General features: G+C 37.4%; 1 protein-coding gene across 1 annotated transcript; it reads right to left on the reverse strand.

The window, feature by feature from the left end:
- Positions 1 to 19,537: 19,537 nt before the first annotated feature.
- Positions 19,538 to 48,815, reverse strand: LOC124262053 (septin-7-like). The gene is made up of 5 exons (XM_046696480.1): positions 48,722 to 48,815; positions 38,434 to 38,485; positions 31,654 to 31,770; positions 31,244 to 31,381; positions 19,538 to 19,683 (listed from the first exon to the last, which is right to left on the reverse strand). The coding sequence occupies exons 2-4, from the start codon at positions 38,442 to 38,444 to the stop codon at positions 31,261 to 31,263; spliced, it is 249 nt and encodes an 82-aa protein (XP_046552436.1). The 5' UTR covers positions 38,445 to 38,485; positions 48,722 to 48,815; the 3' UTR covers positions 19,538 to 19,683; positions 31,244 to 31,260.
- Between the last annotated feature and the right edge of the window lie 23,274 nt (positions 48,816 to 72,089).

Here is a 72,089-nt window from a genome sequence, read left to right on the forward strand (position 1 = left end):
GACGCAATATGATTGTGAATTCTTTGAATAAAGTGGACCAAAGTTATAATTATTGGTAACTGCCAGTTGTCTGTGGTCTGTGTTTGCTGCGATTAGGACCCCATCCCGGGGGATCGGCTTATGTACGAAACATACCATTTTGACACTAATTTTATGGGTCAAGTTTGGGGGTCGGCTTATCTACAGTAATATACGGTATACTAATATTTTTCAACATAATGCTACACCAGATGCACCCCTAAAAAACTACAACATAAAAGTCTTCCAGTGGCAATTTACATTACCAGATCTGAAACCTGAATGGGTTGGATTTACCCATACAACACTGTCATCCTTGACTAAGTGGGTTCCCAATACAATTTGCATTCTCTTTACATCCATGCACAATACCCAATGCCCGACACGTGAGATAATCAGTTCTCATAAAGTTTACCTTTGACATTTGACTGTTTAACGTCTTCCTTGTGGACAAGAGTTCAAAGTTAGCAATATTATGTTTCTCATCAATTTGAAAAATATGTGGGAAATGTGTGTAAGATATACTGAATGAAGCTTGTTTACAATGACATGTTGAATATAGACGAGCAGGGTCAGTCTTGAAATGTAGGTCAGATGTATATAACTCCAGTGATATGAAAAGTCTGTGTGTTAGTCCCTCTGCACACCGCAACAACCCGCCTTTATATAGCTCTTACACAGTTCTAGAGCATTCTAGTAAAGGTAGGCAGCATCATTATCCACTCAGATCCTTATTCGATTTTCTCGAACAAAAGACCGTAAGCCAAAACAAAATAAAGCCAAGAAAGCAACTCTAGAGCGCTATCAAAAAGGCGTACCACTAAAAATAATGTTGCTATTGAACATACATGATGCCAGATGCCACACTTAAAACTTTAAACATTGTGACCAATAATAACTATAACCTAATCAATCAGTTTACAAATTACAAAAAACACTCTTGTAACACATCACAGGAAAATATCATTATCTAGTACTGGGGAATGTAATGCATTGCTTCACAATATGTGTACTTAGATCACTATATAACATTTTGTCTTAATGGAACATGGAGTAATGGCAGTTATTTTGGGAAATATTCTTTGGTTGGCAATAGGGGAGCAATCTAGATGATGATGCTATCCCTAATCTCTCCTTTTCAGATTACCTTGTCCAGAAAAGACCAAGAAGGGAATGGGCAAGCAAAAAGACCTTTCCAATTCATGGGTAGAATGTCTAACTGAAGGGCCATCGGCTCTCATACCATACTGACAAAGATCAAAAGGTGGTTGTTCATATTAGTTGCTTAGACGTCCAGATGTCAGGTATCCATCATGATTTTATCCAGGTGAATACATCTGAATGTAGTGACCATGGCAAGAAGGGCTGTCCACTTGAGTTAAGAATCTTTTGGATATATGTCTCACTTCCATCTGGCAACTGATGTAGTCTAAAAAGACAAGCAAGACTAAGTCATTCATCTGTGATTTGGTTCCTCATTCTTTCTGAATGAAAGGTAAGTGGATGTGAGGACTGAGGAGTAGATTCCTTCAGTTCTTGAAAGCATAGAAGATGTTCTTCATTTGTTGGCTGCTGATGTGACATCTTCCAAAGACTGTGAACCTTGAATGTCCATATGGGCTACTCAGCCTGTGTTGGATACATCTGTAAATAGGTGATGCCCATGTGTTTGATTTACTGGGGGAACGTCATTCATTACACGTTCTCTGTGGCACCATGGAGATTCTGTGCCAAATCTCTTGGTATTTGGATGAGTCCAGAGAATTTATCCAATTATGGAGAGTCCACTACGTCAATCTTCTGTATGTTATGTCTTGAAGCAAGTTTTGGCTTTCTATATTTAGACAGGTCCATTGAGGGAAGATTAAAGTGGGATTAGCTGATATCATGTTCAAGATCATTGTCTTGACATTGATTCTCCAAGGGACAGTGACTTCTGAGACATAGTTAGAATTGGGCTACAATGTATACTATGTTTTCTGTTGGGAAGGTTCCTTCATTTTGTTAGATGTACAAGGAAACCAAGATAGGTCATGATTTGAATTAAGAAGATACTGTTCTGTTGGCCCAAATCCATCCATGTACCCATGCAGATGTAACTAGTTGAAGATTAGTGAAATTTATAATCTGAGCTGTGACTTTGGTGAACAGCCAGGGACCTCTTGATATCCTGACCAGAGGAACTTGAAACTCATGCCTTCCTACTTTAACATTGAGGTATGCCGATCTAAACTGATGAACCAATCTCTGATGCTTGAACCCAATTTCTGCATTGATGCCATCTTGAATTTGGGTGGTGGTACTAGCAAAGACTTGTAGCTGGATCTGGTGCCAAGAGCTTTGTCCATTGGATGGTAGGAGGTGGAAGGAAACTTGTGCCCTTTGATATGTTTAGAATGCAGCAGTTGGATGTGATTTGCTTCCAGTTCTGGGTAAGAGATGACTTCCCACTGGGACGCAAAGTTGGGTTAAATTGAAAGTTGGCAAGATGGTAATGGTAATTCAAATCAAAGCCAGGTCCACTGATTTGAAAGTTACCAAATGACTGGTTGTCGAGTCAGAACCTATGTCTGCCGAGACAGTTTGTCTGTGGCACCTCTTTTGCCTTGTCCACAATGCTTACAGTCCGACTGGCATGATGACCTTACAGGTTTAGTTCTTTTCTTCATCCGAAGTATCTGAAAAGAATCCTGGTTCATGGTACAATATCCACTTGAAATAAAACTTAGCTTGTTGTTGCTTGCTAGAAGACATGTTTCATTTTAAGTAATATATTTATTAGAAAAGATTACCTGTTTCAATAACAAGTAAGACTTACTACAAAATTCTAAGAATTTGTAAAAACAATGTATTTTACGTTTAAGTCATATCTGCCACTCAATATGTGAGATGCTTTTTATTTGTAAAATGTAATATAAATAAATAAGACTTACTTCATCTACGCATGTGGATTCTGATGCAACAAGAAGACAAAGTCATCAACATCCCCGCAATGGCAAAATATTCTTCATGAATATGTCTACGAGTTATGATTATGTCAAATGTTTTGGTGTGTATATAGCAAAGTGGAAGGAGAGTACTGAAAGTTTTCAAAGTTCTGCTCCAGAAAGGAGCACTACCACCAAATTCAGTTGAAGCCAAAATTGTTGCCATGGAAAACACAAAAACCCCATTTTATTCAGAAATCCAAAACTACCAAAAGGCACCAGTTCACCACTAGACCTACCTATATGATTATGTCAAATGTTTTGGTGTGCATATAGCAAAGTGGAAGGAGAGTACTGAAAGGTTTCAAAGTTCTGCTCCAGAAAGGAGCACTACCAACAAATTCAGTTGAAGCCAAACATTTTATTCAGAAATCCAAAACTACCGAAAGGCACCAATAGACCACCAGATCTATCTATGTGGCAAGTTTGGTGAAGAAATATTGAACAGTTTTTTAGTTATGCTCCGGAAAAGAAAAATGTGCACGGACGCACAGAGTCCATTTTAATACCCTCCGCAAAACGCGTTGCAGGGGATAATATAACAATCACTGCTTCTTAATCTTTAACAGTCATTATGTGAATATTTAATCTTAATGACAAGAGCTTTGATTGTAAGATATATAATATGTACATATCATAAATTTGAGTGTTGTAGTTCATGACTATTCCTTTGAAAAAAAAAAAATATTTCATCTTAATTGCATTGAATTATATTTCAAAGCAAGTGAATTTACTTGACAAACTGAAGACCCACTGTTTACAAACTGAAGACCCACTGTTTACAAAATGTTTTCACAAGTTTTCTTTTTCTGGAATATGGATCCCACTATTTAGCCATAACCAAAACTATATCTTGGATCCTTTCAATGTTTGCCACTGTTTGCACATACATATACCTCCATGCTGCAAGTTCTGTAAGTCAGAGTTCTAGAAGTGTGACCAGAGTTTCGTATCAAAATTTAGGATTTCAAACTAACAGTTCTTGCAAAACAAATTGGATAAAAAGAAATTTCTTAAACTTCAGAGTTTGTAACTTATAATTCCCTTGAATTCTTAATTTTTTTTATGATGACACACAATTGTTGCAATTTTTAAGGTGAATTTTACTGACATTTGTTACAGATCAAGTGCTGAATATCAGCCTCTGAGCAGATCTAAAATTTATAAGTGGTGACATGCCTGATCCCATATATTTCTCACTCTCAGCAATAATGACTTCTTCCTAGACCCAAAGAGCTTTAAATTGTATATAAACCACACACATTTTGACAACTTAAAAAAACAACCAGACAAAACATTTAAAGGACTATCTATTGTCTGAAAAATATGTTCTGTAATTCCATGACGCGTGACCATGACTGATTATACTTGATACAGTACAAGAAATGTGGTCTTACACAACATGTGAGAGTGGGGAGAAATTTTTTTCAAGAAATTGTCAAACAGGCACTGATGGATTATCTACATACAAAAATACAATATTCAAAATAAATGAAAACATGCAAATTACTGAAGTCTATTTTGGAACATGTAAGGGTCTGGGTGTTGGTGTATAAATTGGATTGTAGGATTGCCAATATTTGATGCCACTTGGACATCTTCAAGATGGGCTCCCCACCCCTGTAGAGAGGCGTCTGCGTTGAGGTGGTGAATGGGAGTGAATGGTCTAAAGAGATTCCTCTGCAGATGTTTGATTCTACTAGTCACCATCGTAGATGGGGATGGAGCGTCGAAGGTATTAGGATCAATGTGTGGGGATTGCCGATCCTGATGTAAAGTTGGAGGAATTGTTGCAGAACAAGTCGTTGAATCTTGACAAACCGGTCTCGGGGGAACAAACATCTTGCCAAACCCGGTGTTGAACACGGCTCTGATGAACTGGAGACGCTGGGTCGGGACCAGTTCTGACCTTTTTAAATTGACAAGCCACCCTAACTGGCGAAGTAGCCTGGTGGCGAACTGCATATGTAGGAGCATGATCTGTTGATCCTTCTGAGCCTGTATGCAGTCGTCTATATAAGCCTTGAAGACAGTCCCGCTGTGGGGAAGAAACTGAGTGATGGGCTTTGTAATTTGGGTGAATAACCATGGGGTCGTGGAAATGCCAAATGGGAGGACTTTCCACTGGTAGTGGATGCCAATAAATGAAGTCTAGAACCTTGTGATGGCCGGGAAAAATCTGAATGTGGAGATAAGCATCTTGAAGATCTAGGCTGATCATATAGTCCCCTGGCTTGATGATGGTATGGAGTAGAGCTATAGAAACCATCCTGAAGTAAGGATGTTCCTGAGGTAAGCTGCGTTGAAGAGGTTCATATTGACTGAGTTTGGTTTTACGCCGCTTTTAGCAATATTCCAGCAACATCACGGCGGGGGACACTGGAAATGGGCTTCACACATTGTACCCATGTGGGGATTCGAACCCGGGTCTTCGGCGTGACGAGCCAACGCTTTAACCACTAGACTACCCCACCGCCCCGGTTCATATTGAAGATTAGTCTGAGTTTGTCTGAATCCTATTTCGGAACAAGGAAGTTAGGAGAATAAAACCCGGGAGTATTGGGATAGGGACTGAGCGACTATAGCAAGTTTCAGTAGTAGAGTGGCTATAGTGGTTCGCAGAACTGCTGACTGAGCTGTAGGGTATGTTCGTTGAGCTGGATGCAAAGTCAGAGGCAGAGAGTCTACGATGGGAAGCTTGAAGAGAATGACCCAGTCGTGTTGTGATATCATTGCGTCAGTGCTTAGTGGATCCGGCTGCATGGACTTGGTCTGGCTTGGCGGCACCAAACGAGTGAGATCACCTATTGTAAATCAGTAATGCCATAGGCCAACACTGACTGAACACGCTGTGTGATGATCATGGGGGGAACCACGGAACCTGGTAGCGAGAGAGACGATCCCGGAGTGATCACTGATCCTGAAGAAAACGCTGGAGCTGTCAACTAGACCATACTGTTGGAAGAGGTTGTTTTTGTTATCAGCAGGTTTATAGTACATACTACTACTACTACTACTACTACTACTACTACTACTACTACTACTACTACTACTACTACTAATTCATTTATATAGCTAGTATCCATCTGACTAGTTGCTCACTGGATGCTGTAATCAGAATCTGATTATTATTACCCCAGATAACCCAAGCGGCCTGTTAGGCGCTAGAAGGTAAATAGTCACTAGTTAATACTAGAAGAACAAACCATACTAAACACAAAACTATGTGATAATTGTTGTTTTCTTTTGGGCATTATGAATACTATATACCTTAAAGGATTTTTAATAAGGTTAAACACTATGCATTTTTATTACATAATGCCATTCAAACATGAATATATACCACATCTGCACCATTAATTTACGATAACTAGTCGTAAAAATGATAAATATGCACCAAAACTAAAACCACTTTAGCCCCGCCCACTCGTATGCATATTTTTATTTTTAGCGGTCTGCCGTCTGTGGGTGTGACGTCATACCCGAGAGTCCACTCAGTGTGTTGACATTTCAGTAGTGTATACGCCATCGAGTTGAAAGTGACACGAAGCGCAATATTTTGAATGAAGCGTTGTTGTGATTATGTATTGGAAACTGACAACTGCACTTCGAATTTTGATGATTATCCAACTGCGTAAACAACACAGATGTACATTTCCTGAGAAATTCTATTTGACAAGAGGAAGGGCATAGATTGTTTACTGTCGTGTGGATTTTGTGAACCCCTCCACGCACGGTCATCTGTGTTCGTTACACTTTTCAAAGAAGTGCCATGAAAGAGACCTAACCTCTGGCGAAATATGGATACGAATAGGCAAAGCTTGAACTTTATAAGGATGCTATATATCGGGCATTCCTTTCGACATTCCAAACAAACACAGAGGCTGAAATGTCAACTTGGGACTGAGACCGAGAGAGTTGCATTCCGGACGCGACGTTGGTTGCAGGTGAGTTTTAGATGTAGTTATTTTGGAGCAACATAAACACTCCAGTACTAGCTAGCTGTATAAAGAAATAGTTGATGGAAAAGTACGTCATAATTTGAGCTCATGTCCTATTTTCGATCAGAGATATATTTTCACAGCCACTGTTACTGTTACCCAGTAAGGCCAAGTCATCTATTTCCCGAGACGGAATGTTGGGTGTTTTGTGGTGTGAGTGTGTGTGGATGGATTGGGATGGGGGTGGGCATGGACAAATGAGAACTTGCAACATATGAGTGCAGTGATGAGAGAGAGCACATAATTATTAAAACATTACAAAAAAATATGTCATATCAGATAATTATCCACCAGGGACTGGTCCCCTACCATGTTAAAATGGTATGTGAATTGTGTGTGTGTGTGTGTGTGTGTGTGCGTGTGTGTGTGTGCGCGTGTGCTTGGGCATGATTAAAATGTTGAATCTCATGGATCACTCTTTCTCTCTTTAAGGCAATGTACAATAAATAAAATGAAAATGACTGCTCTGCACTGGCATAAAACTTAGGTATCTATGGACCCCTTGTAAAAACATCATGGCAGCTGTATATATAGGTAACTTTTAACCCACATTCAAAAATGGGAAATCAGGGAAATATGTTCATTCAGATAATGTATTTCTTAGTGGGTTTTGTTTTTGGCAAATGTAAAAATACTACTTTAATGCTATTTTTAGGATGTACATGGCAGCATTTCACATCAATGAAAACAACCTAAATACCCTAGAAGTGACCAAGACTGGAGAACCCACCTGGGCAATCAGCTACCCCTAAGCCTAAACCAAGAGGCCAAGCCAGTGAACAAGAAACCAACACATGGTAAATATAATTCAGACAATCAATAATCTTTTGTTGAACTGGTGCACTCCAGTTTGAAAAAACCCACACTATTCCTATTACTGCATGGTTTTCCCAAACTAATGAATCAACAATAAGTCTTGTTTGCAAAGACACTGATTTTTAATCATCATATCTATTTTCCCTCTCAGCATTTGTTAAGACAAAAGTACTTACTTTTTTAGTGCAGATTTCAAAGAAAATTATTATTATGGTTGCCAAAACAAAACATACTGATATTGTGTTACAAAATGTCTCTAATTCAATGTAAAATTTATTCACAGAGTTTGTGGAATTCCTACTCAGGGCCATTCTGGAGAAAAGAAACATGTTTCCTTCCAACAGCCTTGCAGGACACAACAGACTATTTTTCCTGGATATTCTGCCAGACACTTTCATTATAACTAGTAAACAGGAACTGGTGAATTCACTGACATTAAGATATAAAATGAAATCATGTTATGTGTCTAGGGTAGGGCTTCAACGAGTCCATTTTCGCGACTCCGACCCTAGTACTCGAAATTCATACCTCCTTTCAAACAAACGATAGCGTAACCGGCATGACGTGTTCCGATCACACAAGTGAAATCTTACTTCATTCCGACTTCATATCGTCGTGTGACAAACATTTCCTATTGGTCAGAATCCTTATTTGGATGTTTACTTGCCAAATGTTTCTTTTTTCATCGTACTGGTTGTACTGCCTGCATAACGCAGTAATATACCGCACAGGCGGCATTTGGTTATTTTTCTCTTTTCACTATCCAGATCAAGACACGCCCATACATTTGATTTTTTATCGTTCTCCATATCTGTTAAGATAGTTACATAATCATTTTAAGAAGTGAAATCTCAAACGATGTATAATAATTACTCTCATCTGCAGACTTGTAATAACTAATACCATACAGCCGCACCTTAAGAGGAGTAAACTACTTAATCTAGGCCTTAATAAAAACATTATTAGATGGGTTAAAGAATTCAGGGTACATAGAACTCAGTATGTCAGTGTCAATGGATATCAATCTTCTTTCCTTTCAACGTCTACTGGGGCTCCACAGGACTGTGTTCTTTCATCTGTACTCTTCGTTTTGTATACTGTTACTTGTCATTAAATGACTTGTTTACTGTGAAATTCGCAGATGACGCCACTGTTACTGGCCTAATTTCTGATTCTGAACCTTATTATCGTCAAGTCATTGACAAAACCGTTATGACAGTTTTTATCAAACCTTTATTAAAAGTGTGTTGACCTACAATTTTCTATGTTGGTATGGGGCCTGTCTGATTGCAACAAAAACAAACTTTTCAAAATTGTTATACTGCCGACAAAATTTCGAGTATATTCCCTTTATCTATGAGCGCCAGATTGTCAAAAAGGCAACTAAAATTAGATTTGATAGTTAACATATTTTATCTCACCATTTTGAAGTACTTCTTTCTGGATGCTGCTGTCGATTACCTTCCCTCAAAACAAACAAAGCTCGACAGTCTTTCATACCATCAAGTATTCATAGATGCAACAAATATTTTGAATAATCACCATGTGATAACAACTAGAATTATTCAGCCTCTTTACCTATGTGGTTAATTGAATTATATCATGTCAGTTTTATTGTGTAAATAGCTTTCGTTTTGTGCATGTAATTATTGTGTATATTTTTGTGAATTGTGTACATATTCATTTTGAGACAGTTTGGATGTATAAGAATTTCCTCCGGGATAATAAAGTTATATCTTATCTTAATATCAGACGTTAACGGCCGCTCATGCTCAGCACATGGCAGACAGTCTGTCAACGTAACCCAATAATTCAAGTTATCTCCCCTTTTCGAGACCTCGAGTCCTAGAAAATGGACTCGAGTCCAGCTAAACCCGACTCGTCCTCGAGCACTCGAGTACCCGTGGAAGCCCTAGTCTAGGGTGTGAACTGAAACCAGTTGTGCCTGATGTCTTAAGGTCTATAGTATTTGTCTGTTTGAATCCTGGGACTTGTTCAGATGGTAAATGTTTCCAAATTGCAGTCACCACTGTGTCACATGGTGTTATTGGAGATCAATCTTGTTTTCTTAGGTTTTTACAAGTCAATCTTGTTTTCTTAGGGTTTTACAAGTCTATCCAGTTAATTATAATTTACACGCAAGTCTTTGCCTTCATGAAATTGGTGTACACACTGTATTCATTAATTTGTCATAAACAGTTTGCATGCAAATAAATTATTTGCTTTAATTTTTGTGTGCTGGTTTCTTGATTTGATCGATCGTCTTTCTTTGGGACTGATCTCACTTTATGCATTACTACTAGAACACAATGAAGAAATTTCTTTTTCACTAGCTGACAGTTAAAGGGATAGATAAAGATTTGTCAGTTCTATTTTTTTCATCTATATATATTTATTATATCCCTATTATCAGCTGTTAAGGAGGTTACAGGTCTTTATCATTTTATGTATATTTGCAGATTTATATGACTAAGTATCATGACAAATAACAGATGTTTTACACGTGAATGGAAATCGAAAATGTAATAAAACTGATGTTTTATACACCATATCAGAGACGATACACCGACTTCTCCGAAAACATATACTAACGAATTTAGGGTACTTCTGTACTGTATACAGTAGTGAGATCGACCTTATCGACTTCCGTAACCGTACGTATTTCATCACCATACTTAAACCTTTATGGACAAATTTAGCAGAAGATGCATTTTATGAAATAAAGCTGAAGTTACTTAACAACCTTCATAAAATCATGAACCTTGAACGTAACTGTTTCAGTGTTTACCTTCCCATACTGATGTATACCGGAAGACCGGCTCAACACATTGATCGAACATTGCTGTTATCATGACTGCAAATGTTACCGTGAACGCGGAAAAAATAATTCAGTATCTAATCAGTTTTCCATGAACATGTGATAGGCAAGTGGCTTGCATACCAGTCTGTAGTAGGTCTATTCAAAACATAGTCATAGTCGGGATCGTCCCACGGCTGTATGTTGTCAACTGGTGGAATCGTCGTTAATATTCCTCTCTACTTGCCGCTAAAAATACTTTCAAATTGAAAATGTTGCATGTATGTGATATTATCTGTATCTAGTATGCAATCCAAATCCAGGTTTGACTTCGTGGATTGATTTATTTGCTAAACTAGAAGCAGACCTCAGTAAGCGAACAGGCTCTGTACCACTGCATTTTCCGTGTATTGATGTAGCGACTCTCGGGTATGACGCCACGCGACCACGTGACCAGCTACCTCATTATCTTGCGTAAACGCAAAATGCTTTCGAGGGAGGTGCGTTTTAGATTCCTAATACAAGCTGTATAATGAAATATTACTGTTTTTAACTGTATTTTGTGAATATTATATATACCCAGGGATTCATTAAGAGCGAAAATAAACAATGTGAAGTGACCTTTTTAAAAATCATATAACTTTTGATTTTTCTGAAGTGCGTGAGTGAGTGAATTTAGTTTTACACCGCCACTCAGCAATATTCCAGCTATATGGCGGTGGTCTGTAAATAATCGAGTCTGGACCAGACAATCCAGTGATCAACAACATGAGCATTGTGCTGTGCAATTGGGAACCGATGACATGTGTCAACCAAGTCAGCGAGCCTGACCACCCGATCCCATTAGTCGCCTCTTATGACAAGCATAGTCGCCTTTTGTGGCAAGCATGGGTTGCTGAAGACCTATTCTACCCGGGTCGATTTTTCTGAAGAACGTTTATCATTAAAGAATAACTTTTATAGTCCTTTTACATTTAAATAAGCTTAAAAACAGTCTCTATAATGCTCATTATAATAGATGATGCTGTGCAAGATTTTTGAAAATGAAAATCGACAAATACCGAGATTTGAAACAGCATTCATTTAATATCTACACGACCAGTTGGGCAAGCCAGACATGATTTTAACTAGACCTGACCAGCTATTTACTAGACAATGTCGTTCGGACGTGCCTTAGTGTCGAACTGAAGGACAGAAAGCCCATATTCAGTTTAAATACATATTTAAGGGTACTAAAAAGTTCAGTATTTGATCTTATAAATCAAAATAATATATTCATACTATCTCTCAATCTATCTAAAAACTGTATGTCTACATGCTGTTTGGCTTGAATATGATAAGAGGATTATGATAGACAAAGCTCATGTTATATTTCATTAGATATTGCTTTTCATGTTTCCTTATTGAAAAACTGACACATAAAATTCCCACACAAGCATACCAATAACATCCTTTTCTCTCTCTTTCAACCCATGCATATTTGCATTCCACAATATTTTAACAATATATGATATTTTTGTGTAAGGGTGCATGTGTACTTGTACATTACATGTGTATGACTTTTTAGCAGCCTTCATATGCATGTATAATGTATATTCTGTTATATGTAAAAGCTATAACACATAAATAAATGCATTTAGACATATCTACATTGGTAAATTGTGGTGTTAATTTGGATATGTGTCATCATAAACATACCTGACTTTAAACATTTTTCAAATCAAAATTTCTGTATCAAAGTAATATCAAACAAGCATTGTCACTAAGGTGACATAATCCCCCGCTGCAAATTATCAAATCAAACTTAAAAAATAATTAAAAAGAAGGTCGTAATTTAAGATGAAATTAAAGGTTAACAAAAACATGACCAGTCAACCTCTCTTGATATCTTGCTCTGTAGTTGTTCAAATGCACAAATATTTTCAAGACTGACTTTGACCTTGACATGAATGTCTTAGTGTATGAAATATGCAAAAATAGTAATAAAGAAATTGCTTATTGAAAAACATTAAAGGGAAGTCTTGAAAGTCTATGAAGAAAATCCAGTGAACTGTTCTTGAGATATCTCACTGACAATCTTAACATGCACTTTAACATGCTGAAATCTTCAAAGTGTTGCCGTGACCTTGATAATTATGTGAAGGTCACCAATGTGACTGGGCCCTGCACCTTCCCTCGATGAAGCTTGATGTCGAATATGAAGAAACTCCAGTGAACGGTTCTTAAGGTATCTCGCTGACAAGCTTAACATGCAGCTTAACATGCTGAAATCTTCAAAGTGTCGCCATGACCTTGAAAATTAGGTGAAGGTCACCAAAATTGACTGGGCCCTGCGCCTTTCCTAGATAAAGCAAATGTGTGGAGGGGGATAATAACTAGACTTAACTCTATATGTAACATATCTTATATTTGGGATTACACTTTCTTAGTAACGGCATTGTGTAATCATATACTTAACTCTGCTGTTGACTTAAAATCAAGACATAGCTAATGCCGGATAGAGCATGGGTTGTAAGGGCAATACTTTTTTAATACTATTTTAAGAGCATGATCATAAGAATTTAGCAAGAAAAATGCAATGACTCAAAGCACTGACAAATGGACATTATTTGTCAGGGACAGAATGATACAGGTAAATTTCTTATTTCAAACTATGATGACTGGTATGTAAATTGCTACCGACTGGATGACTGATGCATGGAGGAATTGTATTTGGTATATTTCTGTAATATATTGTCAGAATTTAAAAAAATGAAATAAGATTTATTCGGAAATAATGCCACAAAAGTAACTTTTAAAATCAACTGTTACGTTAAGTACATGATTTCTTTTTTATTTATAAGCAAAACATATGGATGTGATGTATTACAGTTAAAGATCCACGATAACTCTGCCAAAAAATCCTCTGTGGTGCAGATGTAGGCATATTCTCCCATTTTATTTAATTGAAGTCAGTGCTAGTATAGAAACTGTTAGTTAGATTGGAATGCTGCAATAGTTAAGGACTTGTTTGTGGAAAATAACACAAAAACTGATAAATAGAGTTTGTATTATTTCATCGAAGCAACTGACAATGACCTATTTTTTTAATGTCCAAAAGACAGAGGCAATGTACTGTTTTTCTTGGCATGTGCTTTCTCCGTTCTCTTTCATCGTGGCAATTCATGTGATTTCACCCAAAAACTTTTGAAACAAGAAGACAAAGTCATCAATATCCCCCGCAATGGCAAAATACTCTTCATGATTATGTCTACGAGTTATGATTATGTCAAATATTTAGGTGTGTATATAGAAATATTTAGGTGTGTATATAGAAAAGTGGAAGGAGTGTATTGAAAGGTTTTTAAAGTTCTGCTCCAGAAAGCAGCACTATCACCAATTTCAGTCAAACTTGTTGCCATGGAAATGCCAAAATATATTTTATTCAAAATTCCAAAAGGCACCAGTACAAACTACAAGTTTGGTGAAGAAATAGTGAAAGGCACCAGAAAAGAGCACTACCACTAATTTCAGTCAAATCTATGTATTAATTCAGAATTCCAAAACTGCCAAGTTTCCATGTGTGTGCCAAGAAATAGTGAATGGTTTTAGAGTTCTGCTCGGAAAAGACAAATGTGCACTTGCGGACGGACCGGACTGGACGGGCCTATACGGGACGGAGTCCATTTTAATACCCCATAAAAGCAGCGTTGCGGGGATAACAACAGAACTGGACAAAGTTGGAACCAGGTACTTAGAAAGACCACATGTGCATATTGTTTTTTTGTGAAAAATGAAAGACGTTTAGACAGACATTGCTGTGCCGGTCACGATCAGTTTTACATCAGAGACTTGAAGGCTTTGCACTGTTGTTCAAATCACAAGCTAAAAAGTACTCAAAACAACAATAGCCTGCTTAACCCCCTGGAAGCCAAGGGTATTTTTCTGGCACACATGTTCATAAGTTCTGAAAAGCTAATCGTTCGCGTGGCACTGGATTTACCTACAACTATAAAATTACACAGACTTGTAGAATATTAAATTTCCTATTCCAAAGGTGTAAACTCATGTGCACATACTTCGGCGGTTTGAAACAAGAGTCGTCAGAAGATGACATATCCCCCCGGCCCCCACATCTTTCAAAGAACAAATCATCTGACAGTTACTTAAAGTCCAGCTTGATTTTAGACTAAGTGCAAATCGTTTCCATGGAAATCATGAAAAAAATAAATGACAAAAATCTGCAAATAGCAAAAGGCACCACTTTGGGATCTGCCTCACATATCTGCCAAGTTTTGCTGAAAGATATTAAGAAGTTTTCGCGTTGTGCTCCGGAAACAAAACCTACCCCTCCCTTTTGAGACTAAGTCCAAATTGTTTCCATGGAAACTGAGAAAATAATAAATCACAAATATATACAAATAGCAAAAGGCACCACTTTGGCATCTGCCTCACATATCTGCCAAGTTTTGCTGAAAGATATTCAGAAGTTTTCCAGTTGTGTTCGAAGGCTTGAAACCCATCCCTTCCTTTTGAGACTAAGTCGAATCATTTCCATGGAAACCGAGAAAATAATAAATCACAAATATCTGCAAATAGCAAAGGCACCACTTCAAGATCTGCCTCACATATCTGCCAAGTTTTGTTGAAAGATATAGAGAGGTTTTTGAGTTGTGCTCTCGAAAGCGAAGCCTACCCCTCACTTTTGGGATTAAGTCGAATCGTTTCCATGGAAACCGGGAAAAATAAAAATGCCAAAATCTGCAAATAGCAAAAGGCACAACTTTAGGATCTGTTTGATATATCTACCAAGTTTTGTTGAAAAATATTATACGGTTTTGAGTTGTGCTCGGAAGCTTAAAAGCAATCCTTACTTTTGAGACTAAGTCCAAAATGTTTCCATGGAAACTGGGAAAAATAAAAATGCCAAATAGCAAAAGGCACCACTTAAGGTTCTGTTTCATACATCTACCAAAAATGAAAAATATTGAGCGGTTCTTGAGTTAGCGAGAAAAATAAAAATACCAAAAATAGCAGCAAAGGCACCACTTAAGGTTCTGTTTGATATATCTACCAAGTCTTGTTGAAAAATATTGAAGCGGTTCTTGAGTTATGCTCGGAAGCGAAGCCCACCCCTCACTTTTGGGACTAAGTCGGATTGTTTCCATGGAAACCGGGAAAAATAAAATGCCAAAATCTGTAAATAGCAAAAGGCACCACTTTAGGATCTGTTTGATATATCTACCAAGTTTTGTTGAAAAATATTGAATGGTTCTTGAGTTATGCTCGGAAGCGAAGCCCACCCTTCTTTAAGACTAAGTCCAAAAGCGTTTCCATGGAAACCGAGAAAAATAAAAATGACAATTATCTGTAAATAGCAAAGGCACCACCTTAGGTTATGTTTGACATATCTACCAATTTTGGTTAAAAAATATCGAGCGGTCTTTGAGTTATGGTCGGAAACAAAATGATTCTTGGTGGACGGACGGATGAGAACGGACGGACAGACGAGGCGACGACTATATCCCACCGCATTATATGCCGGTGGGATAAAAATAGACACTGCTAAATGTTGTCAAAAGTTTTGTTACATGTTAAAATACAGTAAAAGCACTGTGGAACGAATTTTGTAATTTGGCATCTTTATGAGAAATGTGAATGAACAAAATACTGCTGGATATCTTAACGACATAAGTATATATGAAATGGGTTGTGTGCTTCTGTATAACGATAAACACAATCTAAAAAATGACTTGAAATAAATGTTGAAAATGTATTTTCCTCTATGACATCAAACGATGACAGAGAGATCGTACACATATAAGATAAGGGGGCATAACTCTGCTATGCTTAAAGGTCACATGCAACGTAAAACACAACTTTGCAGATTCTGATACCTTTCGGTATGGACTTACCGAAACAAAGCGTCAAAAATGCAAATTCAACTTATAAAGTTGAAAAAAAACGCGCGAAATCGGAGTTCAAACGTTTCACTAATTTTCCCCAGACTTTTCTGGGGAATACGGGTTTCAACAGCTGGCTGCGCTCATAGCACGTGCGCAGTGAAATAGGTTCGCGCAACTTGGAAGCGGGCTGTCTGGTGAATACTCAGTGAAGGCTTTGGTGTGAGCTAGTTTCATAATGTTTTGTTGATATCTCACAGGTGCGAGCTTTTTGTATGTTATGACAGTAAATAAACTGTTTATATAATTTCATTTGTCTATTTCACCACACGTTCTTCTTACCGAGTCACTTTCTCAGTTCGATACTTAAAAGCAATGTCATTATTTAGAGTTGACACGATTTCTAACTGTGATATAGATTTGTCGCTGTCACAGACAAAACTCGATGTCTTGTTTTATTGACACCAGTGTGTCTGCCTGCCTGTCTGCTAATGACAATATTCAATACACAACTGCTATCACTGACCACATGCAATTTGAACTTAACACCAATCAGGCTATACACCATAAACAAAACACATTGATTTATGGCCCGAGTTCGGTCTCTGTCACATTATGTAATTACACAGACAGGCAGGTGTGATACTTGAACACATGACATGTTATGATGTCTGTTGATTGCAAAATGTTATACACAAAAAATGAGCATGTACTAGTATTTACAAAACCCAACTTTCTATATATACAAACACAATGACCCGTGAAGGCGGCATCTGCTAATGAACCAGGCGTTACACTTGAGTGCACACCCACCCGCTCTGACTGGGTTCGGTATCCCGGCTGCTTCGTTTCTTGGGAAGTAAACCCAAGTACAAAATATTGCACTTTTGATTTGCGATTATACGCTTATAATTTTGTTTATTTGTTTTTTCATAATCAGCAATGCATATTATATGTCATGAAGAAGTGATAATTGTGTTTTAATTATGTTTGATTTTTTGGTTGCATGTGACCTTTAACACTAGGTCATTGTAACTCAGATCACTTGGAGAGAATTTGCTGTGGATATGGACATTATATCTTAGTGATGTTTTGTTCACAGTGAACCAAACTATTCCAATCCAAAGATCCACACTGAAACCAGATACATTTTGGTATTATCACAACTTATAGGAAATGATGACATCTTATTACATTATAAAGCACTTATAAGCGAATTGGGTGGCCCTATCCGATTTTAATTTGGTTCTTAGATTCCCATAGTATAGTGTTATGAAGATGTTTTTTACTCATTTTGCACAATAATTAACTAGCCATATGTTCAAGTGAAATGAAATTACTGAAAATATTACATCTCAGTTGACGTCATGGCTTGTTTTACATACTTTGTGACATCTGAGAAAGACTACATTGTTATGTTGAATAGTATATATCTCACCTAATTTCTAGTAATTGTATAAAAAGGTCACAGTTTCTCTGTCAGAATTTAAAGCTCTTTCAACAGAACATAAAATGACTGATTTCACCATTTAAATAAATGACCTGAGTAGATAAACAATTAGATGGTTTGACTGTGTATCTTAATGTGAACACGCACACCTGTTTGACATCAACCTAACGCAAATAAAAAAGAATACTTCAATGCATACAAATATATTTTTTAGGATAAGACTTTTCTTTGTTTATGATTATGCATCTATTTCTCTTCATAAGTAGACAATGAAAGATGCAAAAACATAGCCCTTTTTGTATGGAACTATCAGATGTTAGGTTTGTCCAAAGCAAGACATGACATTTATATTTCGTTTATATTTGTTTTACAAATTTTTGAAGGAATAAAGTTACTGTTTGATATCCTCTCATTGCAATATTTTTTTCCAAATATGAATCAATGATATTATCTAAAACAATGACAGTGAATTGTAAAACGTTTGTGACAATCATGCACCTGGCCTGTCATTATACATCACTGTTTTGTCAATAAAATGTAAGCATATATACATTTCATAAAATATACATAAAATTTTCATTGTTATTGTCAGTTTTACTTATAAGGTTAAATGAAATTTCTGTTCATTAACCTGTTCATATGAAACTGCAATATTGATCCCAATATTGAATATTGCACAGCATAGGTCCTTAGGAACTAAAGTACGTTTCATCTTGTAACACTTGTGTGAAGGTATAAAATATGGTGCACTACACTAAATGTGTCAATGTATTATGAAAACATTATTCAAACAAACAAAAACTTTCAAAGAATAAACAACCTATTGCCAAAATCTACATATGATATATTGAACAAGGCTAAATGTAGATAATAAAATTAGTTTCCTGAAAAATTATCTGAATGATACGCAAAACATACATTATAATACTGGCAGTGTAATCAGCGGGATATGGTTATGGCGTTTACTCTTATTGAACCGACCTTCACCTCAAAGAAATTGCCACATTTCTTACAAAATGGCGGCTTTGGTGACATGAGTATGCAGGATTTGCTGGGACCCTTCCCTTGATTCAGCAATCGTTTGTACATAAACATGCGATGCAAGTAATCAGAAAGATTGAGTATTTGTGTATTGTTATTTGTTGTTATTGTTTTCATTGTAAGTCAAATAAGCCAAAATTGTTGATAATTACCATTGTTGTTCTGCGTAATTTGTATGAATATCTCAATTTACTGCATTGTATATATTTCTAATTTCCTATTTCTTACTACGATACTCTTTCCATTCATATTCTAAAAGCATTGAGCCAATGCATGCAACAAATAGACGAATGGATGTCTGAAATTTTGAAAAAATGTTATGCAGTGTAAAACTGAATTCTTCTTGTTTACATTTCAAACAAGCGTAGTCTTGCAAGCACATTGTTTGTTTTCACACCCATTATATATACAAAGCTTCATAGCTCACGCAATAATGGAAATGTTCAAGTTTAGAATGTACAGACATGATGGACAACTCTTCAGGACATAAGCTCACTTGGCTTTAAGTCAGATGAGCAAAAAAGCTGACTCATTTCTCGACTCACTCTTTAGCATTCTCCAGTGATCTCCTCCTTTCTCCATACTGCTCTTCCCATGTTTGCCTTTCCTTTTCAAACACCTTGTACTTGTCATCCAACTCTTTCTGCTGCTGCTCTAAACTCTTCTTCATCTGCTCTGCACGCTTCTGAAGCTGTTCACATGGAAAGATTATTTGTGTAAACTTATGTCTAAAGAACATAAATGCAAAACGCTACTGGCAAGTGAACAGTTATCGCTGCGTAACAGTTATCGCCAATACATCAGTATCACATGTGCACAGTTCCGGTCAATTACAATTCCAGTATTTTTTCCCCACGGTATTTGACAACAATAAAGGACAGCAAAAGAAAATTCTTCACGGTAAGTAACATAAGAGAAAAATTAAAGATAAAGTTATGAACCATATAAAGAAATTTTAACTTAGTCGTGTGTGTGTGTGTGTGTGTGTGTGTGTGTGTGTGTGTGTGTGTGTGTGTGTGTGTGTGTGTGTGTGTGTGTGTATGTATGTCCACAACCTATATAATAGCAAGTTCAAGTTCGGCATGTAGGCCTTAAGGACAAATGAACTACAACCTGTCAAAGGCGAACTAAAAATTTCGGGAACTCATGTTGTTTTCCAGATTTAATGGTACCAGTTGCAGCAACATATAAAGACAACGGAGGAGGGACAAATAATATTCTATTTTCCTCACCACAGTTGCTAATCTTGATTGGTTCTCTACTGTGGGCTATGAAAAGTAATATATATATATATAATTGTATATATGTATATGGTTTGCTGATCTGTTATGTGTATTCCCAGTATATTTGCATGTGAGAAAACATCTACTTATACAGTGTAATGAACATAGAGAATTTTGGAACTGGTATGGGATTCATGAACCACCTTTAGTTCTACATGATGATGGGGCCAGAGCAATCTCTGAAACGTTGTACCAAATAATTAAAAGAAGATGAAACCCAGAAAATTCTCTATGTTCTTCAAATAGCATCTTCTAAAATGCCACTCAAGCATCTATTTATACTGCAATGATTACCTTCCACCGTGTTATATAAAAACACGATCGGCGGCAGTGAACGGGATGGACGCATCGGTGAAAGCTAATTAAGTATCATAATCAATTCTGTTTCATTAATTTAACGAACGACGGATTAATTTTGTAAATACCACTTAAATATGGCGATAACTGTTCGGTAGCCAGAACACATTCAAACTTTCACAAGTCCATGCACTGACATGGTAGCCTGAATATGTGACAATTTCCATAAACACACTGCTGATAAGTTACCTACAATAGGTTCTTCTCAGCTTGCAACAATCAATCTTACATGTAATATTGCACAACAATACACAACAGCTTCATTTCCATGAACAAAGTTTCAACTCAGAGCTGTACCTGCCTTCTAAGATTTTAGTTGATTTGTATTTCAAAATCCACAAAAAATATAAGAATATTTTGAGTTAACTGTGTCTGTGAAAATGCTTAAAAATATAGATTCACATGTGTATATATATATGTGCTAAAACAGAAGTCTCCAAATCTTTACTTTATAAATAACATCTCTAACTTTCTCTCCTCCAGAAGACATATGTCACAATGAACGCTTTGACCCCAAGGTACTAAGTACCACATTTCTAGCTACTGTTGTAAGATAATCTCTATCTCTGTGATGTGAAAGGCTATATTAGAACGCATGTAATTTCATCTACGACTAATACATTGGCAAAACAGTTGAAATCATGTTGACACCACATGTGAAAGACCTATATAATCATTTGAAATGGTATAACCTTGTAACACTATTAATTGTGACCTTAAAGAACAAATAAACTTTGGTTTTTTTGCACTCTTTTAACCATTACATATGAAAGATTTGTGGTTAGTCTTATGCGGAACACCAAATTCATTCTCTAAAAACCTTGTTAATTAATTAAAAGTTTAATTAAAAGAGCGATTAAAAGTTGCCAAAAAGTTGCCTGCTTCACTTTCACCCGCCAACGAAACCACAGTCACGTTACGTAACTCTTTCGCCAGAGCACTGCAGTGATGTGATGTGAGGAAGGATTTTCAGTTAGTTGTATATAAAGTGTGTAGCAAGCTCGTCATTTTGATGATTTCTCGACATCAATGAAGACATGCCGAATCTTTGCGTTGTCGGGCGATGGTGTCACCATGCACAGATTTCCACTGAGATACCGCAGTTCGTGCTAAATGGGTTATGTTTGTGAGTGCGAAGCGAGCGTTGTGAAAGCCTGTAACGATATCTTACTTGTGTTTAGATCCCTTAACGGAAGTTAAAGAATCAAAACTACTTACTAAATGGAGAAAAATATGTATATGATTGATGACCAAAAGGATTTTCCATGACACAATTTGTAACACTACATTTCTTCCTCGGAAGCGAGGTTGTGGTCGAAGTGACAATAATATTGTAAGTAGTATTATATTGACACCCACCTCGCTTCCACGAGAGAAATTGTTATGTCATAAGCTATGTCACGCAAAATCCTATTGGCCATCAATCAATACATATTTTACTACCAGTAGCAAGTAGTTTTGATTTTGATTTTTGAAAATCGTGAAGTCACGGGCTAAAGTATGTTAGAATTAATGAGATTATGGTTTGTTTTCATCAAGTTAGAAAATCAAAACTACTTTCTACTTGTAGTCAAATATGTATTTGAATCATGACCAAAAGGATTTTGCATGACACAACTTCCAACATAACAATGTCTTCCACAGAAGCGAGGTGGAGTGTATTCAGTATCGATTAGTAAATCTACATACAGTGGAGACCGCCTAAGTAAAGACCGCTTAACTAAACAGACCTGATAGGTAAACACTTTTCTTTGGTCCTGGCAAATTTCTTCATTAATTATCACTATTAGAGTCTGGTTAACTAAACTCGGATAAGTAAATAATACCGCTTAACTAAACGTCTTCTCACGGTCCCTGGAAGTAAATGACCAAAAGAGACTGGATAACTAAATTAGTGATCACCACATAATCCGACATGAGGGGCGCGTGTCAGTCTCCAGCTAAACAAACATCCTACTTACAGCTCGCTGTCAGCACGCAGTTGACAATACACTGGCAACTGGAGGCCAGCCCTGATAAGTGGTCCATTGTTACATATGCATACATATACATGCATATGGTTGTCATTTGAAGGTTTTTATCAGTTTGGATAAGTAAAATACATTATAAGTAAACAATTTTGGCGAGTCCCTTGAAATTTTACTTATCAGATTTCCACTGTACATGAACACTACCTTTTGACAAATCCGCTGTGCAAGATAAATGTAAGTAATCAATCAGCGTGTTATCGGTTAATCCTTTGATTGATGTTTATAATGTTGAGTATTTACTCCAGACACAAGAAATGCAAAATGGAAACCTTTGTCGGGTAATCTAAGTGGTGTTACGACTAATTATACCTGTTATAAATTCATTAATTGACCATCAAGTGAATGATTACAAATAACATGTGTAGGTTTATACCACCTAACATGGGTTACAACAAGGGAGTATTAATTGGTGTATTGCATGCAATTATCATTGCATGTAAAAACTTATGGGCCGACACTATTTTGAAAATACAATGTACGAACATAACTTCATTGTTGCATAAGAAATACATATAAGCACTTGCTGTGTGCTAAAACTGTCTGTACCTATTTACCTAAGTAAATTTTAAGATTCTTCTAGCAATGGCAAAGTGGGGTTGTTTAGTTTACGTATTCAAATATCTCAAATGTCAATTTTTAATATCATACACAGTTGACGTCATATTTTTACATGACATGATTAAATATTGAGGTAAAAAAACTACAGAAATTGGAAAAATTTGGATCAGTCATACCATCCAGGCATTAGAAATCATGAAAAAGCCAACACTGCTTTGATACTTTATTACAATCAGACAAGAACTACCGGGGTGAAAATTAAACAAGAAGACAAAGTCATCAAAATCCCCAGCAATGGCAAAATACTCTTCATGATTATGTCTACGAGTTATGATTATGTCAAATATTTAGGTGTGTATATAGAAAAGTGGAAGGAGAGTATTTATTAAAAGGTTTTTAAAGTTCTGCTCCAGAAAGGAGCACCATCACCAATTTCAGTCTAAGTCGAACTTGTTGCCATGGAAACGCCAAAAATGTTTTATTCAGAATTCCAAAACTACAAAAAGACACCAGTACACCACCAGACCAATCTATGTGCCAAGTTTGGTGAAGAAATAGCGAAGGGTTTTAGAGTTCTGCACCGGAAAAGAGCACTACCACCAATTTCAGGCTAAGTCAAACTTGTTGCCATGGAAATGCCAAAAATATTTTATTCAGAATTCCAAAACTACCAAAAGGCACCAGTACACCACCAGATCTATCTATGTGCCAAGTTTGGTGAAGAAATATTAAACGGTTTTAGAGTTCTGCTCCGGAAAAGACAAATGTGCACGGATGGACGGTGATCCAGGACATAACCTCGCTCACACAGGCTTCAATTTGACTGATTCCAGTAGCGGTTTCAGATGGCTTTATAGATATGGAGGTCTGATTGTTGTAAGTATAGAGATGAAACATCAAACTGTGTTTCCTGATCATATCACCTATTGGAAGGATATATATGCCGAAAAGCAAAGGCCCCTGCACTAAACCCTGTGGAAGACCAACGATAACTGTTGTTGCCAATCTTGACAACCTGACTTCTGTCTAATGTCAAGTTCTTAAAGGTCACATAAACCCTAGGGGGTAAAAATACATAAATCACTAACTGGCATCGTTATAAATGAAACCCCGTCATTAAAACTACTCATTTCGACCTTTAATTGACTTAAATCGACCTTTGTGACATCAGTGCACCATTCTCACCTGCGAACGAAATTTCAACCAATCAGAGCAGCGCGCCTCTGTGACGTCATATGAGGAATAGCTTTGAGGGCCGATGCAGAATTCATCTACATTTTAGGGGGTAAATTATCTTGTTTACAGGCTTGTATAAACCTGAAATCGTGACAATTGTTGTGGAAAATGAAAGGTATATGTTCTCACAATCTACTGTCATTTAATTTTGTCTCCTGCTTTGCCTAGTTTCCAAGTTACAACTTGTTTTCATAGACGCTTCTGTCACAATTGATTGGTGTCGTTAGGCCCTATTTGTATAATGACTGATCCAAATTGATCCCATTTCTGTGTTTTTTTACTCTCGATATTTAATCATGTCATGTAAAAATCTGTTTGTATTCTCAAACAGTGTCGGCCCATAAGTTTTCACATGCAATACAGCAATTAATACTCCCTTGTTGTAACCCCGTGTTAGGTGGTATAAACCTACACATGTTATTTGTCATCATTCACTTGATGGTCAGTTAATGAATTTATAACAGGTATAATTAGTGGTAACACACTTAGATTACCCGACAAAGGTTCCCATTTGGCATTTCTTGTGTCTGGAGTAAATATTCAACATTATAAACATCGATCAAAGGATTAACCGATAACACGCTGATAAATTAATTACTTTTATCTTACACAGCAGAATTGTCAAAAGGTAGTGTTTATGTATGTAGATTTACTAATCTATACTGAATACACTCTGCCGTGTCGGTGTCTGCGTAAAAACAACGTCCTTCTTTCAAAGGATTAACCGGCAATACATTGATTGATTGCCCATTATTGGCTAACTAAATTACTGTTTTTAATGAAAGGCGGACATTATGCAATTAGTTGCCAGGTGTGCTATCTTGGGTGACCAATGAGACCATACACCAATACCTTAAAAGATTTATCACTTTTTCGTATATTAAACTGTTAAAAGACACATCATTTGGAACAGTTTTGTGGATATTGATGGATACATTCCTCAAACAAGGTAATGGCCTGGTATTGTTCCTATAACTTTAATCTGTTTTAATTTTAATATTTGCATTTTGTTTTTTACTCATTTGTTGTAGCATTCAACAGAATCATTGTTTTCACCGTGAAGTGTAATGAGACAGACAACATACACTAGGGTGTGTGTGCGAATTATGATTCACATTGGCAAACTATAAAATGTCTAAATATTACAGTTCTGTTATAAATTCACTATAAGTATCAGCAGATCGTCAGCTGTTTATTTAGTTTCAAAATGCATAAAAGTATGATAATAAACTAATTAGGATTATAAGACCAAATATAAAGACGCACATTGACTAGTATCTACATACTGGTGAGTGCACATTAACCATGTGAATGTAGCAAGAAATTTATCGCTACAGTATTGTGACTTGACCCCACCTCGCTTCCGTGGAAGAAATCGTTATGTTATAAGTTGTGTCATGCAAAATGCTTTTGGTTATGATTCCAATACATATTTAACTACGAGTAGAAAGTAGTTTTGATTTTCTAACTTGATGAAAACAAACCATAATCTCATTAATTCTAACAGACTTTACGATTTTCAAAATGGCGGCGTACCTGTCGGGAACATCCGCAGTCTGTGGATAAATGCTATTTAGGTTTGTTTTCCCCGAGTTACAAAATCAAAACTACTTTCTACTGGTAGTAAAATATGTATTTTATTGATGACCAATAGGATTTTGCATGATTATAGCTTATAACATAACAATTTCTCTCTGGCAGCCAGGTGGGTGTCAAATATAATACTACTTACAATATTATTGTTACTCGACCACAACCTCACTTCCGAGGAAGAAATCGTTATGTTACAAGTTGTGTTATGGAAAATCTTTATGGTCATCAATCATATACATATTTTACTATAACTAATAAGTAGTTTTGATTCTTTAACTTCCGTGAAGCGATCTGAACACAAGTAAGATATCGCTTCAGGCTTCCACAACGCGCTTCGCGACTCACAAACATAACCCATTTAGCACCTAACCGCGGGTCCTGTGGAAATCTGTGCATGGTGACACCATCGCCCGACCCCTAGGAGCAATTGACGACAAAGCAACGATTCGGCATGTCGCCGTTGATGTCGTGAAATCATCAAAATGATGAGTGCTACACACTTTCTATACAACTAACTGAAAATCGTTCCTCATATGACGTCACTGCAGTGCTCTGGCGACAGAGTTACGTAACCTGTCTGTGGTTTCGTAGGCGGGCGAGAGGGAAGCAGGCGACTTTTTGGCCACTTTTAATCGCCCGGTATTAATTAACCACAAGTTTTTAAAGAATAAATTTGGTGTTCCGCATAAGACTAACCACAAATCTTTCATATGTAATGGTTAAAAGAGTAACAAAAAACAAAGTTTAGTGGTTCTTTAAAGCATACAAATGCTCGTTTGCAGCTGCTAAAGCTTTACTGACATTGTTTATAAATGGCAGTTTTGAAGAGCTGGCAAAGAATTTCTAATTTTGAACGACACCATTGTTTTTCAGCTGCACAGCATATATGTTTCTGCTTGTAGATGTCATCATCATACCAGTCACAGTGAGGACGAATGACAACAGAACTAGACTTCAGAGGAGCATGCTTATCCAAAATTTGTGATAAGCAAGTAGTTAACACATCAGTCTTATCATCAACTCCACAAGAATCGGAGTGACTGTAGCAGCTCAGAAGATTCAATGTCATTACAAAACTGTCTAATGTCTATATTCAAGTCTTCACTTGCTTAGGTTTATTGAGTTTGACAGAGCACTGAATGATCAGATATCTGTTTGTCACTGACATCGATGACATCCAGAATATAACAACTATCCTTGGTTATCACTAGTTCTAGTGTGACCTGGTCGATGACCTAGGAGACTGAAAGATGCAAGCATGTCACAGGAAGATATAACACAAAATCAACATGGATATTGAAATCCCCCATTAAAATCAGATAACCTTTTTCAAAGGCAGTTTTGACAAGGCTGGACTAACATTCAGGAACACTTGTTACATGAACACTTGTTACATGAACACTTGCCTTGAAATTTTGTGAAGAAGAACCCCATCCCAGTTGCTTTAGTGAAGGTAGCAATCAATATCAATCATAACAAAGGTTATGCGACAGCACTTTGGTGTATTGCTGGATAGTGCAAAACAAAATATGCATACACATCCATTTTCTGTCAACTACACTCCATTTCAAGGCGTGGGTAGATGCAATATGATAGTAATGCGGACCGAAGTTCTAAATATCGGAGTGAGTGAGTGAGTGAGTCAGTGTTTTACGCTGCTAATAGCAATATCACAGCTAGGGACACCAGAAAACGGTTTCACACGTGGGGAATCGAACCTGGGTCTTCAGCATGACGAGCGAAGGCTTTAACCACTAGGCTACCCCACCACTCTAAATAAATATCGTAGGTACAGACGATTTCACTGCAGTTAACATAAACATTCTCTTTTGACATTTTGAGTAAAATCATTAAGTAGATTGCAAATATACTGACTGACTGACTGAGTTTAGTTTTACGCCGCTTTTAGCAATATTCCAGCAATATCACGGCGGGGGACACCAGAATTGGGCTTAACACATTGTGCCCATGTGCAGTGATAGAAACTACCGGTCGCCAGCTCGCCAAATGCGACTGAATGTGCATTGGGGCGACCAAGTTTTTTAAAAATGCACAATTTTGTCGCCAGTCAAAAAAGTTCTGGGCGACTAGATTTATCTATACGTGTCAAATAAAATGTATGTAATTCATATGCTTTTTCAGATGTTTTAATCACTTATCAATTGCTTGAATAAATCGCAATACCTTAAAACATCGGGAAAAGTGCGTGCTGTTGACTATAGCGCCATATTTACATCCCGGTTGGCACCGATGTAATACTGTATTTGATTGGCTCATATAGTAACAGTAGCCAATCAGGAAACGTCTTGTTTATACGGCTCACTTTTCCAACATGGCGGAAGCTTGGTTATTTCTCAAACGTCAGCCGGCAAAGCCCCCGGCGAGCAAATATGCCAAGTAAGTTATAATCTAGACATTTTAACGTGAAATCACATACATGCAATAATTTGAATATGACTTTTATTCATCAAAACACTGATAGAATTCATATGTTCAGTCACGATCAGGGATAAATCGGCAGCTAAGCAATTTCAGGCTAAGTCAAACTAGTTGCCATGGAAACGTCAAAAATATTTTATTCAGAATTCCAAAACTACCAAAAGGCACCAGTACACCACCAGATCTATCTATGTGCCAAGTTTGGTGAAGAAATATTAAACGGTTTTAGAGTTCTGCTCCGGAAAAGACAAATGTGCACGGACGGACAGAGTCCATTTTAATACCCCCTGCAAAACTTGTTGCGTGGGGATAAAAATCTGCAAATAGCAAAAGGCACCACTTTGGGATCTGCCTCACATATCTGCCAAGTTTTGCAGAAAGATATTAAGAAGTTTTTGAGTTATGCTCCGGAAACAAAGCCCGTCCCTCCCTTTAAGACTAAGTCCAAAACAAGTCCATGGAAACTGAGATAAAAAAAAATCACAAAAATCTGTAAATAGCAAAAGGCACCACCTTACGTTCTGTTTGATATATCTACCAATTTTTGTTGAGAAATATTGAATGGTTTTTGAGTTATGCTCCGGAAACAACATGATTATGGACGGATGGACGAGGCCGGGGGGATAAAAAAGCAAACAAGCATTGCCACTAAGGTGACATAATCCCCGTCGCAAATTATCAAATCAAACTTATAAAGTAATGAAAGTTTAAGTTAAATGTCAACAAAAACATGACCAGTCAACCTCTCTTGATATCTTGCTCTTAAGGTGTTCAAACACACACATATTTTCAAGACTGACTTTGACCTTGACATGAATGTCATAGTGTATGAAATATGCAAAAAATAGTACTAAAGAAATTGCTTATTGAAAAACATTTAAGGGAAGTCTTGAAAATCCAGTGAACCGTTCTTGAAATATCTTGCTGACAATTCAGGTTAACATGCTGAAATCTTCAAAGTGTCGCTGTGACCTTGAAAATTAAGTGAAGGTCACCAACATCGACTGGGCCCTGCGCCTTCACTGGATGAAACTTGGTGTCAAATATGAAGAAACTCCAGTGAATTATTCTTTAGGTATCTTGCTGACAAGCATAACCTGCAGGTTAAGATGCTGAAATTTTCAAAGTGTCTCTGTGACCTTGAAAATTAAGTGAAGGTCACCAAAATTGACTGGGCCCTGCACCTTCCCTAGATAAAGCTTGGTTTCAAATATGAAGAAAATCCAGTTAACAGTTCTTGAGATAGCTTAACATGCATTTACATGCTGAAATTTTCAAAGTGACGCCATGACCTTGAAAATTATGTGAAGGTCACCAAAATCAACTGGGCCCTGCGCCTTCCCTAGATAAAGCTTTGTATTGAATATGAAGAAAATCCAGTGAACGGTTCTTGAGATAGCTTAACATGCAGGTAAAACATGAAAGTCCCCTTGTGATCTTGAAATGAAGGTCAAGGTCACCAAACCAGACTTGGACCTTTCTTATACTGTGATGAACCTAGGTACCAAATATGAAAAGAATCTGAAGAACAGTTCTTAAGATATTCCAATTAGTTCGTACGTACGGACGGAGCCTAATACTATATCCCCCGCTTCGCGCTAAAAGCGCGGCGGGGGATAACAAAATATACAACAAAATAAAACCAAAATTGCCTTTTAGTCCATGGCTGACAGCTTGAGATTGGCAAAGGATTGACCTTAATGTCAGCACACTACATCACTGGATCAGTTCTGTGCATGACAGTTATACAGTGACAACAAAATGATACCAAGAGAATTCATTTGAAGTATCCATGTACCGTATATTACCGTAGATAAGCCAAATTTTGAGGGGGAAAAAAAGCAGTCTGTAGAAGGGGGTCGGCTTATCTAAGAGATATAATTTCAAGAAAGTATTTTTCAGTTCGTCAGTGCCCTGTCAGGATGATCTTACATGTTAGCGGTACACCTGCCTGGAACAGCACTGGAAGTTTACGACGATTACAGCCACTTTGTTATAAATGATCAATAAAATACATATTAAAGTATTGAGTTTAATTTTATATTAATTAAATATTAAATATTAAGTTTTGTACCTACCTATTTACACACAAAAAATCCACAAAAAAGAGAAGTCATAATCCTGTCCGGTCACCATTTGACATGTGCCGATGCGATCAGCTGTTTCCTGTGACGTCACATACGGTGTATCATAAAGAGTCAAATCATGACATGGGGGCATGGTGGGCGAGCTGTCTAAGGCGCCGTGCTAGTAAGCGAAAGGTGCCTGGATTGATCCAACTTGTGAATGGGTGTAAAACCCTTGGAGCTAACATTACTTGCAGGCTCTTTCAGTGTTGTCACAATCCCTAGTGTGCAGTGCACAACCCTGTGCACTTAAAAGAACCCACTCATCCGATGGTAGGTGACCAGATGGTGGACACGTGAAAATTTGCAGACAGCTAGTTTACTTGCGGGTATAGTAACGTGCACTATCACAGGACAAAATACTGTGACTATGTGTCCCAGTCCATTCAGCTGCAAATGGGTACCTTGTGAGGACGAGTCTGTGTGATAACTTGTTGCGCCTAACAGGCTGCATAAGTTGAATACTCCCCAGGGAGTTGAGTTGGTTAACACAATGCCAGAATAAAAAGGACATCCGTTGATCAAGGGAACACTCCAGCGCCTTGAGTATGTACAAGTTACGTGGATATGTGCGCTATATAAATATCCTATAATAATTATTTTTTTTAAATCATCTTATGTCTACTCACATCTGCTTCACTGTCCTTCAGCTTTTGTTTTTTTTCTCTTTCACTTTCATCTCGAAAACTTGTTCCATCTCTGCCTCCATTTTCTTCATCTTGAGGTCATGCTCACGTTTCTCTTCAGCCATCTGGGTCAGTGGGTCTCTGTAACAAATAATCACAAGTTGCAGACCATAAACAATAATCTAGTCAATGAGAGAAGCAACGGTTACCAACTGGATACTATTATAAATGATCCCGTAGATACTGAACACAATGGTCATCAGCAGGCTACATGAGACAATCATCCAGTTGATGCTGAACACAATAATTATCTGATACATACTATAAAAATGATCCAGTTCATTCTGAAATTAATTATTTCCAGCTGCAGAAAATGTCTGCTGACTATTGAATAAACAAAAAGAATATCTTACTTTGTGAGTGAGCCTGGCTTAACCTTCCCATCTCCTCCAACCGGAGCTAACTTGCTGTAGCGGTAGTTCTCATAGTGGACATTGTTGGTAACATCCTTTAAGTCCTGCATGTGAGTCCTTAAACAGTCCAAATACTCAATCTTTACATCACTGAATATATCCAGGTAGATCATCTGTAGTGGCTGTGCACCCTGAGCATTATTTTTCAACAAGAAAATAATTTGCATTACAATCACCATGTTTTCCTGATCTCCCTTCAGAAATAGAATGATGAACCAATTCAGTTTCACCATATTTGGGTACATTTGACATCACACTTGTCCAACTTGAAGTACCATTACAACTTAAAACAGAAAGGCACATGCTTCCAGCTCCCTCAATAAGAAAGTTATAAATATTATACAGTCATCCCTCACCATAACACGGACCTTGGGGTACATGGGTGACCCGACCCCCCCCCCCCGTGTTATTAAACACCTGTGTTATAGTATCATAACAGAACTGCTATTTCGCCTATTGTGCCCAGTCAAAACTATATGGTATTGTTGGAGGTGAAAAAACAAACTTTGAAAATGAAAATAGATATATACATGTACAGGACACTTGCAATCAAACATCACCAAACATGATAATTCAGTTGTTGTTCCTGTTATGCTACCTGTTATTTAAACATGCCGGAAATAGCAATCAGCTGTGCACAGATGTTTTGGTCCAATGTTTTGGCCGATTCAGTTAAACCAATATATCAAAGAATTTCTACGATATCAGAATAGTTATAAAGCAGTTATATTAACAGAGATAATATAACATCGTATAAGTATAAATTTCTATTAGCATAATAATTAATATCTAAGCAATGGGTAACATGGCTGTATACATATACGTAGGAGACATTTTGACAAGCAGTTGACTTCCCGTGGTATGTGCCACTTTGGTTGTAAAAACAAGATGTTGGTATTTAATTGTCCAATATGACTTCAATGAGTCAATAACGCGGGTCTAGGGGTCAATGGTTGACGAGGCAGTAATCTGTTCGTGATTGCTGAGAATAATGTGAAATACGATACGCGAATAAAATGAGGTGATGCCATTACACACATTTTCTCCGTTGTCACTGTAAACAGTTTTAATGAATGAAAATGGGATTGAATTTGATTAAATAAAATGAAATTATGTGTTTCTGACATCATAGGTTCTTGGATCTCAGTGTTTACCCGCGTTATAACGTGGTGTGTTGCATCAAAGAAAACATCGTAAGTACTCGGCTGATGGCATGTCTTTATGATAAAGATGTCTTTTATAAGTTATTACGATGTTCATCTGATTATTCAAGAAAATCCTGAATGTTTTTAAGCATCTGAAAAACATGGATATGAACGATGAACACTGTTCATTGCAATCGCTAGTTTACAACGTGATTAACCTGAGCTCAACAGCGGATTTGTTGATATGCTATTTTCGATGACGTGAGGTGTGATCGGCGGTACCGAATCCACAGTATTTCAAAGAGCATTATTGCAAGGTTGACTGTTTGTACGGTACATATTTATATCTATATATTAATACCATATAAAATGAATAGTGATATTTTCAATTCAACATGTATTTTTTTTTGGTGGGGGGATAAAATTATCATTTATACTTATCCTGACTTATACTAATCACTTAACACTTCTCATTTCAAAATGGTAGTGGAAACTCCAGTGAAAGAACAGAAAAAACATCTTACCTGAAAGCACCCCAAGCATCGCAATGACACCGGAAGCATGTGACAACACAGATGCCTCGTCACTCTCTCATTTCTGAAACTGGCTAGCGGAGATAGCTGGGTGGGCGCTATAGCGTATGAGTCAGGATAAGTATAAATGTTACTTATTTGATACATTTTATCCTTATTCATGACTCATACTAATTGATTGAATCCCACATTAAAGTGGTGGGATCCACCGTTTGCCTGATTCAGATCGACGATCTGTTCTACATGACCCCATGAGAATGTTTTCTTTATATATTTGGTCATCTGCTTCTTCTTCCAGAGGGGCACCACCTCCAAACTCGTGAGAGGAGTGAACCACACTGATTCTGTCGATTTTGGTTAGCATGCTTAGAATTAGATTCAATCTTGCTTACCAATGATTAACGTGTTAAGAGAATGATCCCTAAATCTTACTCATTAGTTCATCACTCATGTTCTGATTTCTCATGAAGACAGGTCTACATGCACTCTGAGTCGGTGGTTATGATCATTAAATGGTAACTTGACTTCTATGATTTTGCATGATTAGCATTAGATTTTTATCTCTCATGTCCGATTAGGTAATGCCAATTCTTGTGTGACCACTAGGGGTCTGAAATTGTATACCCTCCACATTCTCAGGAGCGAAGTCTCGGAGATAATGATTGGCAAACACAGTATCTGATTTCCAAGAACATCCGTCCACCGATGGTAGGGATGGAGAAATTGTCATGTAGCTTAGTGCGGATTTTAGCGCTCTCACTGGGTTGGAAGCTGAGCCAGGTTCTATGTTCTAATGGCTGATAGCGCAAATGCCTGCCTCAAAATTCTAGGTGATTGGTACGCAGTTGCTTTTCTTCTGGAGACTACAGACCTAAGGCATAAGTACAGGTGATGTTTGAAGTTTGGCTCATTCAAAAAGGTGCCTGCACGCGCAGACGTTCAATTTTGATATCCACCATTGAAGATACTGCAGTAGATGAGGTGGTAGTTGTGGTCTGAAGTCTTGCTGATCCAGAAATGGGGTTAAAAAACCTCTGGATGGGTTAAAATTGCAGTCTGCCCCTCCTTGTAAGTGATTGGGCTCACGTTAGTAAGCCTAACAGTGCTTGTCATTTGATTGACAGTTATCTGTTTGTACAGAGCAGCTGGCAGAGTTTCTTGTACCTTCAACCAAGAATCTTCTGGGACTTGAATCAAGTTCTGGGAGGTTAAAAACCGTTTCCAAATAAACTTGAGTTTGTTGGTTACAGATGGAACACAATGGATGGACCTCGGAGTAAAAGCCACAGGCATGGCGGAGACGGTAGTAGTAAAAGCAGCAAGCCATGCCATCATGTCTCTTAAGATATGCTGTTTGTGCCAAAGAAGGGCATCCACTGACAAGGTGTTGGACAGTCTCTGTAAATTCATTGCACAATCGACATTTCATGCAAATATTTTCTTTTAGAATCACATTTAGGTGATTGCAAATCGGAAGTGACTGGTCCTGAGCAGCAAAAAGGAAGCCCTCAGTTTCACATTTAAGACCAGCCGACTTCATCCAGGCGAAGCAGTCAGGTGGATTGCTGCTCTGTTATACACACTGCATGTACACACGATGCAATGGTTTCTCAGAAAGCTTCTCCCCAAATGACCGACTCTGGGCAGACTTGGTGAATAACTTCACCTGGTTTACTCCCATCGCTGTACCGTCCAGCAGTACATCGCCATCAACAAAATCAACCTCAAATTTCATATTATGTCCAACAACCTTGGCACGCTTAAAATAGCTGTGGAATTCTTTGCTTTCATGATGAGTCTTGACATGTATCACCAGAGGATCATCCGATAAATAAATATGTGCAAAAGTACACAATAAAATCCTATCATGAAGAGCCTCCACATTAATCAATCCCCGACCTCCAGAATTGATTGGTATATATAAACGATTTAGAGAGGAACGAGGGTGGTGAGCTCTGTTATCAGACATCAGGGTTCCAGATAAGGGCCGTATCGGCGTATGTACGGATAAAAAATATGCACGATACGGTAGGAAATAATTTAGAAAATGTAGCTAATACGCACCACAGCAATGGTGTACGGTCTTAGTATCATTTACAGGTGTATTTATCTGAAAAAAGTATTGTTTTATTGTTTATTGGCCTGTTTACACAAGAGTAGCAATATTGTGGTGCATATATGAAACGAAACACAAGATTACTGATAGTCCATTAATTTCCATTCAGTTCCATTACGCCTATATTGAACAAAATAAGGAGTACATACTCCTGATGTTGAAAAATTATCTGGAGCCCTGAGACATGATCCTTCTGGTCAGGCTGTCAAGACTCTGGATGTCTTGTTTAGTCCGATCAACTACTCCAAAGGAATAGGAAAGGACTGGCACAGCAAAAGTATTGGTGGCTTTGACCTTGTTTCGAGCATTTAGCTCTGAGCACCAGATTTTTTTAAAGCGAGATTTGTACTCGGCCCGAAGTTTCTCTTGAATCAGGGCATTCTGGAGCTTGTATTATTATTATTGGATATAACACATATCCACGCACTAGTGCATGCTCAAGGCGCTAGTATTTTCCCGTTGTTCATTGGATGTCAATCTCAGCGGCACATCTTATTATCAATCTCAACTCCCTGGGGATTATACAACTCTTGCTGCTACAAGGCACACCGAGGTATTCAGGCTTTCCCATCCTTATGAGGCACCCAATTCACAGCTGGGTGGACTGGGCCACATAGTCACAGTAATTTGTCCTGTGATAGTGCACGTTACTATACCCGCAAGTAAACTAGCTGTCTGCAAATTTTCACGTGTCCACCATCTGGTCACCTACCATCGGATGAGTGGGTTCTTTCAAGTGCACAGGGTTGTGCACTGCACACTAGGGATTGTGACAACACTGAAAGAGCCTGCAAGTAATGTTAGCTCCAAGGGTTTTACACCCATTCACAAGTTGGATCAATCCAGGCACCTTTCGCTTACTAGCACGGCGCCTTAGACAGCTCGCCCACCATGCCCCCATGTCATGATTTGACTCTTTATGTATTCATGTGGCCACATCTGGTCATAAACCAACGGATTGGTGGGTTCTTTTAAGTGCACAGGGTTGTGTACTGTACCCTAGGGGTTGTGACAACACTGAAAGAGTCTGCACACGAAGTTGACTCCAAAGATTTTACACCCGGTCACAGGTGGGCTCGATCCCGGCACCTCATGCTCGCTGGATCACTAGCCTGGCACCTTAGCCAGCTTTGCCCACCACGCCCCTTGAGAAATCAAGATTATCATCTTGTGACTCTTCACACACTGATGATGCTGGTGTTGACTACATTGCAGGTTTATGCATCCCCGTTGAATGATTTTGTTACTGAATGGCAAACAACACTTGTTTTGTGATATAACTCACAATATCTGGATGACTAGCTGATGACTAGCCTTCAGCCTGAGTGGAGGTCTGTGGCTGCGTGAAGCTCTGATGCTGCGAGAAGGGCTGAGCCTGCGTGAAGGGTCTCTTAAAAGACCCTCTTGAGTGTGAAGTTTGCGTTGAAGGTGTCTGCATTACTACCACTTCAGGTTCTAAAACCAGTGGACCCTTTGCGAACGATAAATCATCTGCATTGCATGATGTATTCTTCCGAGAATCTCAATATCCTCCATCAGCATGGGTGCAATCAATGCATCCAGATGTTACTGTAGAAGTTGGCTTCATGGAGGACTTCCTTGTAGATATATTCTTAACCTTAACTAGCTTTTGCAGACTGCTATACTTTTTCAAAGGAGATTTCCTCTCATCGCTATTACCTCCTGATCAACATGAGAATCACGCAGTGGAATCTCATTTGCTGACTGAAAAGAATCCTTATTAATATCATGTGAAAGTATATTGTCCACAGGGGATTGTAAAGGAACGAACTCACGTTCAGACATGTGCTTGGTTGTTTTGTCTCTAGGTGTTGAAGACTGTGATGACGCCCTGGAGTTTTCCCACCCTTTTTTGTCCATCTTTTTGCGTTGTAAGGCAAATACGTAATTTGCAAATTCGTTATCCCCAAGAGGACGCGCAGAAACTACATTTAGAACTTAAATTGCAGTTGGAAATGACGAAAGAAAAACAAGTGGGGGGGGGGTCCTGTCGGATATTCTGAATTTACAGATAGAGCACGTTTTCATGGCTCATTAAATACAACTTTTGAAAAATTATCCATGGTTATGATGTACAAAGGATACATGAAGAAATCCAAGCATTAATTCTGATGGATGACTCATTATAAAATAGGATTAGCTTGGATTGTTAAACAGAAGAAATTTTCTTCTCAACCGTCAGAGGGGGCAATAATGGACAGAGTGACCAGTTGCCGCATGGTCATAGGGGCGCTGATGCACATGAGCGGGAGGAGGTGTGTTCGGTGAGATGTTTTTACTGTTCTTGGGAACATAGAAACAGAGGTTTCCACTGTACCTCGGGCAGAAAAGGGAGAGAAGCAAATAATATAAGCCAGGATAAGGAAAAATTATAGAAATCTTATTTGACTTAATGAATATTCAATTTAAAATTACAAGTAATATGCCGCTTAGTTACCTTACCAACAATGTTATAAGCACTTCTTTGTAATAACATCTCTTCTGTTTGTAAACTCATGTGCCCAATACAGTACAACTTTGAAAGAGCTCCAGCTAACTAATAAAGATTTTTGTAAGTGCTTCCAGGTTTATAATATCACTTAGTGGTAGGAAAACACATGCCCATTGCAGAACATCTTTAGACCAGAAACTCATTCTGAATACCTGAATATTTAAGTAATAAGCAGTTTCATTACCATGACCCTCTATTTCAGGATAGAACTGCCAAGAGAACATCACTTGTTTCAAACAAAGGTGTGAGGCTGAGATATATGACGTGTTCATTTCAACAATACTTCTTGAATGCAACCTTTTACAGGTAATTGTGAATGGTCCACAAAATGAGACCTTGACATTAAACATTAAAGAGGTATTAAGTCATGAATGAATAAAAAAATTAATGAAATTTGAATCATGAGTGACTTACCTTATGAGCATATTTCTCAATGCTATGAAGTCATTGTGTTCCAGATTTTCAACTGAAAGATAGTAGATACTTCATTGGAAATAATTTGAAGCATACCAAAGCCCAAAACAATACAAAATTGTTTGTACTACAGATTTATGGGGCCAAAGAGAGAATAGAGGAGAGGACAAAAAAAACACATGGGGTAACTGCTCAGAAACAAAGTTATTCAACTCAAAAGATGCAAAATTGAACCTGATGTAGCATGTCCATGACAGTTGAAAACAAAATCTCCTACTCAGTCAGTAACTTTCATTTCTGCTACTTGAAAAGTGTTCTGTATGACACTTGGCTATGGCACATAAATTACAAATTCAAAAACCATAACCAAGTTTTACTAGTTGTTATATCCAGTTACCCAACATTGTACACACAACAGTAAACAGCAGGAAGTGGTAAGATTGGAAGAAAAATGTCAGTTGTCGAAATGAATTTTTTTAGGCTTCTGCTATATTCCGTTTGATTTAATTTTAGACGGATGAATTGCTCACTAACACAAAATCTAATAAATGCAACAAAACCAAATTTTGCAAAGTCCCATGAAATCGACAGACCAACTCTGATGATTATTTCATAATTTTGGACACCCGAATAAAAATGTTGTTTAACAAACGATCATTTTTTTGTTGTCACTTGTTGCTATCTCTTACGAGGGGGGACCACTTGCTTGTAGAACAGTTAGGTGTGCGAGTTGCATGTGTGAAATTGAAATTTCACTACCCACGCTTGTTGATTACCTGGCTGTCCTACCAGCAAGTGGTCCCCCTCGTAACAAATAGCGAAAAGTGACAACAAAATAATGATTGTTTGTTCACTCAATTAGGCTGAGAGATGCATTTAAGTATGGCTGAGAGATGCGACAAATTAAGTTGCTCCCCACAGTGAGTGACTCATATGTGTGTCAATAGAAAGCACCTCTTATTCAGAGAGAGACGCACATGTGCGTCTTACTTTTTAAAATCGCATTGTACCTATTATTTCAACCAATTTAGTAGTTCGGAGCAAAGGTTAGCTTTTCTTGCGTGAGATGCTACCTTCAGTGTTAATCAGAAGAAGTATTTAAAGTGTTTTGATAGCAATTGCTAATAATTATAATAGGCTTATACAGCGTTTGGTAAATGAACACATGTCAGTGAGAAAGGGGATTATGAGATGTTTTTACAGAGTTAAGTGTCTGGCACTCTTCATTGGGAGTGGATACTAAAATACTCTTTATGCACATTGACTGAATTAGATGTAATGGTTTAGAGGTTACTGAAGACAATATATTCTTCAACTACCTATTAAATATGAAACAATATACAAAATTTCAATTACATACAAAGAATTCAAACATAACAGAAAAGTTTGAATTTGCTTTTTAGGTATTATTACGTTGTCATGTTTCATATAATGAATCGTAATCACAAATAATTATACATCCAAGCTCGAATAGATTAGACATAAATTAAATTGCTAATTTAAAGCTTACTGCATTGTAACTATTTATTTTTCATAATCTAAAGTTGATAATGTTACCTAATCGAATATCAAGTGATAACTCTCCCCTTTGCATCGACACATAATAATATACATGTCAGTGGTACTACAGCACTGAAATCTTTTACTACGTTTGTTACAAAACACAGTTGGTAATTCAAAAAATTCTTAGACATAGACAGAAGTTATATCATAAGTTATTACATGTAAACAATACAAAGGTATTTCAAGCATTTGTGTTCAATGCAATTTGCATGACTATTGTGTAAAAACGTTTGTATTTGATCTTTGTAATTATCTGATCCGGTATAATTATCACGTGTATCAATGAACTCAGTCTCCATTGATCCATCATCAACAAGCAGTTGTCACTACGGTGACATAATCCCCCGCCGCAAATTATGAAATCAAACTTAAAGAGTAATGAAAGTGAAGGTCGTAGTTTAAGATGAAGTTAAATGTCAACAAAAACATGACCAGTCAACCTCTCTTGATATCTTGCTCTGTAGTTGTTCAAACACACAAATATTTTCAAGACTAACTTTGACCTTGACATGAATGTCATGGTGTATGAAATATGTAAAAAATAGTAATAGAGAAATTGCCTATCAAAAAACATTCAAGAGAAGTCTTGAAAGTCTACGAAGAAAATCTAGTGAACCGTTCTTGAGATATCTTACTGACAATCTTAACATGCTAAAATCTGCAAAGTGTCACTGTGACCTTGAAAATTATGTGAAGGTCACCCAACTCGACTGGGCCCTGCACCTTCCCTATATGAAGCCTGGTGTCAAATATGATGAAAATCCAGTGAATGGTTCTTGAGGTATCTTGCTGACAAGCTTAACATGCAGGTTAAGATGCTGAATTCTTCAAAGTGCTGCTGTGACCTTGAAAATTTCGTGTAGGTCACCAAAATGAAGATTGGTGTGAAACATGAAGAAAATCCAGTGAACGGTTCTTGAGATATCTTGCTGAAAAGGGTAAGACGTTAAAGTCCCCTTGTGACCTTGAAATGAAGGTCAAGGTCACCAAACCTGACTTGGGCCTTTCTTATAGTGTGATGAACCTAGGTACCAATTATGAAAAGAATCTAGACAACGGTTCTTAAGATATTCCAATTCGTACGTACGTACGGAGCCTAATACTATAAACGCGCGGTGGGGGATAATAAACAGATGCGCTGTTATATGATTGGACAACTTGCTTTATGGAGTCACGCCCCTCTCTGTAATGTTTATGCATACGTGCACATCTGTAATCTTATGAACCTCGTTTGCATCCAGTATAGATATAGGCACGCCTATCTTCAAACATATTTTGGGGGGATTCAACTGCAAGTTTATACAATATAATAATTCAGTATCGTGTCACTTTTATTCTATAACACATGTACTTTAATTTGGATATTCATTCATCTGAAGGTGCAGATTATATTTACATGTACACCAAACCATTATGTTTGATGTACTAGTTGTGTGTGCAAAATGTATATGAAAATATATACTATCTCTACTCAATGGTGGATTTCAATCGTTATTATTTTATTGTCGTTCGATCTCTGAGGGCAAATAAACTCTCCAAAGTGTCTATCTACTCCTATTTGTCTTATGCGTATATTTCATACATCATTACGGTTATGTATGTCTACAATACGCAAACTGTTACATGATAGCTAGAGTTGACAAAGCCAAAACCCAGCATATCGATTGGTCAATGATATAGCCAATGATCAATCTCTATCCAAGCTGTTGAGTGACCAAATGTGCTCTTCAGAAATTTAGCCCATGTCCTATCACCTGTCCCTTTCTCTGTGACAGGTATCTCACGATACGATTGGTCATAGACAACAAATGATCAGCCACTATATTGAACAGTTAAGATACCAAAAGTTCTATTCGGGAAACTTGATCACGTCCCATCACGTGACGCTTTGTTTCATGTCTATACAAGGAAGGAATATGTATTATACAATATGTATATATGTTCATATCATAATGTATGTTTTCTGCGTTAAATCTAGATGAAACAAAGTGACCAATTATGAATCTGGTCTATGGTAGTCACAGACTAGCACATTTGTATTTTCCTTAAAATATTCAGTATACACGAGCAATGTATCAGCACAAACGCTACTTTTGTAGAAGATTATGAAGCATGTAAGTGAATTCATCTTGACAGTCTGTCATAGGTGTTTTGTAAAATTAAACCTCACACAATGATATGAGAGAGACAATTTGTTTATGTATGTCTCATCTCTTACATGCAAAGAATACAAACATATGTAGATAAAATATAAATGTACAAGCCGCCAAGAATCCACAAGAGAAACTTGCAATAATATTACATAAAATGTTGCAATATATGATATGTATTCACACCAGTTTTCTTTCCATGTAGATCTTTGAGACACAATTAAACAATCAGGACTTGTTTGTATAACTTGACAGTTTCCTGTCATCCCCGAAACCTGTCAGGGAAATCAGATGTGAATAGCACTAATTAGCTTCGCAACAGCGAGCAGGGCAATCAGCAAGGGGTTCCAGGTGTTGAGCAGTGAAGTGGCTCTTGGGCTTAATGAGTTCAACAACATTATTATTTGTGTGTCCAAAATTATGATACAAATCATCAGAGTTTGTCTGTTGATTTCATAGGACTGTGCAAAATTTGATTTTGTTACAATTATTAGATTTTGTGTTAGCAAGCAAGTCATCAGTCTAAAATGATTTCAAACGGACTATAGTGGCAAGAGACAATCGTGGCATCAAGAATTCATTGGAATTTCAGTGTTGTACAGACCTCAATACCCAATCCTCTACTAACACTATTTAGCATTGTGTCTTTCTTATTGTCCCATTTACCAAAATCTCCATTCAAGTAAAGGTTAGGCAAGTCCATATAGACTGCCCCGATTTGACATCAATGAAATTTAGAAACACATACAGAACCGTAACCAAAATTCGTGGATCGCGGTAATTACCATGATATCTAGTACATACAGTTCCACGCCTCGCTGACAAAAATGTTCCAATTTGTTTACATTACACATAAATACACTAAATCTAATTGTCCAGCACTGAGATAAATAGCCCAAGATCACTAATGCCACAAATTTTTCCTTTTACAAAATGTCAAGTAAAAAAGATATCGATAGCACCAAATTTCTCACATCTCGTCGTCTGCTTTCCGAGGTATCAATACTTACTGCAGTGAGCTGTCTTACTTAGTGATATATCGCAACTGACTACATGTGTACATAATCCACGAAACAAGGTTACGAATGGAATATTAGGCATTTTCAATATGCTGAATCAATGAATAAAATAATCAGTGAGTATACAACATGAAATCATGCATTTAAAATATTATTTTCATCACACTTCCCTTATATCCACGAATCAAGTTTACATAAGTGTATATTTGTGTGTAATGTCAATACCTTCTTGCGTAGTATGTAATAATAAAATAACTGTAATTACTGTTCTTTACATGTAAAGAACTTTCAGTTTTCTTAATATATTGAAAAAATGTAAATTTGGTATGGGCAAATGTACTGAGTCTTCTAAAGTGTGCACACAATTACCAAAGTCTACACTGTTTCTAAAACTAGTACAGAAAAGATGTGTGCTGATCTCAAGCTGTTTACAGCAATATCATCCTACTCTGTATACAAGAAAAGCACTAAATATATTTAAGTGAAGGTAACAAGTATATCAGCTAGCTGTTCACTATTTGCTGCAGAAAACTGTGATCAGTTATGCTTACAAACCGGTCTTCGCGGTGGGAAAAGAAAACTTTCTAAAACACATAGCCCTTGGAATCTTGCATGTGCATGCCCGAGCCATGAAGTGGCGAGGTCTTAAGGGGGGTCCGGGGATATAGTCCCACGTAAAATATTGAAATTTCCTTGCATTTCAGAGCATCTCATCATCATTCACAAGTCAATTCAGCTGAGAGAAACTTTATTTTATTTTGTTGTTTCCTTGGGGAAAACACGTTTTCGGTTACCTGTTGTGTTTCACATGTCCACAAGTTATCGTCATTATTTTGAAGAAGGATCAATTTAACTTTCACCCATTCAACGAGTTTACAGTTTCAAAAGAATTTTGTGAGTTGTGGATCACAACACGTGACTCAAAAATCTCCAAACTGCGAATAACTATATAAGGTATGAATTCATCGGTCTAGGTCAAAAAGTTAATAAGAAATGATTAATGACATGAAACATTTTATTCCTTCAAAATATAATGACCCAAAATACTATATAAACAAGAGTCGTCAGAAGATGACATATCCCCCCGGCCCCCACATCTTTCAAAGAACAAATCATCTGACAGTTACTTAAAGACCAGCTTGATTTTAGACTAAGTGCAAATCGTTTTCATGGAAATCATAAAAACAATAAATGACAAAAATCTGCAAATAGCAAAAGGCACCACTTCAAGATCTGCCTCACATATCTGCCAAGTTTTGCTGAAAGATATTAAAAAGCTTTCGCGTTGTGCTCCGGAAACGAAGCCCACCCCTCCTTTTGTGACTAAGTCCGAAATTGTTTCCATGGAAACTGAGAAAATAATAAATCACAAAAATCTGCAAATAGCAAAAGGCACCACTTCAAGATCTGCCTCACATATCTGCCAAGTTTTGCTGAAAGATATTGAGAAGTTTTCGAGTTGTGCTCCGGAAACGAAGCCCACCCCTCCTTTTGTGGCTAAGTCCGAAACGTTTCCATGGAAACCGGGGAAAATATAAATGCCAAAAATCTGCAAATAGCAAAAGGCACCACTTAAGGTTCTGTCTGATATATCTACCAAGTTTTGTTGAAATATATTGAACGGTTCTTGAGTTATACTCTTGAAACGAAGCCCACCCTCCCTTTTGGGATTAAGTCCGAATCGTTTCCATGAAAATCGGGAAAAATAAATATGCCAAAATTCTGCCAAATAGCAAAAGGCACCACTTTGGCATCTGCCTCACATATCTGCCAAGTTTTGCTGAAAGATATTTAGAAGTTTTCGAGTTGTGCTCCGGAAACGAAGCCCACCCCTCCTTTTGTGGCTAAGTCCGAAACGTTTCCATGGAAACCGGGGAAAATATAAATGCCAAAAATCTGCAAATAGCAAAAGGCACCACTTAAGGTTCTGTCTGATATATCTACCAAGTTTTGTTGAAATATATTGAACGGTTCTTGAGTTATACTCTTGAAACGAAGCCCACCCTCCCTTTTGGGATTAAGTCCGAATCGTTTCCATGAAAATCGGGAAAAATAAATATGCCAAAATTCTGCCAAATAGCAAAAGGCACCACTTTGGCATCTGCCTCACATATCTGCCAAGTTTTGCTGAAAGATATTTAGAAGTTTTCGCGTTGTGCTCCGGAAACGAAACCCATCCTCCCTTTTGGGATTAAGTCCGAATCATTTCCATGGAAACCGAGAAAATAATAAATCACAAATATCTGCAAATAGCAAAAGGCACCACTTTGGCATCTGCCTCACATATCTGCCAAGTTTTGCTGAAAGATATTGAGAAGTTTTCGAGTTGTGCTCCGGAAATGAAGCCCACCCCTCACTTTTGGGACTAAGTCCGAATCGTTTCCATGGAAACCGGGAAAAATAAAAATGCCAAAAATCTGCAAATAGCAAAAGGCACAACTTTAGGATCTGTTTGATATATCTACCAAGTATTGTTGAAAAATATTATATGGTTTTTGAGTTATGCTCCGGAAACGATAGCAATCCTTACTTTTTGAGACTAAGTCCAAAATGTTTCCATGGAAACCAAGAAAAATTAAAATGACAAAAATCTGCAAATAGCAAAAGGCACCACTTAAGGTTCTGTTTGACATATCTACCAAGTTTTGTTGAAAAATATCGAACGGTCTTTGAGTTAAGCTCTGGAAACAAAATGATTACGGACGGACGACAGATGGACGAGGCGACGACTATATCCCACCGCATTACATGCCGGTGGGACAATATATATGTAATTAGCAAATAATTTGAGTGAATAAGAAATAAATATCATCAAACAAATCAACAAGAAATGATTAATAACATGAAAACATGAAAAATTCTATGGCATAATAATTGAACAAATCAACACAACCTAATGGTTTTGGCCTATGGCGGAAAGAAAGTCGTCAGTAGAATGGATAGCGTTCTGTTTTTCAAAGCACAGCTATATTAGGCGGTGCTGTGTCTCTGCAGATTTTCCAAGTAAGAAATATCACATTTTCTCCATTTCCTTTACATTGGTATAATAAAATACTTAAAATACTTTAATAAAATATATAAGAACAATGAGAAAAGTTCAGTATACTTTAAAAAATATATAATATTTTTTCCTACTTAAAATACAGTATAAAATATATAAGAGCCAGGAGAAATGTTCATTCTTTTATGAAATACATGCATTTTCCCAGCCTGCCTGAAATATGAAACCCTAAATGAACCATTTCCCCACTCCAAGGCTTGTTTCTATGGAAACGCACCTCCTCTGACCACCTGACTGACACAAGGAAATTCAAATCTGGATTTAAAAATGAGCAATATATTTTCAAATTGTATGTTTTGGAGACTCTCTGCATCCATACATTTTGAAGTGAGTCTTCACAACATACTTCTTTATACTATGACTTAATATCAGCCTGAACCGGTAAGTCAATTTTGTAATATTTCATGGAATGTTCTTGAATACTACATTGCTTTGCATCTAATGACAGCTTTGACAAGGCAAGGAGGCCACACCCCATCTTTAAGCAAGTGAACCCCCACCTTTAAGCAAGTGATGTACCTTACTGAAGGTAAAGAATTTATATACATGATCAAAGTTATGTTTCGAAGTTTAAGCACAGGCTGGTAATGCTGACTGATGTACGAGTGATGGGTGTTTACACAATAAGAATAAATGTTTACATAATGGGAGGTTGCCAACAATGTGATAAAAAAATGTGAATAATGGGATTAAGATTGCTTAGTGATGAGTTGATGGACTGTAGGGCGGATGTAATCACTGGGGTATACCTGTGATTACCATGTGTAATTGTCTTGTATACAGCACTGGAAATAGCAATCAGCTGTGCTGTGCACACATTCCCCTACTGGTGATTTACTTAAAACGTACCTGATAATATAATGAGATGAATTCTGATGCAGTGATCTTTAAAATACTGTATCTGAAACTATTACTGTATATAGAGAAATATATTCTAGTATTATGTCATTTTAATTGCAGGTTGTGCTCTATAAATGTAAAATATTTATAATCATAACTAAGGTTATGCGACAGCTTTTTGGTGTATTGCCAGATTTGACCTGTCACCGATGAGGTTTCGTGCATTCCTCGCTATTTCCACTGTGAAAGCAGTTTGTTTACATGTGATCGTCCAGCTACACTAATTATTACTTTTGGCGATACAAAATATGTATGCGTATCCATTAACTGTCAACTCCACAACATTTCAAGACGTGAGTCCACACAATATGTTAGTGATTGACTTATTGTTAGGCAATATGGCCGCCGTATATATGGTCGCTGGAAGCAGAAATAAGTACAACAAGTGTTTGCCACTCATATGGCAATATTCCCCTGCAGCTAAAGAAGAATGAAATATTTATAACATTTTTACTACTTTATATTTTTGGGTCACATACAAGAAATGACTGGTGTCTGCATAATCACCCGATGTAGGCTGTCCACATAATTGAAGACATTGGGTGCAATGTTTTATAAGAGAACACGTTTGCATAAGTTTGAAAAGTGGTAAAAGTGTCGTGGTGACCTTGCAGATAAGGTCAAGGTCACCAAAATCGACTGGTGTCTGTATAATCCCCCAATGTAGGCTGTCACCAAATTTGAAGACATTGGTAACAACAGTTCATGAGATATCGCGTTAAGAAGAGTTTGAAAAGTGGTCAAAGTGTCGTGGTAACCTAGAAGATAAGGCCAAGGTCACCCAAATCGACTGGTGTCTGTGTAATCTCCCAATGTAGGCTTGTCACCAAAGTTGAAGACATTGGCTACAACAGTTCATGAGATATCGCATTAACAAGAATTGGGACGTATGTACAGACGCTGCTGAATACATAGTCCCCCGTTCCACGTTGCGGCGGGGGACAATTAGCTAATCCGTTACCGATAATTGATGCTCGGAGTCTGAGACTGAAGCATCAGATTAAAGAATCAACAACTGATGTGTTTATATAGTATACAAGATTGGTTACAGCTTGAGTCTGCTCGGATTATCTGGGACCGGACTAATGCGGCCTGACTGTATTAAATTAGAACCTAAACTTGTACAGTCACTTGTGAAAAAATACAAAAGAATACAAAAAGTATTGTATGTCATTGCAGGACTCTTCAGTACAGTGTCCTCCCGTTTTTGTTAGACCAGCCACTTGGCTGTCCAAGCTGATAGATCAACTTGCTACATAGGTTAGCATGGTGCGTTATTGGATAAATAGGTTGCTGTCTTATCAACTTAAATTATTTTACGTTCAACCACCTTTTGAATTTTGTGTTTATCAGTGGAACATCATAGCAAGCCATACTATTACCAGGCCAAAAGAGAAATGCTGCTACAAAAGAATAAGCACAGAGCTGTTAAGATAGAATGTACTGGGTTTTGCTTTATATTATAGGACCATATACATTGTGTTACAAGCCCCATGATCTATGCTAAAAACCTTTTAAGGATTTCCTTTCTGGTGAAAAAAAATCCTAGATATATTACATTACAAAGAGCTCTGAGAGAAGCTAAGAAATTTCACCTTCAACAAGTCCCCAGGGATACTGCCGACCTCGGACCCTCTTGCCTCCAGCCTCAATAACACGGTTACTGCCAACCACTGCAAATGGTACTCGATCCTGTAAAAAAACCACCAAAACTGCATTACTTGCATAGCTCTTTTGTTGAAACATACATTTCTAACCATGGACTGAATTTGAATATTGCCATAGCATAGTCATGACAGGAAATAGATATTTCCATTTTTCACATGGTATGTGGATGTATTTCAAAATGACACAATAAATATGCATTTGTCGTTGCCATTTGATCCAATTTTACCAAATTGTCTTTAAAGCTTGTGATGGGTTTTGGGGTAGCCCATTGTGTAAAGCATCCACTTACTGTGATGCCGGGATGAGAATGGGTAAGAGTGAAAAAAGAGGAAAATGAGCCAGAGGTGTTGGGGGCCATAGGCCCCCATGCCAGATCCAATGACCCCAGCAATCAAATCCGTGGTAAATTCTCATCCCCAGGCCTCAAAGTAAACATTTTTTCCAAGGAGCATGCACTCTCCTAACCTTTTTTTCTTAAGAGCCAAACAGAATTTCAAGGAGCATGAAAAATTTTCAGGGAGCAAAGAAAGAACAAAGATTGCCCAAACACAACAAAAAACAAACAAATCTTCAGAAATAAGATGAGTGTTAATTCACGACATGATGATGATAATCCATGATAGATTGCTTGTTTATTAAATAATCATACTCTAAATAGGGTCTTAACTTAATTTTGTTTGTTTACTCAGTATCTCCTGGTTGACTAACTTAACATACTACAGAAATCTGAAAGGTTGCAGAAAGTATTATTTTTATTCAGTGAATTTATACTTAGTTTATCTCAATAATTATTTTAAATAAAAATGTATTAATTTTCCTCTCAGAAAAATATGGGTATGAGTTCACATTAACTCTTTCAACACCAGTCAACCAGAAACTTTTACTGCCATGACATCAAATTCCGAGAGACTCTGAGGTCATAGATGAAGCCAATATTTATCAAGGAAAATATCAGCTTGTAAAACATTATTGCAACAACATGTCATACACCATTTGAAAGGTCTAATCCTATTGTTCACAAATATGACAGTTTTATCATATTGTTCAAATAATACCAGTACAACTTAAATATGTCAATTTTTAATGAAAGTGCAATCTTACACATTTATAACATCCAGATAAACCACAAAGGAAGCAAAAACTGCGGCCTTTTTTCCATTTGTAACATGTCTGTAACATATGGTATCCCCTTAAATTTGTCTTTTATATTTTGATTTTGACATAATCAGAAAATTATTATAAACACGTTCCTTAAATAATATGGATGGTCGTCTATTTCCCGATGACAATGGCTTTCCAGCTCGGTAACATGGCACAACAACCTCCGTTTTTGAAGGTTTAATGAATAACAGGCGAGGCGATTCGTTTGATGGCAGGTATCGTTTGAGAGCTCTTAACATCAATAATATCACTGTAACCATGCCAGGAGTATTTTCGCAGTTGTAAGAAACGATTTCATTGTATAAATATTGGTTTTTCCACCACAGTCTGCTATAAGGATCTTCACTGGTCAAAACTCATGCATGTGACCTAAGGCAGCAAATATAATGGATACCGTCCTCGTAAATGAAAACTTAATTTTTTGGGACTATGTCCAAATTGTTTCCATAGAAATTAAGAAAATCTGCAAATAGCAAAAGGCACCACTTCAAGATCTGTTTGATATATCTATCATGGAATAATAATTCATACAAAATTCATTATTCATTATTACCACTACGAGCAATATATTAGGATTCAGATATTAGGAAAATATAAAGATAGAATATTAGTAATAGCTTAGAGAAAGACTCCAGTCAAAAGTTGTAAAACTCATCTCACAGACATACTATTGAAAAAGGTATAAATTACGGCTACACAATTTCACAGATTTCAAGATAAAATCCTAGCCTAAGGTATTGAGGACTCAAGCTGTTAGAACCCTTTCAGTAATTCAGAGTTATGACCAGATGATTAAATGAACTACTTTCATAAAGTAAACATATCATCATCTATATTACAAAACTTTAAACAAATACCAATTAAGGTCCAGAGTAAACGCATCTATTGTAATCCAAGCACCAATAATTGACACATCAGATTAGGCTCGTTAAGATCTAGCCCAGGGTAAGCATCCAAGCATCCAGTAAAAGTGCCAACAAGATAAGTGCCAGTTAAAATAGGATTAACAAGATTAAGAGTAATTGCCCTGTCTTGTCATTAGTAGGACACACCCCATTTTGTATATTCCGTATTTGATAGGCTAATGTAGGTTACTCCCATTTTTGTATCAGTGAACCAATCGTAATCTCTTTATTGTTTTAATTGTAGATAAAAAGTCTCTAACTGCATTTGTCCATCTGTAGGGTTTAGACTCCCAACACAGGTCAGCTCTAGCCCTCAGCCCAGAGGGTTGTACCGACTCTCTGTGGCCACCCCATGTTATTCCGTTCTTGTAAATAAAATTGTGATTAGCTTCTCGTGACTTCGGACTCTTTGCTGAGTTAATTCCCCCAAGCAGTCCAGCACATCAGTTAGATAAGGGATTTCACCGGAACCATCACTTGGACCCAAGACCGTTATCATAATATGTGGCGGAGAATCAATGATTTTCGGAACCTCGGAGCCCAGGAACTAACTACAACCAGCTACAAGAACACATGGAATAACAAGCGACTGCATCCACCTCTGATCTCAGCACTGGATTAAGGACCACCAACTCCTGTAAAGACACCAACCAAGGAAGAAAAAGTCTTCAAAAATTGTAAGTACTACTGTACATTGTTGATTTCTTGTCTTTTCTTAATTATAGTACCGTACATACTATAAGGTGTCATGGCCAATATGGAGTCTGGTATGGAAAGTAACTTTGGAAGTGAAATTCCAACTGTGACCTTAGCTACACCCCTTGCCAAAAGTGTAATTCAGGTAACATTTGGCACTGAAACAACAACTTGTTTAATAGATACAAGGGCATCCATTTGCTGCATTTCGTCTGCTTTTCTAAACAAAGCTTTCAACAACCCTGTACTTGGAAACTCACCCTTTCCACAAATTCAAGGTGTTGGCTGTGAATTGCACAAGGTGTTGGGTTCAGTTGTGTTAGATTTTGTCATTGAAGATCAAGAATTTTCACAAAAATTCTATCTCCTGCCCTCATTACCTAAGTCAGTCCTACTAGGTGAGAACTTCCTCAATGACAACGATGCAGTTTTAGATTATAGCTGGCACTCCCTCATAATAGGCAACAGCACCTCAGATAGGAAATACATCAACTTCATCATCACTTCAGATCAAGAAATTTGTGGATTAGCAAAAACAATAGATCAGATTTATATGCCCCCTCAGAGCGAAATTAATTTCAAGGTGAGATTGCCTGAGGCAAAAGATGATTCCCTTGTCCTCATTGAACCAATTGCCTCCCTCACTGCTCATTCTGAAGTAGCAGGTGGTAGGACCCTCTGGCAAGCTGTCCCAATGAAAAAAAAAAACTGCTACATTTAGGAAAATTTAGAAGCAGAATCCTTCCTAAGAAGAAAAGTTTTTAGACAAAGGGTACAGTTGTAGGAAAATTTAGTTACATTGACAGCCACTCTATCTCAGCTTTTCGTCAACGATATTGAAATTGACTGTGACCAACCAAAATGATATTTTTAATAGAAATTCAGTTAACACTGACATTAAGACAACAGACAATGACACTAGGGATTATGTCAAAATTGCTCAAGATTTATGGATTTGACTTGACCAAGACACATGCTGGCCGCCAGACCAACAATCAAAGACTACTCAGGTTTTAGGACAAAATAGAGATTCTGGTGGGGAAAGGGTCTGATTGGAACATGTGAACCAAGCTTTTTAAACTTATTTGATATTTCATTACCTGAATCTGGAGTTTGTTAGTCATTGACTTGGTTTGCCACCAAAAGCCTTGCAGACTTAGGAAAAACTTGCATGCGAGGCATGTCATTGACAATGACACTAGGGATTATGTCACGGGCAACTCCATCCCAGACTTAGGAGAAAAAAGTGTAGGCCTTATAGGCCTTATGGTCAATCTCCTCATCTCCAAAAAGTCACTGAAGAACTTGTAGAAGATTTTCTCAAATATGATTTAATTGAGGAGTCCACTTCAATGTATTCAGCCCCCATCATCTTAGTTAAGAAACGTGACGGATCATATAGACTTGTTTGTGACTACAGAAAATTAAATTCTGTCACATTACCAATGTCATGGCCACTCCCTGTTTTTGACGATGTTGTTGATCACATTGGCAATGGCCAAGCTACAATTTTTTCCACGTTAGATCTTGCCAATGGCTTCTTCCAAGTGCCATTACACAAAGGCTCAAAACATAAAACTGCTTTTGTCACCCATCAAGGCCTTTATCAATTCAAACGTTTGCCCCAGGGCTTATCTAATTCTCCACTTTGTTTTCAGCAACTCATGAGCAAAGTGCTAAGAAAATTGCTTTTTAAAGTTGAGCTGATTTACATCGATGATTTGATAATCTACAGCAAAAACTTTGAAGAGCATCTCCAACATTTGGAGCAAGTCTTCTACTATCTCAAACAGGCAAAATTAACACTGAAGCCATCAAAATGCTATTTTGCAACAGGCAAGGTTTCATTTCTGGGTCATGTTTTATCATGTGGAGGTGTTCAAGTTGATGACAAAAAGGTCGAAGCAATTAAAACCTTCCCAATACCCAAATCACAAAAACAGGTTCGTTCATTTTTAGGCCTCACAAACTTTACAGAAAGTATGTGAAAGATTATGAGAAAATAGCACTGCCATTGAATGCATTGTTAAAAAAGCATTCAGAGGCAGAAACTGGTAAGAAACCAAAGTTCCAGTGGTCACTTGAGTGTGATCAGGCTTTCAACACACTCAAAGATGTAACACACCTGTTCTGGCTTATCCAGTCTTTGACAAAGAATTTTTTCTCGCAACTGATGCCAGTGATATGAGCATAGGGTTTGTCTTGAGTCAAAAAGATGGAAAGGATAATGAACATCCTATAGCTTTTGGAGGCAGAGCTCTGCATGGCAGCGAGAAGAATTGGAGCATTACAGAAAAAGAAGGTTTAGCTTTAGTTGAAGTCTTTAGATCATTTCGTCCATACCTTGCAAATTCGAATTCACTGTCTACACAGACCACATCGCCTTAAAATGGCTCAATGGTAGGTTAGGGTGATAATCTTTAGAACTGTCTACCTATAAGTTTGATATTGTTCATCAGGCGGCAAAAGCCAGCGGGAATGCTGATGCGCTCTCATGCAGGAATATGAGAAAAATATTAACTGTCAGAGTCAAACAGAAGAAGATGCTGAGAAAACAGTCTTTACAGTAACTTCACTTGGGCAAAGAAGCCATACCAACATTTCAGCAAGCCAACAATTATCCTCACAGGTCACCCAATCAACTCAGACTGAGGATGATCGCATACCAAGTATTAATCACTTAGATAGTGAATCACAGACAACTCATTCGTCTGTCACCTTTGAATATGAAGAGGACTACCAAACAGTACCAGCAAACATTGTTGCAGCATTACACGCTACAAGTGATGATGTCACACAAGCCACAATGGTTGAGGTAAATATTAATGCACATCCCAACTTACGTCATCTACAAAGAATTTGTCCAGATTTTACCAAAATTTTTGACTACAAAGAAGATGATGTCCTTCCAGAAGATGAAAATGACCGCCAAAAGATCGTTATTGAAACAGGCAACTTTGAAATAGATGAAGGAATCCTATACAGAATAGCTCCACAGAGACAGAAGGGTCATGCGGACAAATTCATTAAACAGCTGGCAGTTCCATGAACTCTCAGGAACCAGGTCCTGAGATTCTACCACGATTCCGAGTTGGCGGTTGTCACCATGGAAAGGAAAGGATGCACAACACCATGAGACCAAAATACTACTGGCCAAAGATGTACACCGAAATTGCAACGTATGTCCAGACATGTGAAGTATGTCAACAGACCAAGAGGCATTACCACAGCAAGAAGGCACCCCTACGTCCACTACCTGTGGAAGAGGTCTTCACCAGGTCCCACTTGCACAGAACGATCTTAGCGCTACAATTATTGTAAATCCTTAAGATCGCGATCTTAGGCTTCGGTTACAATAGACCGATCCAGTCCCGGCCGATAAGCCCCGCCCACTTCGTTTTTGACGTTAGGGGGGACAACCACAGACTAATCACAATGGCGTCACCGCCGGCGAAACGTACGTGATTGTGAACGTTGTTGATGAATTCTGCTTGTAGTACGTTGGTATCCGTCGTTTGTGAAAGATATTTAAAGAGGAAAGATATACGTACTTTATTTTTAATATATTTTAGTTGACAGATTGTAATTGGCGAGTGAAAATGAGTTGCATGCTCGATGGAAAATCGTCTCGGCCAGCTACTGAGTGTGGAGCGTGTTTCCTTCTCGAACCAAATAACATATCTGGCGGTACCTATCTGGCAATTCACATCCGTCTAAGATATTAGCAGGGGAAAGGGTAACAGAATTATGTTGTTTTCGTTTTTTTCAAAAATTCTCATCGTAATATTACAAAACCGTGAACACAGCCACATGTTCAAGTTGGAGATCAAGTTTAGGGTATCTATAAATAGATTTTCAAAACTTTATTTATTTTATCGTAGTTCAAATTTGGATTAAATCAATAATGTGAAAACATGGGTTTCTACCTTTTAATGAACTAAGCAGAAAAATGTGTCCGTCTACTACTGGCCGTCCACCTTATTTGTCTATATTTGTAAACAAATAAATCACTGGATATCCTATTTGATCTTATTTGGAAATCTGGAAAAAGGTTATTGGGCTTGTAAACAGTATGTTTGCATGGATGTATCTGGACATACCCAGAAGCAAATATTCAACAGCATCTGCTAATTCTCAGTATAATTTCTCTCTTCAAAATCTGTACACCATCCTAAAATGACACTGAATATAAGGAAATCCATTTTTAAATCATCCTTTCCAATATATTTTTCTATGTGTACTTTGTTTTGGTATCATAATTTACAAACTTCTACAATACCGGGCTTCATGAACTGCCAGCATTTACGTAAGGTATGTCACACCACAATAACACAAAGAAGATCCAAGTCTTCACCTGTACACTGACCCATCTTCCAGACATAGGAAACCTGTGATGCAAAATCTTTGAACAGGGGATCCACAGTTATCCAAACAATTAACTAGCATTGAAACAGAATGTTACACAAAATACAAATATACTGCTTTTTCTTCATAGATATTTAACTACTAACTACTAATGTAAATAAGGTGTAAAGAATATATCCTAAGTTCAAAGCTTTTAGATCAATAAAATTACATATTGTCATTATTGCTTCTTAAACAATGATAATCTTTGTTTTATTAGATCTGAGACCATATCCTAAGGGACATAACACTAATTTTGATATATTTCCTTTTCTGAGATACTTACTAGTGTCATCAAAATATATTTAAGTTGTTTCTAAATTGGTAACAAAATAAAAGTTTAAGAAAACACACATGAAAATGTCCTGAAGCTTTCACCTCCTTCAAACCAGTGTGCAATTTAATATGAAGCTCATTTTCCAAATAACCATCCACAAACCTTGAACAATTTGTCCAAAACCACCATCTTAATAAACACTACTTTGGCTCAAATGTCTTCAAATAATGGTAACCTCCTCAAAAGCTGATGATTTCTAAGAAGTTTTACATCAAATCTGGGATAAATATATGTTTCAATATTCAATCCAGTTACATGACTAGTCAACTGAAAATTTTGTAAGTTATTCTGTTCCAAGACTGAATAATGCCTGACCAGGGTGTGACCTATTTCTTTTCACATTTTCGGGATGTTGAAATTTATTATCATCAGCTTGATACTAGTAATCATTTTCAGAATAATCCTTTAAGTAAAATTTTTTAAAAAAAATCCAAAGATATCTTACAGCAGGAGCCAACAAACTAAGTTAATTATTAGCAAGTGATTGTTCTGCCAGGGTATGTATTTAGTGTTTGTTTGCCTAGCTCTGCCTTAAAATCACATGAAACTGATATGTCAGTCAATTAAGTAGTTATTTATAATTAATTATGTTATTATTTATTTTATTACCTTTCCACGTTTACTTAAGGACTTAAGATTATAAAACATACCTTGCTATCATTTCCAGTGAATTATAATTAAAATGACAGTTATGTTATTACTCCTAAAATGTACCGTCGCCTCCCCTACATGTTAAATAAATTATGTTGTAACAAAAATTCAAAGAAATAATGTTCTCATAGTTAAGAAATACACTTTTATTTCACTCCGTCCAATATTCCAGAAAGTCACTATTCTTCTCACATAGTTTTAGATCTCTGATCCATTGGAGTAGCGTAATTCAATTCAAGGTCCCATCTCTTTATAAACATTCTGAAATATTTATGGCATGGTTTTATAAACACTCATTTGAATTAATTTTGTTATTTGGATGTTGCCTGATAGGCAACTGCTGACACTGACTATGTTTCCGTTTGAATAAAAAAAATATATTATTTCTGGAATATTTTGCACTAATAACAGATACTGTACTGTAGGCTTTCAGATTGTGTTTTGAAACTTTAAAACATCCTATAATGTGTGACAAATTTAAGAATATTTAAAGGCGATGGTAACAACATTCACCACATTGTTCTTTAATGTAACAAGTCCTGCTATTTCGATCGACCGTAACGAAATCAGATGGCTGTCAGATTTGTTTACATTGTGTCATGGCTTTCTCGTCTGTCTCATTTCAGCTTTATGGTGTACCAATTCAATGCCCAGTATTGACAAAACCGTTAAGCAAAACAATTTTGTAGTTACAAGAATTGCCGTGTTTATAACACTTGCAAAGTCTTAAAGTGCTATTTGTTGTCATCTACTGGTAATGATTTTGCACGTAATGCGAAAATGTGTAAATTCGTGTAAATTTCGTGCAAATTCTCACCCTCAAGCAGACGTAGGTTTCGTGAGCGATGGTGCAGGCATTTCATTGATCGTGAGGCATATCGCGCTCCTTGATCCGCTTCAAATCTTTTGTCTCGACCATAATGGTCATGTTAAAGGTACACATCAAATCGCAGCAATATGTAACAGATATAGCGAGTGTGAATGGCATAATACGAAGCACATCGCTTCCGAGGCATCGTTTGACCCCGGAAATAAGTCTGACAAATCCACAAAGCGCGCCCGGCCTGCTGATTGGCCAAAATTGATGCATGCGCCAGTTTTGATTGACAGACTGGATCGGTCTATTGCCATCTACTTGCACAAAGCAATTGTAGGCTAAGATTATTGTAAGTTACAATCGAAACTTACAATTGGTCCGGACCAATTGTAAGGAGCTAAGATCATTTTAGTCATTTTAGAAATGACATTCAAATTAGTGTCTGTTTCACGTAAATAATCAGCTTTACGTTTGGAGATTGCATTTATATTGCATAAAACTGTGTGGTTCGCCTCGACACTTCAACAACACGGAGAATGCACAACCGATTTAACGTCGGATACATTGTTATTTACTGTAGTGAAACACATAACTATCGTGTCGATATCACAAAGTACTATTCCCACCTGATTCAAAGTTGGAATAAGTGTGAAACAACATACCTTCTTGATAATCCAGGAAAGGATAATAGCGAATGGTGTCCACGTGCGATTAACAATGGCCGTGACCTTTTCATTAACTCAAGAGCAGATAATTTTACTTTATAAGCAAGATGGGAGTGGTTTCCCTTGGCATATGCCGTTGCCTTACAGTCAGTCATGCCCAATTGCAGAGCTCAACATACTGATATCTCTCTTTGGTCATGGAGTGATTTTGTCTTAGTTTACCATTAAAGTAATCTACAATTAGATACAAGTTAATGTGCAAAATCAAGTTTCTTTCTTATTCATAAATCTAAATTTGATTATGCAATTTAAATATATACAAGTAGTCATCAAATAGGGATATACACATGATGAGGCATTAAAAATTTTTGTTTCAAGAGAATTTCACTTTAAGAAAATATTTATCAACGCAATAGGGATAAATAATTAATATACTGTGAATACGTATTATATAACTACTCTCTTGAAATATTATTTAATACACATATTTCCCTGCCATGCATTCTTTACAACACTTCTGTAGCCATTAATTTATTGTATTTTATTCTAGGATATATTTAGGATTTTACCCTCTTTCCTCCCCACCCCACACACACAACAACAGCTGAGTATTAAACAATGTCTCATTGACAACCATTGGCAAATCATACATTTAGGTGTTATATCATAAGGACATACTGTTTATATTTGTTATTTTAAGTGCCATAATTAAGTCACTAAATCTAGATTCAAATTTATTCATGTATTTTTTCGTATTTCAGTATTTTCATAAAACAAGGGTTGGTATTTCTGTGGTTGCAATATCACATTCTCAGTTCATAAATCAAGACAGTTAGAATGTAGAAAAAGTTGATTGTAGGGGCCTAAGATTGATTGTAACTAAGATTGCTCTGTGCAATTGGGTCCAGGTGGCATGTTGACATCCTTGGTCCCTTGCCAACAACACCAGACAAGTACAAACACATTTTGGTCATCACCGATGCAGATGATCTAGATGGTGTGAAGCCTTTCCCCGAAGAACCCAAGAAGCCACAGAGGTAGCAGATGTTCTCGTAAGAGAAATATTTTGTCGGTATGGCGCTAAAAGGACCTTAATTTCAGACAAAGGTCAGAACTTCATGTCCAAATTAATCAAAGCTATTTGTGAACTTTTGGCTATCAAATTCACTCATACTAGCCCATACCATCCCCAAACAAACAGCTGTGTAGAAAGGCTCAATTCCTACATCAATCAATCAATCACTAAGGGCCCACTGTAACAAAACTCAAAATGATTGGCCCCGGTTTCTTCCAGGCATCATGATGGCCTATCGGATGGCCCCAAATTCATCAACTCAAAAGTCCCCTTTTGTTATGCTTTTCGGCCGAGAAATGAGAGCTTGGTTTTACGCCGCTTTTAGCAATATTCCAGCAACATCACGGCGGGGGACACCAGAAATGGGCTTCACACAATGTACCAATGTGGGACTCGAACCCGGGTCTTCGGCGTGACGAGCCAACGCTTTAACCACTAGGCTACCCCACCGCCCCAGCTCCACAAGATGTTTCGTTAATTCCAAAGGAAAATTTAGGCCACAACAACAAAAGCTATCTTTCAAATTTGCTTGAGGAGCTAGAAATTACAAGGACTATTGCAGCTGAAAACACTGCTCGAGCAAAGGAGGTGTATTCCGAGCAATACAATCGTAAGGCTAAAGAGCCAGATTTCTCCCCAGGTCAAAGAGTTTGGCTATACTGTCAAAAAGTAGAAAAAGGCCTCTGCAACAAGTTAACCAAAAAGTGGTATGGCAGTTATTACATTGTTCATTTAGGTCCAAATTTCACCTACTAACTACGACAAACTGCACAAACCATTGGTCCATGCCAACCGTCTGAAACCATATTTCGATCCAGCTGATCGTCCACAGTATCCACCAGAACCATACCTCAACAACAGCAACAATATGGATTCAGACGTCATAGATGAGAATGAGGAACCAATGAGCGATCCACAACTTGACAGCAACAATGCAGAGTCAACAAGTTCAACCCAGGATCAATCACCTAAAGGTAAGGAAGTCAATTAAAAAACTAAGGCAGGAAATCCAAGGAATTCAACTCAAGAGAAGAAAGGCGTTCAGGAAAGCTCAGCAGGACCCAGTACAATAATTACAAACCAGAAACAGAGCACCCCAGGTCCAAGTAACCACACCAAGAAGAAAGGAAATACAAACAAGGGAAAAAGAGTAGTAAACAGCAAACATCATCAGCCAAAATCAAGGCCACAATCAGAATCAACACAACAACAAACGTCAAGCAATGACGCTAAGGTTTTCAATCCTGATGACATTCATTCAATTCTTGCTTCCAAGAGAGCAAACAACAAAATCTACTACAGGGTGAAATGGAAGGATCCAGAAAGAGGAAACACATGGGAATACGGCAGCAGCATACCTGACCAGATTCGGAGAGAATTTCATGTCAAGAGAAATATGTCAGGAAAACGACGAAAACGGCCACTGAAGAATCACAAGTTCTTTAACCAATCAGCACAGAACAATCCATTAGTCAATGTTCTGAAAAAGAATTTTAAACAGCAATCGACCATAACCAAACAGCAATCGACCATTACAGACCCAGTTTTGAATATTGAACCACATCCAATTGCCCCAAAACACACACGCCGAATCTATGATTCAGTAAAAGAAGTTATGGCCATTGAAATAGTTCAAGGAGAGTGCTATGTCACGGTTTGTATTGACGACGACATTTATTGTACTTGTAATGAGTCTACTAATGACCACAACAATATTTACCAAACACTTCATTTTGAATCTGTTCCTCCCAACCTCATACAGGACTACCTCGATCAGAGCTTTGGAGATGTCAAATTTATGCTTAAAACTGCCACCCCGGAAGAATATTATCAAAATGATGACTTTCCCATTTTTCGATCCAGCTGCATTGTTGAATCGTACCACTCTCGCAGAGACACAATTCACTGCAAATTATATGTTTACGCTGCGGAATTTCTCTACTTCTCTCGACAACAGATGACAGAATCTGTCAACCATTCAAGGAAAGTGCGCAACATGTGCATCTGGTCGTGAGATATCAAAATTCCTGCTAAAAATACAGGATCTTCTTTTTCAACGTGCATGTTATCTTGGTTGAAAGCTAGTTCCCCATCGACCATATGAGCAGCGTTGACAACTACGGCACCGTTAACTTCAAGGGTACGTATATTTGTGTCAAGTCATTTCACATTGTGTTACCTGATGACACTAGTTGTGAACAAATGGCATCAGCCTGATCATCTGAGTTATTTGCATCACAACATCTTTTGAGCATTGATCTGATCAACCAATCTCAAAAGCAAAGTGAATTTAACCAACGCGAAATGAAAGCGAAATAAATCATCGTACTGAAACGAAGCAGCGAAATAAATCGTGCGAAGCAAAACAAACTTAATTGTCGGCGGCGAAATAAATCGTACCAAAGCAAAACAAACTTAATTGGCTCAAAACGAGAGTGAAATAAACCGTAACAAGGTGGAACGAACAAGCCAACGCAAAACGGAAGCGAATTAAACCGAACTTCAGGCAAACATACAGGCTGAGCTGAATTAAAATGAACCAAAACTGAGTGAAGTAAACTCAGACTAATAAATCAAGGTAAACCTAAGCTAAAATCAAATGAAATAAAACAAAATAAAAATTCCTAAACAAATTAAGATGTTTAAAAGACAAACAAAATCAATCAAATTAACAAGGTACCTAACAAATGGTTCTTAACACAATATGTATATGTATGGATTCAATGAACTAATGCACTTGTTAAAAGCACAAGCACATGTGTATATATTTGCTCATACATGACATTTATGTGTTTATTCCCCCTTGTACGTCGTATTATTAACTGCCCATGCATTATTCCAGGTCATGACTTCAATACATAAAAGTCACCTCTTACAATGCACTAATAGACAATTTATTTGCAGGGAAAAGTATCTTTATGTACGTATTCCGCACAAACAAAAATAAGTCACATGTATATTATTGGCAGCAAGCTAACTCTCTTTTGTTTTGAATTTTTCATGTAAATCATCTGTCTGCGTGGGATAATGGTGAAGTCAACCATCACAAGGCCTCCTGGAAACATAAAGAACCAGTACACAGAGCCATGACAAGCCAGATTCCACATCCAGATGACCAGATGACAGCGGAAGGAACTTGTGCCCCAATACCAAAGAGACAATCTAATTACCATTTAAATATTCTACCATGGTCCATCAACTAAGTTTATACCATTGTCCATCTAAGAAATTTTTTTGTCCAAGTTTGGGGACCAAACTTTTTCAGACAGCGGGGAAGTTATCATGGAATAATAATTCATAAAAAATTCATTATTCATTATTACCACTACAAGCAATATATTAGGATTCAGATATTAGGAAAATATAAAGATAGAATATTAGTAATAGCTTTGAGAAAGACACCAGTCAAAAAGTTGTAAAACTCATCTCACAGACATACTATTGAAAAGGTATAAATTAAGGCTACACAATTTCACAGATACTCAAGATAAAATCCTAGCCTAAGGTATTGAGGACTCAAGCTGTTAGAACCCTTTCAGTAATTCAGAGTTATGTAAACATGTCATCATCTATATTACAAAACTTTAAACAAATACCAATTAAGGGTTATAAGGGATTTCACCGGAACCATCACTTGGACCCAAGACCCTTATCATAATATATCTGCCAAGTACCGGTACTGTTGAAAGCTATTGAAAGTCCGAATCCTTTCCATGGAAACTGAGAAAAACATAAATGACAAAAATCTGTAAATAGCAAAAGGCACCACTTTAGACTCTGTTTGATATATATACCAATTTTTGTTGGAAAATATTGAACGTTTTTTTTTAGTTATGCTCCAGAAACAAAATGATTACGGCCGGACGAGGCGTCGACTATACCCCCTGCATTACATCCCTGGGGCATAACAATACACTCATTGGAAAACAGTTCCCCACGCCTTCACCACACAATATCAGCTTTCATCATGAAAAAGCACAGTTCTCAATTGTCGATAACGCCAATTTCGATGCTGAGTTGCCCACCCAGGTCACTATAGTCACTATATATCAGGTCACTATAGTCTGTTTGCAGTGAAAACGTACTGATGAATTTCACTTTAAACAAAAAAGTAAATCAAATATAGTGAATTTAAGATTGCGAATCCTCATAGTTTTACCTTGCCAAACGGACATTTAAATCTCTGAATTTTATTCATCTTAGGATAAACGTTGTTTAACAAACGATCATAGTTTCAAATCGCTATTATTGGTTTGTATTACAAGGGGGGTAAGCGCAGTAGTTGGAACAGTGAAACAAATGCACGTGCGGTGCGTGATGAGCGTTAACTTAGACTTGTTCTCGGGGTTTCATTTAATGTGCATACCCCCTGTAATACAAACCAATAATAGCGATTTGAAACTATGATCGTTTGTTAAACAACTTTTATCCTAAGTTGAATAAAATTCTGAGATTTTATGAGGATTTGCAATCTTAATTTCACTTTATTTGATTTACGTTTTTGTTAAAAGTGAAATTCATCGGTATGTTTTCACTGCAAACAGACTATAGTGACCTGATACCACTCCTGCAGTCGGTAGATTGTCCTAACATATACATTAAAATGATTAGCTACCTTCTGAGCAGTCTGGCGAACTTGCAATCGTCCCAAGACTTGGTTCCTCGATCTCTCGTAAGTCGTGAAATGGCGATTAAGTCAAATCAAAAATGATTTCAGGCGAGTTTGTGACTCGCTTTCATAGGTAGGGTTGTCACAATATGCACAGGTATTTTCATTTTCACTAAAGTCATACGGAACCTTTTACCACGTCTGCGATTTTAGGTGCATTTGGTCCATATGCTTTTTTCATCAGAAAACACACTGATGTTGGTAATAACTGTCAATTTGGATTGAAAAACATGTTAACGGTTCAGTATATATGGTCACTTGAAATGTAACAAGAAGACAAAGAAACAGAAAACTATCAACAGGCACCAGTTCACCACCAGATCTGTCTATATGCCAAACATGGTGAAGAAACACATTGAACAGTTTTAAAGTTCTGCACCGGAAAAGAGCACCACCACCAATTTCAGTCGAAGTCAAAGTTGTTGCCACGGAAACGCAAAACAATTGTTTTATTCAGAAATCCAAAACTACCAAAAGGCACCAGTACACCACCAGACCTATCAATGAGCCAAGTTTTGTGAAGAAATATTTGAACGTTTTTTATGTTCCGCTCCAGAAAAAAACGAAGTTGCACGCACGGACTGACGGACACACAAAACAGGTTACAGGGGATAATAAGTGTTTTCAATTCAAACAGCGATAGATTTAATAAACACAAATCATATGTCAGGTAGGTTGCTAAAATTATACATGATTTTGATGTGACTACTGCCTGGCTGGTCTTCCGGCCTCCGGTGTCTGGGGACACGTGACGTCGGCCTGTGGTGTCGAATGGTTTAAAAAGGACTTGAAACAATTTTAAAGCATTGTAGTTTATTTACTGATAACATGATTAGTGAATATGTATGCATTGACAGGGACACACATGTAAACTATTTGTGCATCCTTTCAAATTTTCATGTGTAATATTATGCAGGATGCGCAGGTAGATTTATCCCTGTTCATACCTTGTATCCACAAGGAGAATCCAACTTGTGTCTTTGGCAACGTTATAATTTTATGCCTTTAAAAAACTATTGGTTTGTAGTCTATCACTGCACTCAGGCATTGTGACTTGATTGTGAAGTTTGTGATTGGAAATTCACTCAAACTAAGTCACCAAGCCAGATCACCTGATCCATTCAGGTGAATCTTGCAAGCACAGGAGTAAGCCAACAGAAATGCTTCCAGTGATAATCAACGGTGAATGTGTTGAGACAGTGTTGGAGTATAAGTATCTGGGAACCTTCATCGACTCTAAGATGAACTGGAACTCTAACACTGAAGCCCTATACAAAAAGTGTCAACAACGTCTTCATGTCATGCGTAAACTGAGATCTTTTAATGTTAACCCATCTGTGATGTCATCTTTTTATGCAGCATTTATTCAGAGTATTTTAACTTTTCCTTCATTGTTGGTACGGGTCTCTCTCAGTTCATCTCAAATCTAAAATAGACAAAATTGTTAAAACTGCAAGTAAAATCGCTGGAGTCAAATTTGAATGTTTATCATCAATATATGAGCGGCAAATCGTGAATGAAGCTGTCAAAATTATATCTGACCGTACTCACTACTTAAATTCGGAATACAACCTCCTCCCTTCAGGCCGCCGCTACAAAGTTCCAATTGTGAAAACTAAGAGAGAGCCCGTACATCCTTTATTGTAAGTACTATATCTCTCTTAAACAAATGTGAAGATACTTAAATCAATGAATTTATGTAAATATGTATTGTATCTCTCTGATGTGTCAGTAGCTTTGCTGATGTAACACAAATTCCTGAAAAGGCATCATAGTATTATTCTATTCGATTGTTTTGACAAAGCATAACCACACACCAACCTCTTTGCAACATGTTTTGCGAAAACAAATTCTTCAGAAAAATGCAATTCTGTATTCTTTCAATTTGTTTGAAACAAACATATGATCTAAATTGTCAATCTGAAAAAAAGATTCCATCTTTACACAGCTGAAGTGAAGACCAATGGCCAAGTAAAATATAGCAAAATATCAAAATTTGGAGCATTACTAACAACAATAATAATTCTTAGAATACTACTTCTAATATTTGCTACCTCTAATACTCGTTTCTGATCCACAGTTTAAGCTTGAACATAATTTTAAAGATCATGGTCATGCATAGTCTTTCTTGCAAGTGGTCTACCATGAACTATCCAAAGAAGTTTGTTTTCTCTCACTATTTTTATTCACATGAGGAGGTACATGTATATTACACAAAGATCATACAGGTTTGTACATGTTGATCCATTTGCTCATAGATTCATTTGGTTGGTTTCTCATTATGGTAAAATATCTTTCAAGGTAGCAATGAAGTAAGAACATTACTACATTACTACACAGAGATCATACATCATACAGTATTGTACATGTTGATAAGTCACGGGACATCAGTCCATGCTGTCATTAACTCTAGTCCGTATGCTCATAAGTTCATTAGATTGTTTTTTTCATCCAGGCAACATATCTTTCAAGGTAGCAATGAAAGCTTTAAAATTTATGTTTAAGCTGACCAGAAGGGTGTTATTGCTCAGCATAAAAAACTCAAAGAAAATTAAGGTTTGGGAAATATATTTTTTGGCATGGTTTTGGGGGTGAGGTCTGTTGTCTTTTAACCAACATTTCAGCAGGAATGGGCTTGTCATGGCTACATAGTTCATAATAAATTTCTGGTTTATCCTCATAATGGTTTGTATTTTCATTTCTAAAGTAGCCTTCCTTTATACAAATTTAAAATATTTTAATTATGTACCGATGTCGATCCTCTTGAATTCAAAATGGCTGCCACATCAAATTCAAGAGGGTCAGCTTCTATTGATTCTACTGTATATAATGAGGTCATGAATCTCAAGGTTTATGGTTTCAATTATTTTCTACTATAGTTCATTAACCTGCGCTTTCATTCAATAAGAAACATTCATTGACGTTGCAACGTTTGAATGAGTTTGGCAATCTCTTAATACACTGAATATTTTTGGACAGTGTCATTCCACTTTATAACTAACCTGTTTTTTTTTTCATAGCACTCAGTAGTTCTTCAGTCATCAGAACATGCATACCATCAGTTGAAGATATCCAGAGATGAAATAACATAATCGCAATGCAAAATCTATACAAGTGTCCAAGGCAGTCCACATTAATCTTCATCAATAACCTCATCACAAGGCAGTGGTGATGGGTTTAAGCAGTAACCCTTACACTTGCAATGAATACTACAGGGAATTCTTTTCTTTGAACAACTGTCTTGAAGAGTGGAACATTGTCTTGAAGTTGAGCAAGCACAACTAATGTCCATGAGAAGATTGTGGTTTATCTGTGATTGTTGCAACGATGGTGCCATCCACAGTCTGGAATCCATATTCATGCATATCCAACACAGTTTTGAGGTGAATCCATGTAGACACCTGGGCTGGTGATGCACATGAAGAGAGTGGAAGTAACATGCTCTGCTTGTTGGTGGCATTCTCTCCACAGGTACAAATCTTGTGGATACAGCAAACAAATACCTAAGTACATCAAGGCTGTGTCCCTCATCAACAGTGTTATACAAAGCACTGACAAATCTTTCACCTGCTAAATGGATCATGTCTTTGGAGGCTGACATGTTTCCGAAAATGGATGCTTAATCTTTAAGTGAGTCTGCTGATTGGAGAAGCTTGAAGTGCGTCACCTTTCCAAGGTTGAACATAGCGGAAGTGGTATTGCAACCTGACCGAAGAGGCAGAAGTTTACACATGTCAACCACAAGACTTTGTTTACACATGTTTATAGATATAAGTTGATTCTTTGACTTCATGAATAGATTGGGTGCTGGTTTACTGTGATAGATCAGTAGCACCTAGACATCTGTGTCATCCACATAAACAACCACTTCATCTGTGCTTTCGGACATTGTGATAGCTTGCCTAGGCAACAACAACATCAGCATCGCCCTCTCCACCTGCATGTTCAACAGGTATTCAGGTATTCCAGATGTTCTGCAAGGAGGTTGATTAAAGCCTGCTTATTCTGCTAGTTTGACAGGAAACTTGCTTTATCTTGAGGGACTGGAGTTGTGTTCTTCACTATTATGTCTGGTGAAGGTATCTTTTTAATTTTTCTCCTCTGCTCAGGCTCCTTGGTGGTCACGTTTTCATGTGTCAAACGCTACACAACAAGGAAGATTCTGTGTTGTCCTGTGTATGACACTATCAACATAAGTCTTGCATATGTCAGCAGTGGTACCCATGGTGTATGCTGGAGAAGTGCACATCCATCAATGACTACGCCTGGTGTTGTTGTATGTGCTTCTTCTTTGTGGTAATGTGTAAGCAGATATCTGGCCAGGGCAGACTTTGGGCATATTTTTTATGGATCCATCATCATGGGAGAGAGCTGGTGACACTGCTGCAAGTTCAAATGAGAAGACATCTTGAGATGGAGAACCACTCACAAGAGTTATTCATAGTAGTCGCTGATAGAGCTACATTGATGACATCCTCAGCCGTGCTCTATCTGATAGGTGGACACTCTTCTTCATGGTGGCAACTGTGACAACTTGTGATGCCTTCTTCAACACAGCATTTCCAAATGTCATCTGCATCATATTTGATTGTATCTTTCTTCCAATCTGAAATGCTTCATCAAGATTCACTCTGTCTGCTGCAACAACTTCACTTGCAATATTTCTAAGCTGATGTTTTGGAGCTGCCTTGAAAGGGTTGTGACTCCTCAGGAACGAAAGGAATGTTTGCATATCAGCAAAATCTTGTCTTATCAGGCCTGGGTTCATATCTCTGTGGTGGTCAGCAATCAGTGAAGAAGTGTTGGTAATCAGTCACAGAGCATCTGTGTACTGAGCCACAATATGGGAAGAGAGCAGCCATTTTGCTGAATCCATGTGGGTCGTGTTAATTAAGCCTCCCTGAGTTTTGCCTGCTCTCATTAGACATTGCTCTATGACCATGTCACTCCAAGTGCAACTCCAGAATTGCTTTCGGTTTCTTCGGATTGTAAACAGACCTGCTTCCATAGGTATTTTCAGGCAAGAGCACAGACCAAGACAATCCTGAAGATACAATCTGCAGAATTTGGCATAGTTGTTGTGTCCAGATGCTGCAAACAGGGGTAACATGCCTTCTGTTGTTTTCAGATGTAATTGCCAATTCCCAGTGCGCTCTGCTCTTATAAACATCCTTACAATGGAAACAAAGTCCATGAACATTTGCCACAGCTTACTTGTCCTTGATAGTAAGTTTGTCTGTTCTCCCAGTTGCACATGAAGCTGATTCAATATTTTATCCGTATCTAAGGTGCATTTATCTCCCTTGAACATTTCTTGTTGAAGCTTCCTTAGGTGATCTGCTGTATCCTTAGAAACGATAGAATACCGTACAACGGGAAATTTTCGAGGTATCTAATTTTCAAGGTTTTCGAGGTTAGAAGCGCAACCTCGAAAATATTATATCCATGAATTTTTCCGAACTTCAAACCTTTTGGTTAGATTTCCTATCGATAAGCATTTCAACTGCTAGCAACCAATGACTTCCTTACATGCGCATTAACTCTTGCCTGTCTACAACTAATCTTAACGTTCAGTGACCCTGAACGGCCTGAATGAACAAACAACAGAAATGCGGTGTCGAGATTATTTAATTGTGTTGTAATTGTTGGTCCAGAATAACATGCATTATAAAAAATAGGTAATTCAATCAGTGTGTTACATGTGAAGTCAAACCAACTGTCAATACACTCGATGTCACTCTCTGGCCAAACGGACCGCATCGGCGATGCCAGGTTTGATGAATGCGCATCTTTAAGGGGATTGTTTACACAAACATCCTGGGGCTGTGTGCTGTTGGTCAGTTTCGCTAAAGAGGTCAACTTGTCAGCTTGCTAACAACAACATAGTTTCAGCAGAGACCCATCATACATGCTTATAGTTAGTTGTTAAAAAAACAATATCCTCTGAGAAAAAATGGCGTCATGTTTGAACACTGCGACAGAGTGTTTCATGGGACATTTATCACAACAAAGGATCGAAGGGTTGTTTTCATTACTATTATTTCTGCCATGGACTGGTATACCGGTAGTTATAACTGTCAGACGGCAGTTATCACTGGCTACTTGATAGTATTAATCTGGTAAGTCATGTTTCTGGGCACTTTCTTCTAACCTCGAAATTAAAATTGTCGAAAATAATTATATATTTTAGGCCCCCAAACCTCGAAATTTAAATCACCTCGAAAGCTCTGGGGGTCTCAAACCTCGAAATTTTAGTACCTCGAAAATTTCCCGGTATACGGTATATGAATGTCTTTTCCAAGCCAAGACTAGGTACAATTGTAAATTACTACACCAAGATCCTACTTTGTACATGTTAAAGAGTCATGACACATAGCCCATGATGTAAGTAGTGGTTGCCATTTGCTATACATTCATTTGGTTGGTTTTTTTATTCTGGCAACGTTTCTTTCAAGGTAGCGATAAAGGATTTTAAGGACAAAGACTAATTTCTAACACAGCCTATATAGTCCAGTAGAAATTACATTGTACCATTGTGCCTGTTGCTCATACCTTCATTTGGTTGGTTTTTCATTCTGGCAACACATCTTTCAAGTTAGAAAACATATTTCAAGGTAACAATGAAGGGTTTTTAAAGACAAAGGTTTATTTCTAATACAGTGTGTGTGTGCGTGTGTGAAAGAATGTGGTTCACCAGTTCCAAGTTTCTGGTCCCCTGGATACCAAATAGGATGGATTTGACATTTAGCTGAATCTCATAACACAAATGTTGCCTCAAAAGTGTTCAAGTTCATACGAAAACAGACCAACCAGTGGACATTCAAAATAGTCATGGACAATCGATTCAATTTCGTTATTACATCTTTTGCCGACACTCATGTCGATTAACTTCATCTTACACATTTCCTTTTTAGTGTATATAATGCAATGCAAAAAATCTATATTGAAAATCATGTAGCTTAATATGTCTGCATCATTGTTTGGAGTTTGGAAGTTATTAATTCTGAGATCATAGATACATATAGAATTAGAATTGTCTATCACAATTTTCTATTCTTTAGGGAGGTTAATAACAACTCGGTAGTTGTCTAAATATGTACCCTTCAGATTGATTTTTTCCCCCAAGTCTATAAAGGATAAGAGCCCCATCACATGGGTCTGTAGTCTGTAAGTCAGTACATGAGCACCCAATTGAAAAGGAAGTTTTACAGGGAAGTAGCTATTGTATAGATTCTTATTCATGCTTTTTTTGTAGATACTGAGCTTTAGTGATGATACAAGCACATTTATATCCACCATTCTCAATTCACCATTCTCATAGCTTCTTGTCAAATTGACCTGTTTAATTTTGTCAGGTTTGGGGTTCCAAATAAACTAAATGAAATTTGAATTTAGTTCATCAACATATTCTTTAGGTGGTTGAGGCAATGCAGAGAATATGTGTACAGGTGTAGATAATGCTAATGTTTTTATCACCGTTGTTTTTCCAATTAATGTCAACTTACATTTACGCCAATTGCATTTATTTGAATGCCAAGAACTTCAAAGTCACCATGAACTAAATTAACATCTTCGCACATTTTAATATTCTTTCCAGTCATTGACCCAAGCCATATTGACTTAGTTTTGCGTTTCTGTATGATATTGAAAAGGGGAGCTTTCGGCCTTTGCAGCAAATTCTTCTTGGTCCAACAATTGCTACATATATTCCAGGAATAAAACTTCAAGGTCAGTGTGGTCCATGTGATCCATGGTTTGCCTCTGATCTGCCTCGCCTACAAAGCTGTCCACCATGACATGTGGTTAGCTGAGCATCCTCTGATATAACTTACAAGCCTATGAAAGCTGAAAGGCCTTTTAAAAGATCTCTGAAGGCTTTAGAGCAGTAGACAAAGCCTCCTCCGTGACATTCCTT

The sequence above is a fragment of the Haliotis rubra genome, unplaced genomic scaffold, assembly GCF_003918875.1.
Source record: "Haliotis rubra isolate DU_JTF1 unplaced genomic scaffold, ASM391887v1 Scf12, whole genome shotgun sequence".
Taxonomy (NCBI): domain Eukaryota; kingdom Metazoa; phylum Mollusca; class Gastropoda; order Lepetellida; family Haliotidae; genus Haliotis; species Haliotis rubra.

Excerpts from the sequence above, each read along its gene's own strand:
- LOC124262053 (XM_046696480.1), bottom strand. Across the intron at positions 31,382-31,653 it reads AAGCCAGGCTCACTCACAAA|AGACCCACTGACCCAGATGG; the intron begins GTAAGATATTCT and ends TATTTGTTACAG.